This window comes from Ictalurus punctatus, chromosome 24 (assembly GCF_001660625.3).
Source record: "Ictalurus punctatus breed USDA103 chromosome 24, Coco_2.0, whole genome shotgun sequence".
NCBI lineage: Eukaryota > Metazoa > Chordata > Actinopteri > Siluriformes > Ictaluridae > Ictalurus > Ictalurus punctatus.
In genome coordinates this window covers 8027196-8099284 of record NC_030439.2, presented here as the reverse complement: position 1 = coordinate 8099284, position 72089 = coordinate 8027196, and the positions used below count along the sequence as shown (strand labels likewise).

The following is a 72089-nucleotide window of genomic DNA, read 5'->3' as shown; positions in this document are numbered from 1 at the left end:
AATCTGACCTGAGGGTTATTAAACAAATATATCTGTACAAAAACCTCTCTATCTTATCCATCTATTCTAGGCGCACATTATAACATATATATATATATATATATATATATATATATATATATATATATATATATATATATATATATATATATATAATATTATGTTCATTTTGTGTATTTGTTAGTCAAAGCAGACGCTAAAGGCTGTTTTTATTTATTTTTAATTAATTTACTTAGCTCATTGTTGGCATACTTGCAATAGACATTCATTTCAATAATTTGCCCTGTGTAGACACATTTACCATCAGTGAGAGTTTTTAAAAACCGTTCTCGAGTTAACAGTAACACAGTGCTACAGAATCTCAAAGCTTCAGTTTGGACATTTATACAAGATTTAAAGTACTACGAAACGCAAATACAAGGGTGATATACACTCACTCACGTTGAGTAACCACTTTATCCTGTTCAGGGTCATGGAGCCTGACACACGCGGAGGAAACTCACTGGGACGAGGGGAGAACATGCACAGAAACGCCGCACAGATAGCAACCAGATCTCAAGATCGAACCTAGGACCCTTGACATTACAAGCTAATTATAAATTTCACGATTATAATCATGCACATACATTTTTGGATAATGATTATTATGTACAGTACCATTTATACAGGGTCTCCTGTAGAGTCTCTATATACTTAGTTTATATTATATATGTACATTTTTTTCAGATAGCCTTTAAGAACGCATTTGACAAAAGAAGAACGTATTGAAATTATTCTCACGGCTGGATTGGAAGGTTGCGATGGACTTTAACAAGAAACATGGCGAGCACATCACACACAACACTGTCGCCAAATTTATTAACAAATTCAAAAAGACTGGGAGTGTTGAGGACCAACCGAGAAGAGGTGGACGTCTATGAACATCCACTGAGGAAGGCACAACCGATGTGGTGCTGGCATTTTGGGACACCCTGTAAAGTTGTTAATTCATAAAAGTTTTCATTATTTAATTCCAACATTAGTGTTTTGTATTATTTGTAGTTGGAACATTGTAATTTAACAGGAACCTCGAAATAGGTTTTTGATTATGAGTAGCCAGTACATTTTGACAGACCAGCATTGAAGAAAATAATTGGCACTTCCTTTATAAAGCGGTTGATCTATTTCTAAACTTCAGGATTTGGAGAGCCCAGTTCAGATCTCTTACTGGCCTATAATGAAGGTGAACTGGGCCAAAATTTAGGTCATTCTTTGGCCTACTACACATCGTTATTTTCAGTTTTGGGAAGTAACGCATTACTGGATATTGTAATCTCATTACTAAAAACAGGTAATTATAATTAGAATAGGATACACCTGATAGGGTGCAACATACTTATATAGATAAAATTTACATAGATTAATTTATAGACACCATGAACTGATTTGTAATTTATTTAATGTGCCAATAAACTGTATAATATCTGACACTACAGGCAAGTTCTTCAGTCATTAGTTACATGAGGTTTCTTGCAGCAGATCTAGTTAGCGTGTATAATTGTTAATAGTAAATGGCAGTGTGTAATACCTGGATAAGTCTTTGTGTGCACATATCCAGATCTTCCATAAAAGGTAGTAATACAGTAACTACTGTCATCATACAGCAATCATCCCCTAAAAAGTTTTCATTGAGTTGGCACAGATTTCAAATGAACATGATCCTTGGCAGTTATCCAGGGTTCACAGAACCACAGTTACATAAGTAACTAGTGTTGTATTTAACTCCTCCTAATTAGGAGGCTGTAAAACATATACCAACATGCAGAACAGGAGTCACTATAGGACGTCCCCCAACAGATGAGTAAGGACTCGTCCATATTTTCAAATTAAAATTCAAGAAAGTCTTATAATTCAAACAGAAATCACGGCATCAGTATGTGGCTGCTTGCAAGTTGATGTACGGCATCCTCGAGATGCGCTCGTTGCTGATTTGCTGCATGTAAATTCAACGGACAGTTTATATGTCTGGATTCAGCTTTGCAAAAACATATCTCAACCTAAGCCAAAACAACATAGGACCATCATTGTCACTGAATTATGGAGTATCCATTTCATTGCTCACACGTTGTTATGCAGCAACACATCGCTATGTAAGTTCTAGGAGGAGACAGACCTTGTAGAGGGGCATGCCACTGTAAGTTTTGGGCACCCAGCTCATCTATATGCCAGGTTTGATGATGTCTGCCACCCTATGTCTTTAGTGTAGATGGAGACTTGCTGCTGATGGAAAGTAAGGATCCTAGGTCTTGGGCAATGAATCAAGTCTGAACACCATTTGCAGAGCAGCTTCTACTCGACGCATACAATGGAAATTTAGTCCAAGGGGCCAGACATCAGACACAGGTGACCTGTTCGGCATTCATTTGAGAGAGCAGATCTGTTCAGAGAAGTATGCACCAGGTTGTTCTGACAACTAGTGACATGAGCATTGGGAACCATGGCTACACACAGGACTGGGGCCTAGTTGCTGAATCCTGTACAGTTTCGGAGCAATCAGCAGTAAAGTACATAACATGTGGTGAAGCCAGTTGTGGGTCAGGGAATCCTGTCCTAGCAGACTGTGTGCCTCTGCCAGAGCGAACCACAAATGGCATAAATATGTTGATATGGCACTGGTGAAAAGGTCCACTGCACCTCAGCAACCCTCTCCCAGATCTTGGCTACCATCTCGGGTCCACCATACTATTGTGGCACCCAGAGAACAAGTCGCTCTCAGTGAGGCCAGTCTTGATTGTAACGTGCCCCAGTGCCAGCCCCTAACCTTCAGGGGCATACTCCGCAACATTATTTAGTGGTGGGTGAGTATTATCTAGGGCATCCTTCATGGAGTAGACAAGGGAGCGGGCCTCTTGTAGGCATTAGGACATGGAGTCAGGGTGTGGTGTCCTAAAGGTGCCATGTGAACAGTCCATTTGGCTATGTTGGTTTTGTGATTTCGAAACCTCTTTAATGGCAGGTCCAAAGAAGGACACAACGATGGAATGCAGATTCCACAGGGCTGACACTGCTCCTGACCACCAACCCGACATCCCCCCGAGGCCCAGCGCATAAACCATGTTAACAGACAGTTGCCCCATATCCTGGCCCAGGCTAAAGGATGCTATGGAGCCCTGTAGTGTTCCATGAAAAATGCTCATTACATGAAAGAAAGCACTATCATCAAAGTAGAAAGAAATGAGAGGAACCTTTGACAGACACAACACCTGTGGTAACAAGCTGCTAAGCGAATAGCTCCATATTGTGTACAGGTAGTCACAACACGTGCACTGGCGAGAAGGAGTAAAGGAGTGATTGCTGTATAGTTGAGGTATATACTGCATCATATGTCACTATGTGAGACTTTGTTGGAAGATCTTGGCATGTATCGCATACACGCAAGGAAAATAGAGGTGAAATAGAATAAAACATATACAGATGTTGGCCACACATTCAGTGTACATTAGCAAAGATTCTTCAACTCTCTGGAACTGTACGGTACTTACATCTGTAAATTTCAAGCTAAGATTCATCAATTAACTTACAGTGAAACATGCAGTTTGCTATATAATCTTTTATATTTTCTCTCTCTGCTCTTATCTTGAAGGATTATATTAGTTCATAATGCATTATATTAGTAATTGCCAATAAAAGTACTTTTTACTTTTGTTTTTGTATATTTCATTCTCCATTGTTAATGCACAAGGCGTTTTGTTTGTGGTTATTTTTAATAATAGAAGAATAAACCGATATAATGTTAAAAGATCTAAATAATTTCATATTTAGTCATTTAATTTGTACTGGGTCAAATACACTCAGTCAGATAGTTAGAAAACAGAGAAGAAGAAGCCTTTATTTGTCACATTACAGTGAAATTTACAATGAAATATACATTAACGTGAATTTTATTTTTCTATACCCCAGTTTGTTAAGAAGCTGGGGTGAGCCATGACACAGCACCCCTGGAGCAGATAAGGTTAAGAACCTTGATCAAGGGTCCAACACTGGCAGCTCGGCAATGCCCAAACCTTCAGATCAGTAACCGGGACCCTTAACTGTTAAGCCGCCACCACCACCACCTTAAAATGCTCAGACAGGGTTTGAACCCATGAGCTTTGGTTTACAAGACCAACACCTTATCACCTGGCTATTTGATATTTATTAAGCAAAATAATTTCTTAGACTTCCTTAGACCACGACTCCCATACTTACATTATTTACCACATTTTGTATAAAGCTCTCTGAAGAATTATTCAGATCTAAACTGTAAGTAAAAGTAAAACCTCATTTTGTCATAGTAGCAATTTAACGGTGGTTATAACAGTACAAACCATTTAATGTAACTTGCTTTTAGTTAAACTTATTCATTTAAATTTATGCACAGAATTAGAAAACTAACGGTGTATATGTCTGTATATTTAGGGTTAAAATATATTAGAGCCCACGGTTCATACACTTTCCTTTGTACAATGGTCTCCACAGATTACATCAGAATGTTTATTTCTAGCTCAAATAATCCAAATGCTCCTTATTAAATTCCAGATTTTATATCACTTGTCCAAACTAACTTTGGAGATCAGTCAGTATCCTTAATTACCTTCACACAAAAAGATTCAGTTTCAGTAGTTGGATCTAATTTTATAGTTCCACATGTATTTTTCAGCAATAAAGGTTTAAAGAAATGTGCCTGTCTACTTAATAAACACTCAGGACTGTATTTTATCATTGCAACGGGAAATAATGAGGAGACTTTATTTCAAGTTTGTCAGCTGAAAATAGTTGGCGCAGACCCAGTCAGCCAAATGAGTTCCTGGGCTGAGTAGCTGTTATATAATAAATATAACGAATACCAGTCAGCTGAGTCAAAAATATCAGTACTATCATATAAATGTGTGAAAGGTAACTGGAAAATTCTCACAGTGTGGCAAGTTAAAACAAAACTCTCCCATCCAAATGTCAAGTAAGATTCTTGGAATCGCATCATGTTTACAACTAGGACACAACCTCACAAATGTGCCTGAAAGTGGCAGTAAAGTCTATCTGGTGGATCAAACATCACAAGGTTAATAAAAACTTGTTTACTTGATTAGAAGTGGTTTAAAAGCAATGCACCTTGTTAGTTACCTGCTTAAGGTCTGATTTTCCCCCAAAAACTGTTTTTCCCCTAAAAACATTTCCACTGTCATGGTGCTAGTTAATACTACAAGCATTAAAACTCCTGGCAAAACAGGATATTCCCATGTCATGTAATAGCTATCATGTTAGTTTGCTTATTTATTGTAAAAGACTGTAAATTGTCTAATCATACTGTCCTCTTGTCAGTTATAGCTGTGGGCAATAGCACATAATTACGCATGACAAGTGTAAATGACCTGGGCATTCTGTCAAGTCTCTCTCCATTTTGCATGGAGCTGTGAATTTCCTGTGCCTGGAATACCTTAATCTATTCCCTCCATGCACACTGGCCTTAGTTAAAAAGCCATCTGTATATCCTTTGGTGCAAACTGTAGAGACATAAAAGTAAGGATGATGTACTTAGAGATGCGGATAGATGAAAGCATTACAATTTAGCCAACTTAGCAGATGGAGCTCCCAGAAGGCATTACAGTTAAAACCACACAGTGATACACCCAAGCTGTAAGCAACTAACCTGGGGACTCAACCCACCACAACAAAAACAATGTTTGATGAGAAAAAAATAGGGAGGTTTTGTGTGAACACAAAATGCCCTTTCTATCTGTAGCCTTATTAATGTTCGATTAGTAAAGTTAAAAACAATAATAATAAATTAGGCTTGCTCCATATCACATGCTTAATTCCACCTTAAATGTCCTGCATTATTTCTCTTCTGAAAGTCACACAGATAAATCCTTGTTTGAAAATATTTATATAATTTTAGTAACATGGTCTAACAATTGCATGTTAATAATTAATTTCCTCATTTGTAAGTCGCTTTGGATAAAAGCGTCTGCTAAATGAATAAATGTATAATGTACATGTAATAAATATCCAAGGATGTAATGATACACACAATTTAAGTTCGATACAATACTATAGTCATTTTAACAAATGGCCTGAGACTCAGCTACCAACTGACTGACCAATAGTCAGTCCATGTAGGATTTACCTGAGTTTTTGCGATCGCAAAATCCTAGAGGTACTGAATAGTATGACTCTACCTCACTCAACAAGTGCAATATTATTATGTGCAATAACTGCATATAGATTTATTCACGTAATACTTATACAATGTTAATAAATTATACCACTGTCGAATGTAGAATTGCCTTTTTTTAGCTGTACGTATCATCATCTTCCCACTGCTACTACACTTTATATATATTTCCTATTTATCTGACTTGCTTGTTTTATTTACAACCCCAATGAAAAAGTTGGGACAGTATGGAAAATGCTAATAATGTAAAGAGGAATGATTTGTAAATGTACTTTGACTTGCATTTAAATAAAAAAAACGTATTAAGACAAGGTATTTGATATTTTACCTAATCAACTGCATAGTTTTTTTTTAAGGTAAACGTTTATTTTGAAATTATGCATGGAGCACGTTCCAAAACAGTTGGGACAGGGGCAATTTAGGACTAATAGTGATGTGACAGGTTGAAATAAGAAGGTGATGTGAAACAGGTGAGGCAATCATCTAATCATAGTATATAAGGAGCCTCCAGAAAAGGTCTAGTCCTTCAAGAGCAAGAATGGGTCGAGGCTCACCAATCTCCCAACAGATGCATCAGCGAATAATCCAACACTTTGAGAAAAACATTCCCCAAAGACAAATTGGTAGGATTTTGGGCATTTCATCATCTACAGTGCACAATATAATTAAAAGATTCAAGGAACCCGGTCAAATCTCGGTGCATAAAGGGCAAGGCCAAAAACCACTTCTGAATGCGTGTGATCTCCGATCCCTCAGATGTCACTGTCTTAAAAAACTGTCATGAGTCTGTAATGGATATCCTGACATGGGCTCCTGAATAAATTGGTAAACCTTTGTCAATCAACACCATTCGCCGCTGCATCCACAGATGCAAGTTAAGGCTTTACTATCCAAAGCAGAAGCCATACATCAACACTGTCCAGAAGTGCTGCCGACTTCTCTGGGCTCGGTCTCATCTGAGATGGACAGTAGCACAGTGGAAATGTGTTTTGTGGTCCGACGAGTCAACATTTCAAATAGTTTTTGGACAAAACAGCCGTCGTGTCCTCCAGGCCAAAGAGGAAAAGGACCATCCAAGTTGTTAACAGCATCAGGTACAAAAGTCAGTGTCTATTATGGGTAACTTCCACATCTGTGAGGGCAGTATTAATGTAGAAAGATATATACACATTTTGGAGCAACATATGCTGCCATCCAGAGCAGGATAATGCCAAACCACATTCTGCCTGGATTACCAGCACATGGTTGCGTAAGCAGAGAGTGCGGGTGCTAGCATGGCCTGCCTGTAGTCCTGACCTGTCTCTGATTGAAAATGTGTGGCGCATTATGAAGCGCAAAATAAGGCAACGAAGGCCCCTTACAGTTGAGCAGCTGAAGAAATGCAAAATGGATGAATGGGGGAAAATTACGCTTGCTAAACTTAGCCAACTGATGTCTTCACTCAGTGTCCAAACGCTTAATAAGTGTTATTAAAAGAAAAGCTGATGTTACACAGTGGTAAACAATTGACTGTCCCAATTTTTTTGGAGTATGTTGCATTCATCAGATTTGAAATGAGTGTATATTTTCAAAAATAAACTAAATTCACAAATTAAAACATCAAATAATGTGTTAATAATGTATTTTTCAATATAGCACAGGGTTAATTGAATTTTCAAATGACTCTTTTTGTTTGTTTTTTCCCATACCATCCCAACTTTTTCAGAATTGGGGTTGTATAAATATTTATTTATTTTGTTTGATTCTGGGTAATCCTATGGTATTATCGTCTGCGTTAATTGTCCGTATTTACTGTTGTCTTTCAGTCATTGTCACTGTCTATTATAGGTTGCATGGTAGTCTACTGAAAGAACTGTTTCGTTTTTATCCATTGCCATGTGGTATACTAAACATGACAATAAAGCTGACTTTGACATTGATACGGTGGTGTGTCGATATACCTTTTTATTAATAGCACAAATAAGCATTGTCTGAATATGCACCTTAGGTTTACCTTTTCAGTAGGTTAAAACATTTGATATTATAAAAGTATACCAGTTGAAACTTAATAATAATAGTGTTTGTGTGTTCCATTCAGACTCAAAACACCAAAACAGCAACCAAAAGCTGTGCATTAGAATGTAAAGAAATGAAACATGTCTAATTAAACATTAGCTCTCTGATAGGGTCATGATAGGTTATGCACACTTGTGACAAGTCTCAGCGAATTTTTCACTTCAACTACATCTCAAAAACTGCACAAAAAGACCTGAAACTAGCCCAAAAAATCAGGACTAGGAAAAGAGTCACATTTGTTACAACCCTTTTATTTACAAAACCCAACAATGTTACAGTTGGTTGAGGTTATGTTAAAGAGTGATTTTTAACGTTTCTTACTTTCTTTATATGAAATCCAAGGAAATTGTTCTGTCACGATCCCTGCCAATTTCTCTTGGATTTCAGAGGCATTTCAAAACCAATTTTAGGAGATCCAATTACTGGGACAACTACTACATTTCTTTTCTTATCAGCAAGTGAAATTACACTGTTGATAACATTTTCAGGCTAAGCAAAGGACCCTAAACTTAGGTATAGTCTAGATGATAGCTTGAAGGATATTCAATCTGTGCCCTAAGTCATCTCTGAACTATCACCAAGGGGCTCAATCATTGTTGCCTTGAATGCCATACATCATAACCCAAGCATACCAAACATATATAGCCTGTAATGGTTACCAGTGATTCTTCCAGTAAGCCTGAAGCACTATCGTAGCAATAAAGTCATCTCCAGGTCATCTATACTGGATCTGGAGTTTAACAGAATGTGGTCTGCTATAAATTTGACATTTTAATTTAACTTAAAAAAATTACCACAATGCCTCACCTTTTCACTTTAGAGCTAGCTTCAACCAGAAACCAACACATTAAAGTAGGCTGGAGATTAGTGCAAGAGCAATAAGGATTTTTAGGGGCATTATGATGGTGAAACTGAAACACAAGTGCCCCCAAAAGCCCCTCATTCTCCCTGCGGCATTACATTTACACCAATGCTGTTACCAATGTCGTTACAGCTATACTGTATAGTGGCCTTCTATGGCTTATTTGGCTCATGTTTTTATTGTCGTTGCAATCGAGAATGATGATTTCGATGATTTAGGAGCAAGTTCTGAAAAATTTGGCTATATCACAAGAAAAAATGTAATGCTGAAGCTTGTGGCTATATGCTTGGATTGTATTCTGCTTTGTTTGTCAATTAAATGTGACTAAACGTATCTACCTGTGGAGTGATTTCAGGAAAATTGGGATACTTAAATTTAGCAGCATTTATTTTCTTGCCTTAAAAATAAAAGTCAAAACCTATGTTATGAAGCTTTTTCAGTGGAAGTGCCTGATAAAAATAAATAAAACACTTTTTTTTCCTCTTAATTCATGTAACATAATATAAGGGGGTGTGGTCAACATTAAAATGACATACGCTTTGTCTAGTGTACTTAATAAGGTAATAAAATAATCTTGAATAATTTATTCCACATATTTATGATGCATATATACACAAGATCAACTATTGTGTATTACAAAACATACATGATGTCAGTTCAAATCATGTACCGACTTACAAAACTTAAAATTCAATAAGTGGAGAGAGATAAACTGAAAGGATATAATCCTTTGCATGAAGTGACGCATGGCACACCCTACAATTATGTAGACTGATATACTGATAGGTTTCTCATGCATTAAATTGTGTTTTTATGAAGCATATTAAGAATCAGGAGAATAAGATAGACTGGGAAATACAAAATATTACTTAGGCCTTATATTTAGTATGCATATATTTTTACTTACTGAACTGTATTCATATAATTTTAGAGACTGACGCTGATATTTATTTTTTAATCATGGGTTATGCTTCTACTGCAAGAAATTACTTATTAACTGTTGCTTTATAGTGTTTTTTTTTTTTTTTTTTTTTTGTCCTACTGTGATAATAACTTAATTTTTTCACAATCAATTTTAGAAAACATTGGTTATAAATTTGGAAAATATTAATATAAGATTTTACTAAAATCTGTTATTGTTGTTCTTACATTAAGAAATGACATCTTAATACGTACTCAATTGTACTCAGTCTATTATGTTCAAAGAACATGCAAATATGTTGATTATGGATACATTTGTATAAGATAACTTTACAAGTTTTATTAATGAAATGTGATTTAATAATACACTAATAAAAAGCTACAAATAAAGAATGTAATGCAATGAAAAGCCTACACGAATAAAAACGTGTCCCAAATTCCCAAATATGTCATTAAAAATGGTTCAGTCAGCCTTGACAAAACAATAAGCCATGCTTCTTCTGAATATTATATAAACTTTTTCCCCTCCATAGTCAACACTTTGAGAATGTCAGAAATACATCATGTGTTGGCGTATTTGTTTTGCTAAAGGCAAGAAAGCTTTGACAAGTTGGGAAAAAAGTGTCCCAAATTCATATATCTGAATTCATTTTTAATCTAATGACATGCAAGTCAAAAATGGAATATCACAGCAAGTTGATGTAGCTTAACGTCACAACCTTCACTTCAATATCAGCTTGCTGAACAAACGACATATTCGCTATGAAACAAGGCAGAACCATGATTCCATGGTGAAGGTAATTACCAATTATGAACTAGTTGAAGAAGTTCTAAACAGTAAAATTCACTGACTTCTCTTTTAAAGCAATGGCAACACCTTTTCTTCTGCATATTTTATCCCATGCAATTCAATTCAATTCAATTTTATTTGTATAGCGCTTTTAACGATGGTCATTGTCTCAAAGCAGCTTTATAGAAACATATAAACACAGGATACAGATTTTAAGTGTGTGAATTTATCCCTATTGAGCAAGCCACTGGCGACGGTGGGGAGGAAAAACTCCCTAAGATGCACCAGACGGATGGGTGAGCACCAGAAGCGGGACTTTGCGGGCCAGTTGGATTGAAACTGAAACACATCTCGCCCCCAAAACCCCGCCACTGGCATCACATAAAAAATGACTGCAATAAACAACAATCAAAGTAATGTTAAGTACTCGTTACTAATAATCAAGCCTACTTCACTTACAGCCTGAGAGCTTACTCAATTATCTAGCATTAAAGACCTTCAAGACCTATCTTACTGTCAGACAGGACACTTATTTACTATAGGGAAACCTGTAACCAAAGCTGTAACAAGTTAGATATTCAGGTATACACTTATCTAGTCAGTTGAATGTTGTGTATGTACAGAGAAAAGAATGCAATAGAGTTCAGGTGGAGAGTCCCTCAGAGTGTGAGTGTGTGTGTGTGTGTGTGTGTGTATGTGTGTGTGTCTCTCAGACACAATCTGTCTGTCTCTGTCTGGAAAGCGACAGTCCCGAAATGTCACTTTACATGACAATGCATGCACAAACAAAAATTCAAGCAGTACAGTATTACATGCATTCATTCGTTGTTGGTGTTGTTGCTGTATTTTGTGCTATCTTTTTCTTACAGCGACGCGAGTTCTGTTCACATCTGTCTAAATGCGTAACGCCAACACCAACAAGACGCCCTGAGAGCATGCATTTTTGCGTTTTGAACAGCAGTAGATCACCGTTCCCCAGAACTTACCGTATTGATCAGGAGAGAATTGCGCGCGCATGTACAGTATGTGCGTGTGCATGTGCGTATGTGTGCGTGTGTGTGTGTGGACTGGCGATAATCAAGACGTGCTTTTCTTCATCCAGAGAGCTGAACCGTCGCGCGCTCGGAGCAGAGGAGATGAGTCCCTGTGAGTCACTTCTCCCCCCGGCAGCTCCCTTCGTGCTCGCGCCACGAGGTGAAAATTAGGCCGTGCAAAAAAAAAAATAAAAAAGAAAAAAAAAAAATAGGAGGGGGAACACACAAACACACACACATACACACCAATTGTATGCTATTTTTTTGTTCCAGACTCGAATGATTGCTATTAAGGAAGACGCGAGATGAAGAGCAGGACGTGGGCTCGCGCCTCCTCTCTTGCTTTAAAAGGGGAGTCGCAGTTAAAAGAAGTAAACGAGGCCCTGACCATTTATACTTTTTCCTAGAAATCATCTCCAAATATAGAAACTCTCCAGGCATGTAATAGAAGCATTTCATCCTTCGTGAATGCATCAGTGAATATTTGTGCATCACCCCCCCCCCGCCTTTTTAAGTCCACTACTAACCTACCTTTATAGCTATGTTATACTGGGCATATGGGGCTGAGTAAGGCTTGTAATATTGTACATATAGGACCTGCTGCTGCCCCCTGTCGGCATGTCATTGGTATTACATGTCGGTGGGTGTATTTCAAAGAAAATATCAAGAATCATTACTTCATTAATAAGGCTAAATTACTTAATAGTTAAAGCTACATTAATTAATTGATAAAGCTACATTAATTCATTGATAACGCTACATTACTTCATTGATAAAGCTACATTAATTCATTGATAAAGCTACATTACTTAATTAATAAAGCTACAATTAATAAAGCTATTAATAATTAATCAAGCTATATGCTGCTAACTATGTATAAATATGTAATGGTAAAAGAATATTCGCCTTTTGTCATGCAAGCTTGTGCTTTTTTCTTTCTTTTTTCTTCTTCTTCTTTTTTTTTTTTTTTTTTACAAAGAGACAAGCAATCTTTATCATTCAAATAATATCCTATACTTTAGTTAAGAAACTAAACTAGAACAGCCTGTTACCGGCTAAAGTAAATATATGAGATTTATGAGTAACTATGTATTGGAGATAAAATACATGGAATGACACATACAGTCATGGCCAAAAGTATTGGCAGTGACATAAATTTTGTGTTTTGCAAAGTTTGCTGCTTCAGTATTTGTAGATCTTTTTTTTTTTTACATGTTTCTATGGTATACTGTAAAACAATGATCAGCATTTCATAAGTTTCAAAGGCTTTTATTGGCAAAAAAAAACAACCTTCAATATATGCAAAGAGTTAATATTTACAGTATAGACCCTTGTTCTTTGTAATCTCTGCAATCCGCTCTTGCATGCTGGATATCAGCTTCTGGGCCAAATCCTGACTGATGGTGATCCGTTCTTGCCTTATTACTGCTCAGAGTTGATCGCAATTTGTGGGCTACAGCTTGTCCACTCTCCAGTTGAGGACTGACCACAGATTCTCTGTGGGATTAAGATCCAGGGAGTTGACTGGCCACGGATCCAAAATTTCAATGTAATGATCTCCGAGCCACTTCATTATAACTCTTGCCTTGTGACATGATGCTCCATCATGCTGGAAATGCACAGATCGCCACCAAATTGCTCCGGGATAGTTGGGAGAAGTTGTTTTTGCAGGACATTTTGATACCATTCTTTGTTCCTGGCAGTATTTTTGGGCAGAATTGTGAGAGAGCCCACTCCCTTGGATGAAAAGCAACCCCACACATGGATGGTCTCAGGATGCTTCACTGTTGGCACAACACAGGACTCATGGTAGCGTTCACCTTTTCTGAACCGGACAATCAATTTTCCAGATGTCCCAAACACTCGGAAGGGGCTTCATCAGAGAAAATAACTTTGCACCAGTCTTCTGCTGTCCAATCTTTGTACATTCTGCAGAATGTCAGTGTGTCCTTGATGTTTTTCTTGGAGAGAAGAGGCTTCTTTGCTGCTTTTTGACACCAGGTTGTTGACCAAAAGTCTTCACCTCACTGTGCATGCAGATGCACTCACACCCCCTGCTGACAGTATTGAGCAAACTCTGCACTGGTGGTGACACGATTCCGTAGCTGACTCCTCAGGAGGAGATGGTCCTGGCACGTGCTGGACACTTTGGGACGTCCTGAAGTCTTCTTCACTGCAGTTGAACCTCTCTCTTTGAAGTTCTTGATGATCCGGTAAATGGGTCTTTCAGGTGCAATATTCCTTGCAGCAATTTCCTTTCATGTGAGGCTATTTTGATGCAAAGCAATGATGGCTGCATTTCTTTCTTTGACGGTAACCATTGCTAACACAATTTGTTCATTAAGTTAATTATAAATGTTACCTATAACCTGCTAGTGGATTCATTATTGTAGCTAATTATTTATGTGGTTATACACAAGTTTTAACTTAAATGATAATTTAACATAAATATTAATTTACTGTAATTAAATTAGTGTTATATCGGACACACTACTTTCTAGATGTCGGTATCGGTCATAATAAAATACATATCAGTAGGCCTCTATCAACACAGTTCCTTATTTTGTTGTGGTGTCTATAAATATGTTTAGGAGAAGTTTTGGTAGAGAGGAAAAGGCACGGACGGGGTTCGAACCCGCGATCTTCGGTTTACGAGACCGACGCCTTACCACTTGGCCACCGCGCCTGCGCCATCTTGTGGTCTCTGTATAATATGTTTACTAACTTGAACCACAACCATGTAAGTAATTAAGCTAAAGGTAAGGACTTTAGCTTTGTTATTATATAGCCACACACTGGCTTAACAATGTATAGTATTTAAAATGTACTTTCATTACTTTCCTGATTTATGTACTCCCCAGATAACAAATAGCTCTTGTCTTTGGGGGGCAAATCACTTACTGGATCTTTTCTTGACACCCACAAGGGGACGCTGTGTAGTCGTAATATTTCTGAATTATTTTATATAATTCATATAATAGCTCACAGGTTTTTCTGTTTATAATGGGAATTGTATTGGTTTTAATGGAAACTCTAATTGCTAAGTGATTAGTTTACAATTAATACCAGGTCATTTAAATGTGGAAACGCTAGTTTAATATATATTTAAGGTTTCAGCCTATGCTTATTTCAATATTTGGTTACTTGCCATGTTAGTAGTGTTTTAAAATAATGGTATAACCTATGTCTACAGGGTATAAACATGAAAAATCATGCTTTATTTTATTTATTTATTTTTACATGAGGTAGGGTGAGTTCAGATACATTGAGGAAGTTTTTTGACATTAAAAAAAAAAGTTTCTGAATTTTAATTATCTGGTGTTAGAGTCTCACATCGCTAAGGCCACCCCACGCTTGTCCACACCTGCCCAAATCCAATAGGTAACCCCCACTGCCCACCCCATTTAAAATGCCTCTGGCAATCACTGGGAAGATTGCGATACTCTATATTGTCTACTACATAGGATCCCACTACTGGTCCAGGAGTACTCTCTATCACGCACATTTTAGTGTTTTCACTACACTCAGCACTAACAGGCTGACTTCAAGGCCTGTTAATTGGCTGATTATTTGAATCAGTAGTCTTGGATGTATGGAAAACACTACAAAATATAGGACACTGGGTACACTGGGTACTCCAGGACCAGCAATAGGATCCTATGTAGTAGATAATATACAGAGATCTTCCAAGTGATTGCCTGCTGAGAGGCCTTTTGACTGGGGTGGGCAAGGGGCAGGGCATGGAACTAGTGTGGGGTGGCCATAACACAGTGATACATTAAAACTAAATCATTAAATGTTTAAATGCTATAGTTTGATGCATTTCATGTTTCAGCCTGATACAGTTCTGAAATTCTCAAGGTGTTGACTATCTAAACGGGAAGGTAAATGCATAGCCTGTTTGTTCAGGCCCCCTAGTAGTGTAGATGCCTTTGTCCACCCTTTGACAATTGTGTAAAAATAGCTTTCATATAAAGAAAATATCGACAATATCAACAAAAGCTGCATGACATCTTTCAAAGTAATAAATGGTCTATCTGCATGTCAGCTTTTCCCGTCTCTTTGTTGTGGAGCACTCAATAACTGCAGAGATGTGAGGCCTTGGGATTTGTTTACAGCCTGCCAGAACTCTCGACATAATGTGGCCAAGTATTTCAGACATCACAAACCAAATACTTTTACTATCAAAGAATCGTGTTCCAACAAGGCAACAATAAAATACAGCTGACAGGTAAAAACAACAGTTTTATAGTTTATTTAGTTTATTAGGGGAATTGAAATGTTTTAAAACCATGTTCTATTTTGGTACATGTCTGTCCTTTCATTTAAGTGAGCAGTCTTTAGTGTGCATTTTGGGACAGTAAAACTTGCATTAAATTATCTATCTGTCTATCTGTCTGTTTGTCTGTCTGTCTGCCTATCTATCTATCTATCTATCTATCTTTCTATCTATCTATCTGTCTATCTGTCTCTCTGTCAGTATGTCTATCTATCTGTCTCACTGTCTGTCTGTATGTCTATGTATCTGTCTGTCTGTCTGTCTGTCTATTTATCTGTCTGTCTGTCTAATACTTGTCTAATGTAATTATCTTATCTATCTTATATTTCCTAATGTTCCTCCTCACATCTTTAACAAGAGATATGTTTATGTCTTCTTTTCATTCAGATTGATTTTTATGTCATTTTCACTGTTCTATTACAGTTTTTCTCAGTTGCTTTGGTGCATTTCTCAGATCAGAACTGACATTTTCAAAATTATTTGTTCAAACTCCACATAATCCAGACACTTGTGCACATCATAAAAGCGATTTCTCATTCTTTTAAACAAATTGCAAATGCTTTGGTACATTCAATTACAGGGTACATGCAATTGATTATGTACAAGTTTCTGCTCTTTCCTACAATATCAAGTGCTCATGTCATGTTGATCAAAATATATTATACTGGTTCTCTGTTGAATAGTCTTACCCCAAAAACATCTAGGCTTTAGTTCATTGAATAAGTCATAAAATGCAAAACGGTTGAACCAGTTGTCATAATTTGTCAACAAATTAAATAGCTCAGAGGTGCATGTCATGAACCTTCAGTTGGCAAGTGTATATAGACAGAGCACAACACAACACAGTGTTACAATTTTTGACAATCGAAGAACAACAAGGAAAGGAACAGGGTCAATAACCACTAAGAAGCAGAAGGAATAGAAGAAGAAGAAGGGTAAATGGACTGCACTTATATAGCACTTTTATCCAAAGTGCTTTACACTGTGTCTCATTCACCCACACACCAATCGTAACAGAGCTGCCATGCAAGGTGTTAACTTGCCATTGGGAGCAACATGGGGTTCAGTGTCTTGCTCAAAGACACTTTGTCACGTGGAGTCATGTGGACCGGGAACCGAACCGCCAACTCTATGATTAGTTGACAACCCGCGCTACCACCTGAGCCACAGCGAAGAAGGAGGAGGAGGAGGAGGCGGCGGCTGGTGGAAGGGTGGGGAGGCAAAACAGCGGAAGAGGTAGAAGAGGCCAAGGACATAGGCATAACAAAATAAGAGCCACTTTTGTGGACCATGTTCTTACAGGTTATTTTAATTGGTTTAATGCAATTTACACAAGCAAGTGGTCAATTTTCAAAACTCTTAATACTAATCTCATAACAGATTATTAAAAATGCACTTTTTCAAACATTTCAGTATATTTTCAGTTATGTTAGTACAAAACACAAAATCACAAAGTACATTACATTACATTTATTCATTTAGCAGACACTTTTATCCAAAGCGACTTACAGATGAGAAAATACAAGCAAAGCGATATATCAAGCAGAGAACAATACAAGTAGTGCTACCGTACAAGATCCATTAATTTAGTTCCAGAAGAAGCAAAGTGCGCAGAGTAGAGGTGTAAGTGCAATTTTTTATTTTATTTATTTATTTATTTATTTATTATTTTTTTAATGAGTTGGTTAGGTGTTTGTGGAAGAGGTGGGTCTTTAGCTGTTTTTTGAAGATGGTGAGAGATTCTGTGCTCCGGATTGAGGTTGGAAGTTCATTCCACCACTGAGGAACAGTTAGTTTGAAGGTGCTGGAAATGGACCTTGTACCACACTGTGTAGGAACTACTAAGTGTCGGTTGCTAATCGAGCGCAGATTGCGTGAGGTTACGTAAGCCTTCAAGAGAGAGTTGAGGTAGGAGGGTGCTGATCCAGACAAGGTCTTGTAGGTGAGCATCAAGGTCTTGAATTTGATGCGGGCGGCTACAGGAAGCCAGTGGAGGGAGATGAAGAGGAGTGTGACGTGTTCTCTTGGGCTGGTTGAAGACGAGGCATGCTGCAGCATTCTGAATCATCTGAAGGGGTTTGATGGAGCTGGCTGGGAGGCCCGAAAGTAGTGAGTTGCAGTAGTCCAGTTTTGAGATAACAAGAGCCTGGATTAGTATCTGTGTAGCCTGTTCGGTGAGGTAGGGTCTGATTTTCTTGATGTTGTACAGGATGAACCTACAGGACCGTGCAGTTGTTGAAATGTGGTCTGTACTGTTATCAAGAATCACCCCAAGGTTCCTGGCCATCCTGGTTGGCTTGAGTGTGGTTGAGCTGAGCTGTACAATGAAGTTGTGGTTGATTGAGGGACCGGCTGGGATGGTTCAGATTTTTCCAGGTTGAGCTTAAGATGGTGTTCCCTCAACCAGACTGAGATGTCTGACAGGCAAGCGGAGATGCATGCAGAGACGGATGGATCGTCAGGCTGGAAGGGCAAATAGAGCTGGGTGTCATCAGCATAGCAATGATATGAGAAGCCATGCGACTCAATCACCTGCCCTAGAGATGTAGTGTAGATAGAAAAGAGGACTGGACCCAGAACTGACCCCTGTGGAACACCAGTTGTGAGTTGCTGAGTTTCAGAAATACCTCCCCTCCATGATACCTTGAAGGATCTGTCAGAGAGATAGGATTCCACCCAGTGCAGAACTGTTCCAGTGATGCCCAGGCTGGAGAGAGTTGACAGGAGGATCTGATGGTTCACAGTGTCGAAAGCAGCAGAGAGGTAGAAGTATTCTTTTCACTACAAATAATAAGTGTTTCCTCTATACAGGGCTCTACAGTAACAATTTTTTTAGGAACACTTGTGCTCCTAATTACAAAAATTTAGGAACACAGTCAAAAATTTAGGAGCATGGTTGAAATTCAGTTGTTGTTTTTTTTTTTTTTTAGAGATGGTAACGTTAATGTGCTACAATATAACACAAGTAGGCATGAGAAAACTTGAGCTTGTCAATTATGACAGAATTTAGGAACATAGTATGAGCCATGACCAATTAATTTACCTTCTGCTAAACTAAATTTAATATTTTCAGTTAATTTTACAGACTGTATGCAAAACAACAACCGTTAACCTGTTCCAGCTTGTAAACAAATACAATAAACCTCAATGCTCAGTATTTGAAGTCTGCTCTTCTTAAATATATTTAAAGCTACACTATTATCAATTTTATAAGCGATTTGCTCTGCGTACAATGTGTATATATCTGAATAATCTCACATAGGATATGACTGGGTGAGTTCATTTATCCACCAGATGCAACGTGCTTTAGTTTAATGGTGTTCATTACTGATACTCTGCTTTTCACAGCTGATTTTTACAGCTGATACCGATTTCTTGTCATATTGAGCGACCGAAACCGATCCAGATACCAATCATTTTTTGTTTAAGCTTTAATCAGTAGGTCTGTCAGTTAAATTAAGCTCTCTGCTCATGGTCACTGTTAATTGAATTTTTAAAAAAAATAGCAATGAGAAATACTGTTGGTTAATTGATAAATAAACAGCATAAAATATTTATTTTTTTTAAATATCTTAGAGGAATATCTTCTATAAAGAGGCCTAATTAAAAGTAGACTAACACAAACATGATCCATATTAGGAAAAAGGCTAATAGCCTTCTAAGGAAATAGCTTACTAAGCTTAATGTCCAATTGATATTAAATGCAACCCATAGTAATTAAAGCATTATTTCATTTCTCATTTTATTTATATTTTACGAATTTATTATAATATCTTTCTTATATTAAATGATTTATTTATAAATAAGCACATTTTCTCTCTTTACATTTTACTAGTTTTTTTGTTTATCAGTTTTAGATTGGTTCCCCAGTACAGTGTTGCCATGTCTGCTGATAATATTGAGTTATTTGGGGGATTAAATCAAAACATGAAAATTGGAGTTGATTTTTCTAGTGATATCTGGCAACTGTGAGTTTAAACAAAGTGAATGTGCTGTCTATTAGAGTTGGTGAAGGGAGAGAGACAGCATACTGTATGTTTACAGTGTGAGGAATTATTTAATAAAGAAGTCTGAATTACACCCACCTTGTAGCGTTAACATTATTATTAATTTACTGGCACCCAATGCTGCTGTGTCACAGTTGCAGGTTCAGGTCATTTTGCGGGATCAATAAAAGATGGCGATTTGTGATATCGGCAAGTTGAGAGAAGCAAATGATGGACAGTGTTACTCGTCATCATAATGGCTTCTTTGCAGTATTTGCACACTTGTTCGGTTGACTGAGGTGGAGATGCATTTTGGAGTTGTAGTTTTTATTCTGATTGTATTATTCAACTTCGAACAGGTCACTCACACCGGTGCAACTATATATTTTTTCACAGTCAAATGGTCGCACTGTAGAGGCCTGCTATATAAATGTTTCATTCACAGTAACTGTTTTTCATAATACTATTACTATCAAACAGTTAACTTGCATTTCTTCTCATTCAGTTGAATACATTTGTCTATAATTTAATCCAACTGAACTTAATGGTTAATCAGTTAATTATTTGGTATGTCTATAGATTTTCAACTGGTCTGATCATTGTGTGTTGGTGTGTTGGTAAGGTACAAACTACAAACTGCTTTAAGAGCTTTCAATCAGGATAGACCAATCATAAATCCCAATTATTACTAATTTCTTTCACCTGGTGATCACAATTTAATACCATATAAGTAGAACTGTGTGTGAGACATGGGCCTCGACAAAGAAGTAGACACGGGCCCTGACAAAGAGGTGGGCATGGGCCCCGACAAAGAGGTGGGCATGGGCCCCGACAAAGAGGTGGACATGGCCCTAGACAAAGAGGTGGGCATGGGCCTAGACAGAGATGGTCATCAGAGGAATATAAGCTGAAGGCATTGTACTGTCATCTCAAATGAAGTCCGGGCCATGTGAAAATTTATGGCCAAATGTTGAGGACAGGCTTGATGTTAATTAATTTGAGATGATCTCCATTTAGAAAAAATTGTTTACATTTATTTTCTTTCACAATGCAACCACAGTATTGTTGAGAAAATACTGTAAAATTAAATATTTTTCCTGCATAACTGACTTTTGATTTTCTTTTATCAATATGTATTTACTTGTTGTATAAATGTTTTTATTATGGCTTTTGTCAGTTTGGTTGGATAATATAAGTGTAACATCTATCGTGATGACTATGTGCACTGCATTACAGTACAGTAACATTCATTCAGAACCAAGGGTGATTTGAAATGTGTATCTTGCATTGTTTACTGTTGAATTAACTGACTGTTAAAAATATTTAATTTAAAGATCATCCTGTTGTGTTTTGGTGATTACAATAAATGTTCTCAATAATGTTAATGTTACAATAATCTTGTGTTTTGAAACAATGACTTTGAGGGGAAAAATGTGTATAACTGTAATGAAAACATGAGATCAGGTTTTGAAAGAATAACTATCTGTGTTACAAGTGTGATCAATTTGGAGTTTTATACTAAGAGTTTTGAAAAATTACTACTTACGTGTGAAAATAGTACTAAAGCAAAAAAACAACAAAAAAAAAACAACAACTGTAATAATGTCCTTAAAATGGCCAAGGCTGGTCGAAGGGTGTGGCCAAATGTTGGGAAAACATCCGTGTTCTCAAACATTCTAACATTTCGTAGACAGAACAGGTATGTAATCCAACAATGTGCACTGTACTATAACACTGTATACTTACTGTAATGCTTCATATCACAGAAGTCCACTTGCATTTTACAGTATACAGTAAATATACTTTATACAGATACATATTGTAACACAAACACACACACAAATGGAACTATGGAATTATGTTATGATAGAAAAGCCAAAACAATTTAAAAAATTTAATATTTTAGTATGTTCAAAGTAAATCCCTTTTGGCCTACAACTTCCAGAAATGTATTCTTGACATTTTCTCAACCGATTTCTTGAGGAATCCACCTGAGATGTTTTCTAAACTGTATTAAAGGAGTTCCCACCTACGCTGGACACTTATTGGCTGCTTTTCAGAATATTTTGCTCCAAAATTTTTGTAAATAAAATGTTAGTTTTCTAATGAACGAAATGAATACATTGGCTCAATTATATTTTTGTCTATGACGCCGATTTCAAACATTTAATCATACACCTTCAGATCAAAAGCTTTTTAATTTCATGAGAAACTTTTCAGTTGAGCGTCTCCATACTTTTGACCGGTAGTGTGTGTGTGTGTGTGTGTGTGTGTGTGTATATATTATATATATATATATATATATATATATATATATATATATATATATATATATATATATATATATATATATATATATATTTGCACAGTGTCATATTTTTGGAGATCTCTTGAAAATCATTAAATCTTAAAAATCATTATCAAAACCGTAGCCATAGTTTACATCAGGAATCATACTGATAGAGTACACTGTTAAATTGGCTAAGCATTTTGACGATCTTGTTTGTGAACAATGACAGAAGGACTGGTCATTCTGATGGCACTGATATGTTCATTTGCATAAATACTTCTGAGAGATGAACTAAAGATTTTGAGCAAGTTACAGGCTTTTGCAGGTAATGTTGTTGTTACACGTTGTTACACGTTGTGTGGTGCTGTTTGTACGAATTGTTTAGAGAAATGCACATACTGGTTTGCGAATATTAACGATGATCCGAGAAACGCACCGAAGTGACTGAGAAAAACTGTAAAAATAAATAAATAAATAAATAAGGTAGCACAGATGGTATGGTCAGATGCATTGCTTATATCTCTGTGTCCTTTAATCTTCCCTTGTTGTGTGTGCACTCTTTCATGGCAGGCCCAGGCTTCAGTCTTACAGCCTGAAGGGAGGAATAAACAAGCACCTCTGGGAGAGTGGGAGACAGCTCAGAAAGGGAGGGGTGAGCTGCAGAATAACAGAATAAAGATGCGGAGAAGAGTCCGAGAGGAGCTCAGCTTTGGATCGAAACCTGAGCTTGGTGCTAAGGTTTGCTATCTCTGAGTAGAAGAAATGGAGAGTAAGTGAAATATGTTTTGTTTTGTTTTTTTGTTTGGAGAATGTTTTACAGAGTCAGGCATTTTGTATATGCATGACACACTAGCCGTACAAACAGCTCATACTGTATATGCATACACGTACACATTTCCTGAGGGGACAGGGACAAAAAACAACTATTGGGATAAGTTGGTTGGTTTGTTGGAATGTACGTACAAGTTTAGACTAAATATCAGACTCGAACTCCTGAGAGACAGCAGCCAAAGTGACTGTTATACTCACTTTTCTTTTTATATACACCGTCTATTTATAACTTTTCTAATCATAAGTATATACGGTGGCCAGACGTTCTCTAAGAATAAGTATATATGAGTTCAACTCATTGTGTTTCATGTTCTATAGTAAGTAAATCCAGAGGTTGCATCATATGAGAACATTCTGCTGCTGGAAATGCTTTTTGAAGTGCCAAACATTAGTAAATGCATCATTTATCAAAATAAATAAATAAATAAACAAATTAAAATCGCATTTGAAAGAAATATCTTATGAATACATGAATACATTTGTTTTTCTCAGAGTTCTCAGTTGTCAAAGTCAATAGAGAAAATCTTGTTCGCCCACTTTATCCAGCCATCATGGGGGATGGACTAGACGGTAAGTTGATGCATTTGTAATGCTATGCAAGATTGATTTGGAGAACTGAGCATCCTTGTCCTTCCCTTGATTTCAAATCAATGCTGCACCATAACCTTAGAACCATTCCCCAGCCTTGGTATACCTCTTAACAAGTCGGGTTTAATTCACACGATACTCAGCTGTTTTGTTGTTGTCTGCTTTGAGTGAAAATGTAAATTATGTAAAAAAAAGATCCTACACACTTCCTTGTGAACAATGCGTATGTGCAAACAAAGGGAGGCGGGAAACAAACAAGTTATCTTCAATAGCCCAAAGATAAATTTCAAGACAGTGCCTTTTCCAGAACCTGCACAGATTGATTAATTATCTCTTAGATCTTTGAGGTGAAAGGAGCTGATAATGATCAGGAAACAAAAACATTTTTGAGTAATAACATTGCTTGTTGTAGGCTGTGATGTGTCATTGATATTATGTGAGAACTGAATGCTTTCCGTGGAACCCCCATGTTCCCTCAGTATGCGCCAAGCTTTTCCCCCCTTTTTAAAACTCCTCTGGTGTCACGTCACATTACAGCCCTTGAATTTGATAAGTTATCTCCCTAGCTATCACATTTCCTGTAGAATGTTTTATCGTATCAGTTTATTCCAGGTTTAGCATTTTTCTTTGCCAGAATAGGTGAGAAGCGTACACCCATATCAGCGATTTAATCCTCCTGATTTGGTGTCTTTATGAAAATGAACGGAGTATAATTTACTTGACTGTATATTGCCTTGGTTAGGGTTATCAAAGTGATTCATGAAAGAAAAAATTATATCATTTAAGTCGATTTGTATCTTGATTTAGGTTTTAGTGATTTGTACCAGAAGTTAAATGGATAATGAGTCAAACACAAAAACAGAGTCTCGTCTCAGACCATAATTTGTGTTCGATAATAGTGATGCGAAATGGAAAGAAAAGAAAAAAAGCTAGTAAAAGTACTCATGTAATTTTCTTTTTTGCTTGGTTCATTTTTTATGAACTTGCTTGCTTGCAAGACATTGGTGCCTTGTGTTTGCTTTTAATTGCCAAGCGATTAAGAAAACTGAGAGCCACATTGTCCTGGCTTTGCAAACTTGAAACAAATGAAATATAGTTTGTAAATTAGGTTTTAGATTAAGAGTATTATTTCAGATTGGATCTCTGATGATAAATAATATATATCGCATAAGAAATTATATATTTATATGAATAATAAAATAAATATTTATAAAAATATATGTTTCTAATACACATTCCTTAAATATTTTATTGACACGAGCTGTCGTACTTTAATATGTATGTTTTCTCTCTCGGCTAGTACAGAATGTCCCCACCAGCCCCCAAAACCCCAGGATCCTGACAGATGAGCCCTTAACTCCGGTGTGTGTGGTATGGAGCCACTGAGACTAGAGGCCAGCTGCTATTTTATCCAACGATTTTCCTTTTTTCCTTCTTCTTCTTTCCAATAGTCACTGTTTTTGTACACGCAGCGTGCGGGATCCTAACTGCCTCTTTGGTAGCCCTCCATCGCCAGCCAATGCGATCCTAAATGCAGCGGGACGAGTGGTCCAGCGAACAACACAAAGTGTGTAAGGTGAATTTGCTTAAAGTGCGGTAGCGTCTACGCAAATGCAAGTGGCAGGCAACACCAAGGATGTTTTGAATGGAAAATCGGGCATTGTGGTAAGAGTTTGCTGCCTCTGACCCTGGCTGCTAGCAGACAAGCAAGTGTGAAATCTGTATGAAAGGTAAGCAGCTGATAACATTACCCAACAAAGGCAATATCATCTTCCCCCCTCCACATTTTTTCTTTCCACCATTCTCATCTGTCTCCGCCGATCTTTTTTTTTTTTTTACTGCTCTTTTCCTCTGTATTCGCTCTTCAGTTTCGCTTTGCCATTCTTACTTATTTTCCATTTTAATTGAACCGCACTCTAGCAACAAATAACAAATGGAAATTGGCGTTCGGTAAACACTGTCGTAGGAAGGACCGGTGTTTTACTGGCAGCGTGCTTTTCTTTTTTTTTTCTTCTTTTTTTCGTTTTGTTCTCCTGCTCAGGATGGACTGCACTGGCATCGCACAGCTGTCCTTTCATTTTCAAAGCTTGTTTGATTTTTCTAACCGTCGTTCCCCCTCCCGAGTCTCATCTCACACTGTGATCACATCCAGCTCTGCGTCCTAATGTTTACTGAGCAATTAGGAGCAAATTCACTTGTGCCTGTGGGGTCTGTTGCCATAGTTACAATAGGGTTTTCAAGGTCTATCATCTGGTCCTCAGTGTCCACCAATCAGCTGCGAGCGCTGAAGCTCTCAACGTAAAGTAAAGATGCACATCTTTCACCAACACAGTAGTAAGGAATTGAAACAGATCCACGAGTATTACAAAGTACTCTGAAGTGGCAAGTAGGCGACTGCGTCCAGTCATGGCGGATCTTGGAAATCACGGTGGAGGAGACACCCAGCAGGAGAGGCAGGTGAGAGCATCGTCCATTTTGAGACTTAGCTAAGACTACTCCATGAAACAAGACTGAGACTGAGCTAACAAGATTAGCATTAAGCGCCAAACACTATAATTGGGCACGGGATGATGAATTTGGTTATGGACACACGGACGGTGACCGTGCGAAAGAATGGACGCAAAACAAAATGAAGCTTGGCTGTACTTCAAAACAATTTGGGTCAAAGGCTTCTTAGATCGATTCGTTTTTTGGAAACCGCGATCAAAGAGCTCCAGCAGGGCTCCTGTTCAGTTCTGATACATTTTTCCCCCCCTTGTAATTTGTGAAAAATGAGGACCGGTTGAGGAAATTTAATTTGATCAGTCAGAGTACATCTATGTCTTCGTCTTTTGTGTGCAGAGCTCTGTGTGTATATAAAATTGGCCTAGATTAATCATAGCACTCTAAATCTCATTACATGGAACATCTGAGAAAATGGCATCTTCAAACACCTCTTTGGATGGGAAAGGGGGAGGTGGGGCTTTAAATTCAGGCCTTCATCAGATCAAAGGCCTCAGATCGGGGATGAATTTTTGTTTTTCGCCGGATATGTTTGGAATCGAGCATGCTCAGAAAATAAGCGCCATGGTGAGGCGTAAGCAGCCAAAACTCCGCATTCACGCCGCCCTCCTATCGAGCGGCCCAGGAGCCTGTCAATACGGTGATATGATTTCAGTACGAAAAGAGGACCTCCCTTCAATAACAGTCTTAAAAGGGGGCTAGAGTTGAAAGCAGAAGAAAGAAAGGGACGATGGAGGGAAGAGGCGGATCGCCAGCTGAATCCAGCCAATATTAAAGATGGCGGCTGGGCATGCCGCAGACTGCGTAGCACTGGACCCAATCTGTGGAAAGACAATTGGAATAGTCTTGGCTTCAGTGTAGGTACCACACACAGCGCTGACCCCACACGAACATGGTAGGTGCACCATTTGTGTAATATTTCACCACCACGTGTAATACCTGCTGTTACTTCTTCTCGCTCTGAAATATATTTCTTGCTCTCTCTATTTTTTTTTTACCTTTCTTCTCTTTTATTTATGGCTTAAATTTTTGTGTCAACATGTAGCCTCGCGTCTGTTACGACCCTCTTTCTTTCATTTTCTTTCTTTTTTTTTTTTAATGCTAGCACATCAATTGTTTTGACTGCTTTAAGCAGGCTACCATCTCAAACTGGAAATAAGGACAATCTTTTGTGTTTTTTTCCTCTCTGTGCTCTCTGTGCTCTCTGCGTGTTGTTCAATTTAACAATATAAATCTTTCATCTGTTTATCTGTTGCTAGATATATGTCTGTGTCCTCCAAACTAGCAAAATGGGGGAGAAAAATGCTTTTTTTTGTGCTTTTCTTTATGCATATGGTAACATTAATCACTGGTTTCAGTATTAAGTAAACTCCAGGCGGCAAATCATTTAATCCTCTGTGCCTAATCCACTTGGTGGATTGTTAGCCACGATATATTCAGCAATGACAAAAGATATCAGCAGGACTCCAAAATACACTTTGACAGGCTTTCGGTACCTCTTCTCCCAAGACTCTCGAACACTTAAAAGAGCAGCTTATCAATACACCAAAGACACCCTCTCTTTATGATGTCCCAATCACTGAAAATAGCTCCACTATTATTCAACAGACTGGGCTTTTCTCTCAGCTTCAAAGAGCTCTGAAAACTATAAAACTATCATCATATATATTTTTTCTCTTCTTGTTTGTCTTATTCATTTCTGTGTCTCATAAATCTATGTATTTTCTTTAATTATTAAAAGTGTTAGTTGTTTTGTTTCTGATATATATTATACTGTTAATGGGGCATTTAATCGACTTTGACTTGTTTGAGGGTTTGACAATTTTTTCATACGTATCAAAAGAACTGCGCTCAGTTTTAACATCTAAATGGGCTTTTGTCAACTGATCATGCCCCTCGAAAGATAAGCCCGCTTTAAGCACAGACTACAAGGAGGCCTAAATCTGGACTGGCAGCTGTAACAAAAAACCAACATAGAAGGATTCTGAGAGAAGAGAATGTGTTTTCCTGTCAAGGGGAATTTTATCATGACATCAGAATGAATTCCTTAGTAGTTTTTAGTTCAGTGATATTAATTATTTATACTGAAAAGAACAGGAAAACAAAACTAAAAGGCATCATGTCTATATTATATTATATTATATTATATTATATTATATTATATTATATTATATTATAATGCATCCAAACTTGCAATGTGTCGCAAATGAATAAAAGTATAAGAGAAAGAAAGAAAGTAAGAAGGAAACTTGTACCACCTGACCTGTGCAACTAACTAAATGCCTATACAAATAAATATAAAACCAGTAGTGTTTCCCAATAATGTTTTTAGTTGGTCATGTTTACTGTTAATTATTATTATTATTTTTGATGTTATTCTTCTTATTATTGTTGTTGCTATTATTATTATTATTATTATTGTTGTTGTTGTTATTATATTTGTTTTGTTGTTGTAATAGTTATTTATTGTTGTTGTTTTTGTTGTTATTATTATTAATATTGATGTTTTGTTGTTGTAGTAGTTATTATTGTTGTTGTTTTGTTGTTATTGTAGTGTTTCCCAAATGTTTTAGTTGGTCATGTTGATAAACTGTTTTTTTAAAACATTATTATTATTATTATTATTATTATTATTATTATTATTGTGACAGCACTTGTTGCTTTAAAAAGAACTGACTGAATCAACCCAGCAAATGGCAAACTGTCTCTATGATTAGAGACCAAAGGAACACCTGCAGACCCCAGTGCTTTTCTTCAGAGTCTCATTCATCCAACATGGCTGTCATCACCTTTTTATTGAACATGTGAGGCGCATATTAGTCTGTCACAGCTCCTGAAATGGTTTAAGACCTAGTCAACACGCACCAAACTCACTGACATGCTGATGAGAGATGGAAATGTGCTTTGTCTCATGTATTTTTTTTTTTTTTTACAGTTGACATTCTTTTATGCAACTTCATCTAGTCTTACAGTGTCAGTGTGGCAATGACGCTGTCGCAAGTGAATACATTTGCAGTAACTAATTAAGTTAATTAAAGCGGATGGAAAATAGTCATAATTAATGGTCAAAATGCATAATCAGGTAATGTGAAGCTGAAAAACAGGTTTAGACAGGATGTAATGTAGTATATCCTTACTAATATAACATAAAGACAATTAGGGAGATAGCTCTATACAGAATGTATGTTGATCATTCTGACGTGACATCAGAGTGGCATGAAGTAATGCTAAGCAATCTAAAGCTGCATTCGACTAAAGGTTGTAACTCCTAATTTCTGCCCTCCGATTAGGAAAAAACAAAGAAAACGCTCCATTAACTCAGAATTCCTACTCAGGATGGTTTCCTCAACCCTGAGATCAGCAAGTGACCTCAAATCAACATGGCTGGTCACAGCATCACCAGTAAACAAAGTAGCACTTCTTACCTTTAAATGAGTTCTACTGTATATACAAGTAATTTCTGTAGATCAGAGAACATACATATTCGCTATACAGTTCACTGTTCTGAGGAGGAAAATATACATCACTCATAACAGCTAGTTTGTTGGTAACAAAAGACAAACATGAAGGGGTCCATGTTTTTTTTTTTTTTTTTAAATCTGACTTTACAGCTTGTCTTCACTGAGTTTCAAAACAACATAAAACAACGAGTTCCCATTTTCCGATGTAAGCTGAACGCGGCATGCAGTAAGTTCTGTCTTCCAAATAGCTTCTCCTATCCCATTTACATTTTACATTTACAGCATTTACAGAGGTAACATCTCACTACAGTAGTTAAATAAATACAAATAATTAAAAAGATAGTTAAGGAACTAATTGCATGCTTATATAGTATGTGATACATGATATCGCTTACATTACTATTACTATCACTATAACTATTATATGTTGTCACACCCAAACACAGGTGATCTCAGGTGAGGAAATGCTTACCTAAAAACATATTTAGGACATTCCATTGTGGTAATTAGGTTTTATTGAGATTTGGATTCTGGGCATAGCAATGTTAACATTTAATATATAACTGCATGTTAACAAAAATGCTAGAGATTCAGTTGATATCTGAAAATATGACTGGGATTTAAAAGTAATTTCTAATACTGTTTTTTTTTTTTGGAAAAAATTGTTGTGTTGTCTGTGTGTTTTTCTTACTATAATAACCTCCCAACAGAGTTTTAAGACGATGTAAGGTGGTATTGTTAGTCCAGGTCCTTGTATACCAGTACCAGTATTTATTGATAGAGACTTCAAAGCACTTCTGTAAATCGCTCTGGATAAGGATGTCTGCCAAATGCCGTAAATGTAAATGTAAATGTACTGTTATTAACCTTTGGTCTTCATCCCAAAGCTGTAAAAATCTGATAATTTTGGTGAATCAGCAACCCTAACTTTTATCCGAGGATCGTACATATGACAGAACTTTTCAGAATCACGGAAATGAGACACATTCAGTTATGGGAATAATCAACAGTGCTAGTTAATGTGTATCCTTAAAAGTCTAAAGATAAATAAATAATAATTTCACTCTCTTTAAATCACTTGATTTTCTTCATATCCTGAAATGACTTATTTACATTTGTTCTAGTACTGGTACAAAGTCAAGTACAAAGTTAGTTTCTCAGAAACCTTTACCAGAAATGCACTTTTGTTTTTATTTTCAGTTTTGATTCCTACTTGTGCAAGCATAACACATCACAAGTATATATAAATAATGTGATAAAGGTTATTGTAATGTGTTTAATCGCACTGTAATCGAGCAGATGACATCATAGGTAACTGAATTTATTGGCCTGCTGTCATGCCCCGGGTCACGTACCACTGCATTCCTGTTTTATGGAGCAGCCTGTCTTTGGAAAATCGCTCCTGCTGATAAAGACGTACCAAAGTGCTATAGCTGACTCATCGGACAAAACCTTTGGCATTATGTGTAATGAATTACATGTGTGGAGTGTTTATTGTTAACCCCTTACTGTCTCATTACAAACCCTTATACAGGATGTCTGAAAAGTCAGTAACCAATGAGAGTAATGCTACATATACTTTTGTATTCATCCTCTACATGTTCACCCTTACACTTATGCATTTTCTCAGCTGATGTATGTATTTAAGTTTTTGGGGGATTTTGCTCAACATATTCCCATTCCTGACTTTTCAGACACCCTGTAAATTTATGAACAATCTTTGACCTCAGCCAGGTACTATACAAAAGACATGGTTCTTCTTCTTCTCTTCATATTATTATTATCATTATCATTATTATTATTATTATTATTACTAGCTTTTCAGGCAGATTATTGGTTGTATGTGAGAAATTAATGTAGTTAAAAAAATGATAAGAATTACTTTCAATTTGAGTAAATATGCATATAGATTTCTATATTTCTATACATATTTAAGGGCTATTTTAATATTTCAGTTGTTGTCATAGCATTTATATCATTTGTTGTAAAATATGTAATTTAATATTTGAGATATACTGTATTATTTCCTGAGCCGTCAATATGAGTGAACCAGAATGAATGAACAGGTACTTATACTGAAATTGCACCTGCCACATCATTTGTCTAGATGTTGCAAGGCCACTCAACAGGTATCTGATTGGCAACTACAGCTGCCAGTCGTGATCTCTGTCAAATCTGCTGATAAATAGTTTCTGTAGATTGGAAGAACAAAGCAAGAACAGTGTTAAATGCAACCATGTGGCTATCCTTGGGATATTCTTAAGCCAAATGACTTTCAAAGGGCATAATTCTTGCTAAGCTCCTGCCCAAAACAGTGCTTTGTAAGAGCTCCAGTGTTAAAGATTAATTTGGGTTTTGAACAATTACCAAATACTTCTCCAATCTGTGCGATCTTGCCAAACCACCGACTTTGTTCCAAATGCCTCCATTTTCTCTTTTCCCTCTTGATTGTTTCCAAGTGGTTGGTCAGAGTCCTTGCCCTGAGTTAGTATGCACTCGTGGCCATGTGTTGGCTCGCACTGGGGGGCCCAGTGATCAAAGCCAGGCCTCAGGAAGGGCAAGGATAGGGTTGAGTTTGCAGCTGCTGATGCCATCTGATTTGAATGCTGGCCGAGTGGACCTTATGCTATTCAGTGGGCCAAATATGGAAGGCCTGATACTCTGTGGAGGGTTTGCAAACCTGTCACTATCACAAGATGTGTCCTGTGTTTTGTTTTGTACATGTTACATACTAGAATATAGCTTGGCATATATGGTGCTGCTCATGACAGAACAGTATCATTATGGAATACACACATCAGGAAGTAATGCTGCATATAGAAAAACAAAATAAACAAAATTTTGCGCATATGATTTTATGATTTCGCGTATAGGCAAGTACCCTAGAAATGTAGAAATGAGTATTTGGTGAAATATGGTGAGCATAAAGCTAATGTAGACATATGTCAAATGCATGGACATAGTACACACTGACACAATGATAAAATGGGAACGGTAAAAAAGCTATACAAAGTAAAATCAACCGTACTGGAGTGTCTCCAGATACTCCAATTTTCTATGATTTTTGAGAAACCTATGTATAAGGGATGTGCATTCATTTTTTCAGCTGTACTTAAATGCTCTAGATTTATGCCTTCTGTGCTCTCTCTCTCTCTCTCTCTCTCTCTCTCTCTCTCTCTCTCTCTCTATATATATATATATATATATATATATATATATATATATATATATATATATTATATGTGGGTGTGTGTGTGTGAGTGTGTGAAAACTATGGATTATTACTCTTGAGTGTTCGAGCAAATTCACTGGTCCTGGATGTGCCAAACACTTTTGTGAAACTTTACTACAGCATGCAGCAGGATAGTATGTATGACTCACATCTTTAATTCATTTCTCAACACTTCTACCTCCAGCATGAAGTAAAACAAACATGTATTAGCTTTAGAATTTGCTTTTGAAACCACCATATTAACACAAGCTCAAAAATACACTCAAAAAGACAAATATTGTTATTTATTCCACAGCACAGCTAAATTCCTGAATCTGATTGGTCAGAAGGAGTACATTATTTTTGTATAACAGCACGGCTCTAACGTGAACGGTTTCTATTAATGGACTCGTTCTAATATGATACTGTGTCTATAGTAACAGCTCATACACAGGGACGTGTATGGCAGATGCTCCACATTATCTAAAACTAATAATAAATGGATTTTAAAAAGTACTGTTGTTTAAAGTAAAATGTATAATTATTGATGTGGAGATTTAAAAAAAATTTTTTTTATTAGAAGACATTTAATTAACATTTATGGAAGGAGGTTCAGGTGTCAGGGCTTTATAACAATGACAGTGCTTTGTAAAGTTTCCCAGCATGGGAAAGTCTTCAGGTCAGAGAAGTTTACTGGTTTCTGGTTCCTCTGTAAAATGATAAACTGTGTTTTTTTTTTTTTTTTTTAATTTGTTTTTAGAGAGAGAGAGAGAGGCTGGTGAGGGAATGATTGTTTATCAGTTCGTACAGGATTTCGCAGGGTTTTTTGTGATTGTTGCGGCCAAAATTGCTGGATTTTACTGAGACTTTTTTTTTTTTTAATGTGCGATGCAATTTGTGAAGTTTCGTGTGCATTTTTTTTGCTGAAAACTACTTGAGTTGGTGACATTGCAATTGAAATTGGTCTTTCGCAGTGATGTTTGTTGATAATTTAGACCTTTTAGCTGTACTCATGTTTGACGCACATGAATCGAAGACGGCTTCGGCTGAATGCGTGTTGTGATGACGTCACATGATTATTCACGTGATCATTTTGAAAAATTACAAGCTATTCCAAATATTGTGGTGTTTGCTTGATTTTGTGTTCATTTCTGTGTTAATTACGAAATCCTGGAGGGACTGGTTTATCACAACTATAACGTAAGCGAGAGCAAGAACTACCTTGTCTCTCGGACGTTCCAACCTTAACTATAAACTGTTAAAATGCGCAACTTTTCGTTAATGTCATTAATAATTTAAACATTGTAATCATTGGCAAATTGTAGTGGTATGAGTGGAATAACACATTCCAGACCGTACGGTTATACAAAAATAATCCACTTTGGAATTATGTGACGCATTATGATGCAAAACGTTGCATTATAATCACACGTTCTGTTGTGTGATATTCCTTACAAAATAAAATGCTCAGAGTCACTGCATTCCCCTGACCTCCTGACTACAAACTGTACAAACTAAATCATAAACAATGCTTCTACAAACTGACTTCACATAACTGACTTTAAACTAAAACACTCTCATTTTAGTGAGTTATCCTTATTCTCACTGATAAATACCCCCCTTTAGGGGGGCCTTTGCAGTAAAGCAAACCCTCTGTTGCCAGGTTGTATATAGATGCTTTAACCGTTCTCCCATAAGAACAAACTCAGGACCACTTTAAGGGTGCTAGAACCTATTTTCCGAACAATATTTAACAAAATTACAAAAACATGTGCAAACGTGCTATTTAAGTACTGTAAGACTGTAAAATCCCCATGAGTGCACTTTATATCAGAATCCTACAGCTTCCTAGAGCTTGTCGATACACAGTATATTAATATGATAGAAAGTGTTTACCACAAAAATATGTTTGGAATAGAGAATATAACATATATATGTATTTACAATGCGTGTGCGGTTATAATGACTATTCTTAATGTATTTCACATGATCTGTTACTTTCCAGACATCAAAACACTCATTCATATCTCTGTTTCAGGTACGAATGGATACAATAAACTACCAGGAATGGCACAATTCTCTGTGGATAGTAAACTTTCTAACTGGGAGAATGCAGAAGATGCCATCTTTACTGTCACTTGATCTCATTACTGGACTAGAAATGGTTTCTTTTGCCAGTGAATTTACATTCGGGGGAAGCCTGCCAATGCAAGACAGAAGCATCAACTTCCCCCAGGTGAGGTATTTTACATTCAATTTTATAGATGCAAGCTTTTAAATATCACTAGATTGCGTGAATTATGTTGTTTGAACACTACCCCAACCCTCACGTTTAGATACAGCTCTTTCAGTCACTCTTTCTACAGCTACTGTATCTAGTAATAGTTTGTTTCTAGAATTTGTGTCACTTTTATAGTAACAACTCACACATTCTTTAACCAAGACAATTGTTGGTATGGGGAAGCTTTCTGTTTATTTCCAGAAGGAGTTTCAGTGTGCTATTATCAGCGCTTTGTAACAGTCAGTAACTTTTCCGCTATGGTAGAGACTTCAGGACGGAGATTTTTGTGCTTTCCTGTTTCTCTGTAACATAACAAGCTGTTTTTTTTTTTCTTAACTTCAAGAGGGCAAAATAAAGATGTTGGTGAGAGAAGGACTGTTTATAGCTGCTCTAACATAACTGATAACAGGAACTAACTTATCTCACAGACACTTCACAACCTTAAACGTAACTATAAGTGGTTAAAAATTGCATTCATTGTTCGTTAACAAATTAAGAATTGAACTGTTGGTAAATCACGATGGTTTATAATCTCTATATATGTGAAAACTATGGATTATTACTCTTGAAGCTTTGTTGAAAGTAACTGGTCCTGATTGGTCCACTGGACACTTTTGTGAAACAGAATAAGAGGACAGAAAGCCCAACTTGGGCATGACATTATAGGAAAATAATAGGAAAATAATCTACTACAGGGTAGTAACAGTAACTCCACTTTGTGTTAGGCCTCATCACATCACCCCGTAGTGGATTATTTTCCTAAAACAGTATGCCCTGTTGTGGTAAAATCTTTGGAGCTGTCGATATTGTTGTTGTGTCTTTATCTGTAGGCCAGAGAAAGTAAAAGTTTTATGCCACAAGATGCTGCCACTTAGCTAGCTCACCAATGCCACCGCTGTAAATTTTGAATGCATATATATCTTCTAAATGTGAATTTTGGGATTGTTTTGGAGCTCACTATCTTATAGATAACCTTAAGGCTAACGTAATCGTACTAAAAGCCACAAAACTTCTATTTTGATTTCATGGGGACATTAAGGCCAGGTTTCCCAACTTGGGGTTTGTGTTCCCCTAGAGGATTGTGCTGGAATTGCAGGGGGTTCATAAGATCAATAGAAAATTAAGATATTTCACAAACTGAGAAGTACCAAGCTTTAACTGCCAGGTTTCGCCCTTTATTACAAAAAAAAATCTCTTAATTTTAGCCTTGTTAAAGTCTCAAAGGTTACTTAAGGCAAATAATTTAGGCTGAAGGGTTTCTTCTGAAAAAAACATTTGGGAATCTTTGGTTTAACTCTTCTACACATAGTGTTCAAACTTGTCAATTTAAAGTTGTTGTTTTTTTTTTTTTTTTTAGGAAAATAAGAGAATTAAATCACTTCCAAATCACTTGACTGAAATGTTAAATTTAACATTTAAATCTCAGGACTCCACTGAACCTTTTTTAAAAGCTTTTTTTTTTATTATTATTGAAGTTTTTAACATCTTAACTGTATCAATTTTGTGCATGTCTAGAGTATTGCTGTATTTTCTTTACAGATAATATTTTGGCCATAAACTTTAGGATTATAGTTTTGAATTGAACTAAACCAAAGTTTTAAACTAAACTTTAATAGTTTTGACTTAAATGTTCACAATTTCTGTTTATAAATACATTGGATTTTTTTTTTAAAATTTAATTTAATGTGTAATGTTTTAGCATTTCTTTTTTTTTAAACTCATGGTATTTCTACACTTGGACAGTTCTTTCTTTCTTTAGTTATTAAATTTGTGACATTTAAAAAATGTCAAACTTCATATATCATGCAATTTCAAGTAATAATAATAATAATAATAATAATAATAATAATAATAATAATAATAACGAAAGAATCTGGATATATTTTTTCATAAATTTATGTATGAAAGGGTTAAAGTGTTTAGAAATTTCTAAGGTTGTTTGTACCGTGAAAGCTGTTAGCAAGCGTATGGCTTCCTTGTAGTAAATAACTTTCTGATCAATGAGATATGATTTTGAATGTGGCTGTTTCAGCTAAAATGGCTGTAAGGTCGATGTAGTGGACTTGGGTGATATCTAATACCAGGAAAACTGAGACTAACAGTTGAGAAATGCTCCAGTTGCAGACTGCAGTTTTCAGATGAGCTAATCTGTTAAAGTCATAAAGCGAAAGAACGATATTCTGCATTCCCCATGTCTTTGATCTTTTCACTATAAGGGCACGAGATTGCTTGCTTGATTATATCCAGGTGTTGAGTAATACCTTATGCAGGTTCAGAGCACACAGAAGAGAGAAGCCCTCATTCTCAAAGATCACTAAATGTTTCAAAGCACCTGAAATACTTCTAGGCTCATGGTGAACTTTGACATACATCATTGAAGACCTTAAATTACTAACTTGCAAATATGTACAAAATAAGCAAAGACCTGTTTTAGGTGTGAGCTGAAGATAATCTTTTTATTCTCTGCTCACCCATAGCTATCCTTTTTGTATATATGGGAATAACAGATTAACAACAAATCATCTTTTATGGCAAATTACATGTTTGTGCACAGGTATCGTGTTTGTTGTTGTTTTAAGGTCTAAAACCAGGAAAACCCATTAAAAGACATGCAGGCGGCCTAGGCTATGATACATAGTATTAACTAATATAACAGCACTCCTAGTTCTACTTCTTTTTTTTTTTACACTGTAGATATCCAACTGCTGGTATTAAACTTTACACATTACATCTTGAACATTAACCATTTCAATGAGTAAAAGATTAATACAACAGGTGGCACAGTGGGTCATACTGTCACCTCCTCACAGCTCCAGGCTCCCCGGTTTGATCCTGAACTCAGGTTTAATTTTGCACAGAGTTTCTACATGGGTTTTTTATGTGTTCACCGGTTTCCTCCAACCTAAATTGTTTTGCTAAATTGGCCCTACGTGCAAATGAGTTTGCGCGTGGTGCATCCTTTCACGAGTTGGTCCCCATTTCCTGTTATTTATATTCACAGCATTTGGCAGACTTATTTAGACTTATGTTTATCTCATTAAGCAGCTGAGGGTTTGGGGCCTTGCTCAAAAGCCCAGCAGTGGCAGTGCTGCGATTTGATCTCAAAAGCTCCCAATCAGTAGACCAACGTCGAGCTACCAATGACTTACATGACCCTGATGTTGGGTGAGGAGGCCTGAGGTGCAGTCGGTGTTCCAGTTCATCCCAAAGGTGTTCAGTGGAGTTGGGGTCAGGGCTCTCGAGTTCTTCCACTCCAACCTTCTGAAACCAAGTCTTCATGGAGCTCGCTTTGTGTACAGGGGCATCGTCATGCTGGAACAGCTTTGGGCTTCTTAGCATATAAAGACATCCTATATACAATACAATCATATGCAATACAGTTGCCTTACAAAAGGCAAGTCCGGCATACTGTATGGGTGTACAGGGCAGTCAGCCGTCCACAAACCTTTGGTCTTATAGTATATAATATAGGCTACTTACGCTAAAGTCACAGACAGTTCTCACTTCCACTCTCAGATTCTGTCACACTGCTACATAGGTTTCATGTGAAAGGTGCATAGTGTACCTTTAAAGCTTTGTATACAGTTATATACTGTATACCTTAAACCTTTTTTTCCCAGGGTGCACTGTATAAACATTTACATGTGCAAGATACAAATTAAAGGCACAAAAGGTACAGGTTTATGTATGTATGTATGTATGTATTTATTTATTTATTTTAGACTGTATGTGAGCAATGGAACGTTTTTATTAGGATGAGAATACATTTGTGAATATTTAAGTGTGTTTAAAGGATGGGTTTAAACACACTCAAATATCTCTCTCTCTCTCTCACACACACACACACTTTCCTTCTTATTCCTTTTTTTCTCTCTCCAGGCAGCAGTGTGATTTGTGAACGCGCGCGGCGCTACACATCACTCGCTCTTATACACACACGCACACACACACACACACGGATTGAGGCACAGGAGTGAGAGCCTGCTATGGAAAGGTGGAGAACGCACTGTTTCCTTTGTTATTTTTAAAGTCCGACGCTCGCACCTATGACACGTTTCGCATGTAGCCGCACATCGCTGCGCGGTTCCCGATGCGCTCCAACACGCAAAGTGGCTTCGCACAGGTACAGATACAGAGCACTTTTTCTTCTTCTTCTTCTTCTCTTTCCTTCCTTCCTCCCTCCCTCCCTCCCTCCCTGGCTCAGGAGCTCGGGGTTTTGCGCTAGCGAGAGATGAAATGTGCTGTGCTTGAATTGTATTCGAGGTTTTAATCGAGGCGTATCTTTATTTTTTTTATTCTGGTCGACGCGCACAGGGAACGTGAACGCAAACGCGTTCATGCGTTTTTTTAAGACGCGCCGGATTAAATGTTGAAATCAATGTTTTAAAGTTGCACACACTTAGTCGCTCGACTGCGGAAGGGCCTGTGTGTGTGTGTGTGTGTGTGTGTGTGTGTGTGTGGAGTTTGTTTCTCCTCTTCCCCTCCCCCATCAATTACTGTGCTTGTGGAGACTCCGAGGCCAAAGACATGAATGCAGTGAATGTGGGTCTTACTTCAAAGCGCTTGGGAGCTGGGAGGGGAGCGCAGGGAGTGCTGTAATGTCGTCGGGGAACAGAGCAACAAAGTATCGGGAGTCTTTTAAGGAAATAAAATAATTATAGTAATAACCCTCCTACCACCGGACGCACTGTGTCCGTCTGTATCCCACTCGCTCTGGAGCCGTGTTTTCATATTAACGCGTCCGCGTTCACGTCACTTTACACGCGAAACAAGAATCCAAAAGAGAATCATACCAAGTTAACGAGCTAGCTACCTAACCGTGTTAGCCGGTTAGCCACATTAGCAGCCTCGGCTAAGAGCTCGAATGCTTGTAGTAGTTTGAGAGATAGCAAGCTGGACTGCTTTTTCCCTTTCCCCTTTTCTTTCTTTTAAAAAAATTAAAATATATATAAAAAATAATAATAATAATAAACCCGCGTTGCCCAAGCTATAACCAACAGAACCGTTGAAATAACTCCTGAGATGAAGCTAGCTTGTTTTGTTTGTTGCTAATTTAGCTAGCAGTCTGGCTAGTTTCGCACCTGAAATTCAAACACGTATTGTTTGGACAGTTATAATACTATAATCTAACCGTCCACCTTATATTTCTATATGAATACTGTACAACAGATATAAAAATATAATAATAATAACACGCCATTTTTTTGGGATTCTGGTGCTCTGTGTGTAAGGCTAGTTCATTTGAAGCTTTTTTTTTTTTTGGTCCCAGGAAGTTTTATTCACTGCCTTGATATGATCAGATCTTCTCAGTTTGCAGGTAGTGCTGCAGTAGTTTTGAAAAGTGGTAGAGCTTGAAAGGAAAGGAAAGTGTACCTAGTAGTTGCATATCAGATAGAGCTCTTTGAACCCAAGCTTCAGAGATCAGATACGGATCTAACCATCGTGAGGTGTCTGAAGACTGGTTTAAAACTTCAAATAGTTTCTTTTTTTTGTTGTTTTACAAAGCAAGGAGCAACTTCAGGATGATCACAATTGGAGAAGTTTATGACAAGGAACTTAAGGAGTGTCAGTGTGTGTGATTTCTCTGTATCTAATCTTCCCCAAGTGTAACAGTTTTGATATAAGAACACCACTTCTTTGAGGTGTGAACCTACATAACTTCATCTGTAATCTAGACTATCGCTCACACATTGTTGTGTTCTGATCGGTCTGGATGTTGCCACGTTGCACAAAAAAGGTAATCCCTGTTTACAGGCTGCTGGAGACAAGAAACCGGGTTCAAGGTGAATATATCCAGATGATAAACGATTAATCTTGCACGCAATTGTTCGAAAGGCTTGTGTGTTTCAGTATGGCTCCCGACGTCTGTTGGTTTTGTTTAAATGGTTTTGTTATATGTTTCCTGATAACCGTCTCCGTCTTATCTCTTAACGTTTATTACACATGGCACATTGAATGCTTGATTTAAGATACCACGTTGCACACGTTATAAATAATGTCATACCATGGCTTGTCATTTTTCAAGACAATTTTAACAGCTTTCTGTAAGTGGTTCAGGGGTTATTTTTACTACTGATTTTTAAAAAAAAAAAAATCTTTCTTCTGTTTTCACTTGTTTTTTTTGTTTTAGGAGGAATTATTTCACAGTGGCATTAGAGGAAGTCTGGATCTGATCGTTCCGGAGCGTGGGCTGAGCTGGGAACGGGTGGTGCGTGGACGTAGTAAGGATGAGTGTGAAAGAGAAGGCTTACCTGGCGGACATTGGGGGCAGCTTCACTGAGGATGCGCCCCGTCCCCCGGTCCCGGGTGAGGAGGGTGAGCTGGTGTCTGGTGATGTGCGCCCGTACAGCTTGGGCTTCTACTCCATCAAGAGCGAGAGCCTCAGGTGTGAGGCCTCCATAGCCACGCCGAGACGACCCGACCTGGACCTGGGCTATGAGCCCGAGGGCAGCGCATCACCCACACCACCCTATCTGAAATGGGCAGAGTCGCTGCATTCACTGCTGGACGACCAGGATGGAATCCACTTGTTTCGCACCTTCCTCAAGCAGGAGGACTGCGCCGACGTGCTGGATTTCTGGTTCGCCTGCAGCGGCTTCCGTAAGCAGGACAACGGTGAGGGGAGCGAGGAGAAGAAGCTGAAGCTGGCCAAGGCCATCTACAAGAAGTACATCCTGGACAGCAACGGGATTGTGTCGCGCCAGATCAAGCCGGCCACCAAGAGCTTCATCAAGGACTGTGTAATGAAGCTGCACATCGATCCCGCCATGTTCGACCAGGCCCAGACGGAGATTCAGGCCGTGATGGAAGAGAACACGTACCCTTTGTTCCTCAAATCTGACATTTATTTGGAATACACCAGGACAGGTGGTGAGAGCCCCAAGCTGTACAGCGATCAGAGCTCGGTATCGGGGAACGGCAAGGTGCTACCCGGATACTTACCGACGCTGAACGAGGATGAAGAGTGGAGGTGCGAGCAAGAGACAGAGGAAAACAGCGAGAGTGACCCGACTCCCAGCAAGCGGCTCACCCAGAAGCTTCTCTTGGAGACAGCGCCTCAACGGGCAACTAACGGCAAGAGATACCAGGACAGCCGTGAGTACAGGTAAGCACAGAAGGCTTTCAGTCCTCCAGATCGTTTTCAAGTTGTGTCCATTTAAAAAATTTATTATTATTTTTTTTTTAAATACTGGCTTCTCATTTATCTGCATATCTTGCCTCCGCAATCACAGCACGTTTAGTACACAGATGATAGTCGTGATCGTAGATTCAAGGGCGCACCGGTTTTGTGTAAGCTTTAAAGGCCTACCAATTAGTAGCTTTATCAGTTATTTGATATAACGCTGGAACCAGCGGTGAGAGTTTTTATGCAGTTCCTCAGTTGAGTGGCGAAGCGTCTGAAGAAATGATACTGCCTCGACTTAATACAACCAGACACAGGTAAGCACTGCTTTGAGACCCTTCTTTCTCTTTCTCCCCTTCTGCCTTATCCCCAGTGAAAACACTGCCTGAGGAAGCACATGAAACGAGAGGTGGAGTTTAGCACAGCCCTCCTGAGGAGATGTGAGGAATGCGCGTTCGCATGGGTAGAAAACTAAAGCCTTCTTTTTTTTTTTTTTTTTTTTTTTAATCCACTGTAACGGCAAGTGGATATCACTTGGGGCCGAATGGCTTGGTTCTGTGCTGACGTGGAATTGGTGTGTTTTTCAGGATAAGGGAAAAAGTAGCGATGAATTACGCGGATCAGTGAAAGCGTCTGTTGTGTGTAGTGTTTGTGCGGTCACGCTACATTTCGATCGGAATATTGTGTTTATACATGCTAATATAAGCAGTAAAAGACGATGGATTAAGCATGGCAGAAATGTACAAGTAAAACCGATCTCCTCCAGAACCCGAATGGTTCTGCTGCGTTGAGCAGTTGTCTGAGGAACGCATGCTCAGCGGTTTCCAAGTGTTCCGTGTCAACCTGTCAGAACTGAAGATGGCGCCAGGATCGTTTCTCTTCATGCTCCGAGCTGTTGGCCGTCCAGTGGGCTACCTGTGAGCCAGGGCATCCATGCAGTGACTGGGTTGCATTGATTGCGCTGCTGCCTGCTGTGAGCGGATGCAGATGCAGATGGGCGCTCTTTGTGTTCTCTCTGCCCAGGTGTCTTATGAATGGCAGCCTGTTATTCCAGAATAAAGGTTTCCTGTAGAATAGCTTGACGTGTATTCCCTTTTGGCAGTGCAAGCCAGGTTTAACGCTGGAGGAGAAAAGGAAAATGTGTCAAGGAGTGAAGTTAAAGCATGTTAAGCTTTTCCAATGCTTGTGTGTGTGTATCTCCTTCCCAACATTCTTCAACAGACTTACCATATATATAGCGCCATATATATATATATATATATATATATATATATATATATATATATATATATATATATATATATATATATATATATATATATATATATATATATATATATACACACACACTACATATGCGTGTAGAAAAAAAAAAAATCTGCGTATAACAGAGTACGTCCATTTCTCTTTGTGTTTACTTTTCCCATATTTTATATCCGTTCTGAAAACAGCCCAGTTGGTCTCGTAACGATTAAGAGTCTGAACAATTAGTTTTTAGCGTGATGTGATGCATAGCTACAGAGACTGCCAGTTTAAGCTAGCATGCAGAATTTGCATCAAATCGTCTGGCGCATCACTATGGAATTAAATTTTGCGTCAAAAGTATTATAACTCTTCAAGAAACGAAGAGAAATATACAATGAGAGAATAAAAACACTCTGAAACTGAACACTGGACTCGCTGTAAAAAAAAAAATTGAACATGGTCTTCAAATAATCAGCAGTCTTTAACAGTGTTTTGTCAGCCTTCCAGGATTTTGCAATCGCAGAAATTAACACAAAATCGAACAAACTCTGCAATATTCGCTTGCAAGTTTTCAAAATTACCGCAGATTCTGGCGAAGATGCATCATGTGATGCATCGCTACGTGCGTTCAGCCAAAGCCCGCTTCGATTCACGTGCGTCGAACATGAGTGCAGCTAAAAGGTTTCATTTACCAACAAACATCACCGCGAAAGACCGTGCAATTGCAATTTCGGCAATTCAAGTAGTTTTCCAGGCAAAAGCAATATTTTTTTTTAAGAAATCCGCCACAATATCTAGCATTTCTGGCTGTAATGATCACAAAAACAATTCCGTGAAATCCTGTACAGACTGATTTCTAAGCTTCATTTGATGGAATCAGGGTTAATGAACGCACTGCCAGACTTTTCGTTTATGTTCGCCATTCTGGCACAAACCTCTCGTGTGGGCGGAGCTTAACAGCGATTTACTCTCATTGGCTAGTGAGCTACCTCACAGACTTGTCTGTCCATGTGAGCGACATGAGATCTGCAGCAGAAAGTTGTGCGAGAGCTGTGCAGAGGAGTACAAAGCCTTTTCTACTCATGATTAAAAAAGGAGCAGGAGTTGAACTTATTTAGAGCATAACGTGGGAGGCAGGCTTGAGGCGTAAAAAAAAATTAATAATTCAAACACCAAACCCACCTACATAACTGTAGGACTAATCTTTCACTAATGCACTCAATCACTATAAAAAGTTTTCAGAAAAAGGGTTAATTTGTGTAGATATATGGATAGTTGTATACTAGTTTACCATGTTGTTTGGTTTTTTAATTAATTAATTATTATTTTAAATATGAGTTTTCTCATCGTGCTGCATGTATAAGAAATGTGTAAGATTATGTAAGAAATCTTAGCAATAGTTTCCTGAATTCTAGCCCCAGAGGGATTAACACCCTCACAGTGTGGTAATTTTGCTGCTCCAGGACACTTGCTGGTCAAGTCCCAGTCTCTGTGTTTTTGAGCAAGAAAAGTCTGCCGGAGTTCAGCTCCTCGGCACTGCCAGTGCACCCAGCGTCCGTGAAAACGACACACAGACAAACCCGAGCACGCATGTGATGGAGAGCTTTTTTATGATAGTTTTCTCAACACATCAGGACATTTGTTGCTGTTCTGTGTGAGGTAGCTTTAAGAGGGTTTAAAAGCTTTGTACTTCTGGACCGTATTACTGATGTTTTGTACGACGCCACGGTTTAAAAAAAAAAAAAAAAAAACCCAAACAAACCAACAATAATGTAATTTCAGGAAGATAGTAGCAATGTTTTGAGAATAGTCTTAATTAAATAATTTTTTTTAAAATTTGTAACGTATTTCTTTACTTTCATTGCTCTGATATGCATCAGTTTGTCATATTGTTGTATTATGACTATTCTTGAAATATTGCAGCTTTTTTTTCTTGTAACTTTTATCACAAAAAATTCTCATATTTATTCTCATATTATGACTTTTTTTTTTCCCCCCCTTTATTTTTCTTAAAGTATTACCACTTTATTCTTGAAGTCCTGTATTTTTATTTTTAAATGGTGGCCCTCAAATTCACTTGTAGTTTGAAACGCCTCTGACTGTATAAGTTTATCTTGAATGGCCCAACCCCAACAGCAACAAAAAACGCTTTTTTTTTTTTGGTTCAAACTATTGATCTTGGTTGTTGACAAAAGTAGTTGAATATGAATTTTGTATCTTTTGAATTACTGTATATAAATGTCTAACTAATTTATTTAATAAATATACATTTGCCAATTTGTTTTTCATTTGAACTTGCTAGATTAGGGTTAGTATACTAATCCTTTTGAATGTAAGATTCATGACAAGAATCATGACAGTAGAAAGTTTTAAAGCAAAACTGTATACTTGTCAGTAGGGATGGGCGATATGGACTTAAAACTATATTGTGATATTTTCTGGTGTTTATTGTGATAACGATATCAGTGATTATATAAATATAGTACCGTGCACCACTGCTTCTAGCTACAAGTGATGGCTGTGATCTTGAGAGCCTCAGAAACCCAAACATTGCTCTAAAAGTAAAACTGATTTCCTGTAACAGAACCAGATCCAGATTGTAGAGGTACAGTAGCTCCTCGTTTAGTGATAAACTCCTCCTCGGCTTCACGTCCATCTTCCGCTGAACTTGTTTTCACTCTGCATGTGAGCTGAGAACGGGTCGCAGACCGTCGCACACAGAAATACGTCTTCAACTAGACTTTATTGTTATCACAGGAATACTAATCCTTATCGTGGGGAGATTTTCTACCGTGATGTCGCCCATCTCTACTTGTCAGTATGTTTAAATATACATTTTTGTCAATTTGTTTTTTCGTTCGAACTTGCTAGGGGTAAAATTAGAAAATTTGAGTTACGGCTTTAATAATAAAAAATCAGAACCTTAAGAAGTACAAATTCAAATCACAGATATGCAGATTTTATGCAAATCAGGTGAAAAGTGACATATCCAGCTTTCAGAGCAGATCAGCAAATGAATCAGTTTTTTGTTCTCTAATTAAAATGCTTTGTTCTTTTCATATAGCTAGTTTTCTACAGTGATGTTGAACACTCGATGCCCAGCGTAAGTTGTAATGTGTCAACATAAGGGACTCTGATATTCTTAAACCACAGTAACATGCTTCGTCTACAATGGCCTCTAGACATCATGTGTTTTTAATCGGCGCGTAACGTGTGTTTGAGGTTGTTTTTCAGATGATTATTTCATTTTGCCAACGTGTTTGGCTTGAAATACAAAAAGACACCGCATTCATTTTTAAACAGCCTTTTAGGGTCACCCATCAGGTTTTCTTATACATCTGAGCGTTTATGTGCTTGACAAGAAGCTACATGCAGCCACTGAATAAATGAATAAACAAGCCTAATGAAACTGTGGTAACGATGCACTAGTGCAGGAGTTCCCAACCGTGGGCTCGCTTGGTTTTACAAACCGGGGTCGCGAGAGAAACTCCTGCCCAATCTCCTCTTCTGTTTCATTCATTTATTTTACAAGTTAATATTAAAATATCTAAGACGGATTTTGTGCGCTAATCTTTTGAAATTCAGAGAAGCCATATTTATTCCAAGAGTTTTAGTCTTGGCCAAATCCATCTTCCATCTTCCTCTTCCATCTTCCTCCTCTATACAAACTAGTATGTCTCAAATCACTTACTTGTGTACTGTTCTAGGCTGTTGTTGAGTACTAAATACTAACAACTATTTTGAACACCTCTCATGTTGCCTTCCAATATACCGGCCTGGTCTATGTACCTGCGGTTTGGATTTTCTAGATACTTCTGAATGTAAGGTTCATGACGACAGCAGAAAGTTTTAAAGGGAAACAGAGCTTGTCGGTATGTTTAATGTCGCTGCGCAATCGCTGAACGTTTTACAGTTTTGACTGAAACATAACAGACAGGGATGTTTTGGCTCTGATGTGAAATCACGTGAATTTCCTTTTTTAAATCTTGTACCGGATGTACCTAACGCATGCCGTAAACATGTGAATAATGCCGCTTGCATCATCACTGGTTGTGCGTCAAATATAAAGGGACTCCGCTGTGTCGCGCCAGATCGTATCACACCACCTCCTTGTGGATTATCTTCTAGTAACACCACAACACTCTCTGGCTCTGGTACGTCAGTTCAGGGAATGTTCCTTTTGCTTTTTCATCATTTTCTTTACAAATATATACATTACTGACATAATGAAGTGTTCTCATGCAGTTCTAAATGATAAATCTGAAATAAAATAAAAGTAGCTTGATCAAGGCAGAAAATTCATCCTGTCCACTTGGGGTCATTAAACCCCCCAAATTTTTGGAACCCCTGCTCTTGAGTGGGTTTTTACATGCTATAGTTTAGAGCTGCAACAACTAATTGCTAATAATCGATGATGAAAATCGTTGTCAACAAATCTCATTATCGACTGGTTGGTGTACACCCGGCACAGGATGCGTTTACTCACGTTACTTCTCTTCCGAAAGCACACTTAGGAGAGTAAATACTAAAGTTATGCCCCAAATGAAGTACTATACACTTACACTATGCACTGTGTACACTACCGTCTAGTGTAAGGATTTTAGAAAGGTAATATAGTCTCAAAAGGAACACTAGCGTTTTTTTTTTTTACTAACCGGAAGTATAAACCACTTCCTTGTCGATGACGCCATACGCACGTAATGCGATGCCGAATAATCGGCCAACTAATCAATTATGAAAATAATCGTTAGTTGCAGCCCTAGTATAGTTACAAAACAAGTGAATGTGCACATAGCATCATTCATGCGGTCAGATTCTGCAAACCTGACGTACTTGAAGGTTCATTACAGTTTAAAGGGGTTGTGCTGAACATTACTGCTTACTGATCTCTGCATCAGAATATTGCCAGACCTGGCTTTTATTTTCAACATTTTTAGCTGAAAAGCAATTTCAGTATTCAAACACTGGCACCTCAGATGGTTGAGTAATGACTTTTATGTATGAACAGCAAAAAAAACAACAACCCAACAATGACTGATAAATGTCATCCACAGCCCAGAATACACAGCATGTTTTGGTTCACTTCTCGTCTTCAGGATCGAGTCTCTTTCTCACTGCTGTTGAACCATGGTGGAGCTCAATTGCAACCGTATCGAGACAAGCTCACGATGATGGTCTCGGACTGGATGTTTTAATCTGCACCGAGTTACATTGCTGTGTTCTCACCTACACATATGAACCGCAGCGAAGAGGAAAACGCACCATGGTTCGATTCAAACGGGACTTAATGTGTCTAAACTTGCTAAAATCTGGATTTGTATATTTGAAAGCCTGTTTAAAATCTCTTAACTGAAGCTGCAGTATATCTGTGCCACATAAAATGAAGACAGCGTTGTTGTCATGGCGCGCACGTTTGAGGTGCTGGAAAAGTCTTTGCGAGTGGGTGGATTTTACTTTAATGCTGCATTGGGAAGCGGTCAGATATGCAGCTTTTTTGGACGAGAGAGGGAGGGAGAGAGAGAGAGCAAGAATACTTTTACAATAACATTGAGTGTAACTATGTTAGTCTCCATCAGGAGTTTTTAAACTACATTAGATATCAGGTACTTTTTAGGCTTGTGAGATCGTGTGTAATATGCCATCGTCGTATCATGCGTCAGTTAACTGTAGTGTCGTGTATGATTTTGAAGGGGGCGTGGCCAGACATGCGTAATGCTTGTCATGTACACGTAATGTCATTACAGTGGGGGAAAGAAAAAACAGGAAGATGGATACAAGTCAGCTGTAGTTTTTGGTAGCGTTTAAATTATTTTTTTTATTGATGAATTGTCTGACAACAAGGTCTTGCAAGTCTGAAGTAAATAAACCCAAGTTATTTAGCTGTATCTAAACTGCATCAGAGACAGATTGCTTGGTGCTCTGCTCAGACAGCAGGCCAGAAAAGAGGAGAAAAGGAAGCATTATGAAATGCAACACAATTTATTTTTGTTGCTATTAAAACTGAAGGCACGGAATTTTTCCCTATTTAAATTGACTTGATGGCAATCGCAGTAGTTAGAATTTATCAGCGATTCATGATACTACTCGTCCCAAGCCTAGTACTTTAAGTTTGCAGAACGAGCCTATGCCTATATTGCACCATGAACGATGTGGCATGCAAGATTTTTTTTTTTTTTTTTTTTTTTTACCCTAGGCACAGCTTGATTTAGTAAATATAATGTACGGAATCTGTACGTACCATACCAAAAAAGTTTTTTTTAATCAAATGAGATTTGAGCTCATATGCTCTGCACTTTCTACAAACTTAGAATTACGACCTGATGTCAGCGCGCGCACACTGCTTCAGCCTGAAACATTTAGTAAAAGCTTCAGTATTTCTGCTCATTATTTGTGTGGAAAACACAAACACGTGTGCCACAGACAAGAGGAAAGTTGATCATTCTACACTACAGACATTTCCTCTCTTTCTCTTCGAGGTTAACAGAATAAACGTTCGCTAATCCTCAGGATTAAAGTGCACCTATTATGGTTTTTCAATTATTACCTTTCATATTGTTTGTTTTATAGAGCTGTTTGTGAATGTAAGAACATCTGCAAAGTTTCAAAAATCAAAGCACACGACAAACGGAGTTATTGACCCCCAAAAGAAGGAACTGATTCTGAACACCTGAAACGAGTCGTTAGTGATTCCAGACTTTACTTCATGTATTAACCTATGTAGGTTTGTAACAAAAAGCCCCGCCTCTGATCTTCATCGGCTGCTCGCTGACAGCGGTGGACCAGTCAGAACAGACTGGGACATCTGACCAATCAGAGCAGAGTATGTTCTCTGAAAGGAGGAGTTTAGAATGAATCCTTTAGAACGAATCATTTAACGAGTCGTTTGCGACACTGGGGTTAAAAAATGTAACGCTACAGTTTAAATGAACAAATTAAAGTGTTTTTGACCTTGGATTCATGTAAATCTATTGTATGAAATCTTTAAAACAAAATTAGGCACGTTTCAAAACCATAATAGGTGCTCTTTAATAATAGTCGGAAGGTGCATCCCTGGTTCGTACCTACTCATCGAAATTCCATCCGAGTGTCTGATCAGAGATTCGTTGGAATGTGTTCGCATATTTGACGTTTATTTGCTTTGTGCATGTGAAGAAATGGTAAATCCCCCACTGTTTAAACTTCCTGTGTTTATTTATTATTTACAGCATTAGTTGCATTTTGGGAGGGATGGGCGGAATAGTTTGTACTGCTGCAAGCCTATTTGCTGAATGTTCCACAGCTCAAGAAGGTGGTGCTCAGGTGTTCTCCAGCAGGACTCGAACTACCTTCTGAAATTTGCTCAAACGTTCAGTAATCGCGAAATTGTAATTTGAGATGATGTAATTAGTATGAACGTTTGTCTCGTTCCCCCACCTTTTACTTTACTGTTACGCCTTCTGATAAATCGATCATCGGGAGCTTCAGAGTTGCTCGCAAATCAAGACAACGAGAGTATAATTAATCTCGTATTATAAGGAGATGCAAAAAAAAAAATGTATAATTGTTTGGAAGATGAAGTTTGGGAAATGGATGTCTCAAATGCACGTCGAATGTCTGTCTGGTGATGCTTTGAGGTTTTTTTTTATAAATTTTTTTTTTTATTAAAGCGCTGTCAAGGGAGCCTCCCTTAAATAATTGCAAAAAGAGAACCTAATTGATTTTTATGTGGAGACTGAGGGATGATACTGATGCTCTTGTCTATGGGTTTTATGAGCTGCCGTTTGGTGAGGAATCGAACACAGTGGCAAGCAGCTCGATGTTGCTTAAGGCAGGGGTGCATCTCTCGACAGACTCTGTGAATATTGACATGCCTGCTGCTCAAATCATTAGAAGGCTGAGAGCTGGGAATAATCACTGGAGGCCACAGTAAACTCGACTCTGCTCTGCTCCCCTCCCCATCGCCGCCTCTCACAAGTCCTCGCGCAAGGCTCATAACAAATTCCTTCAATATAACGTCTACAGTTCACATGGCATGCGGCTATTCCCCTTGTTCCGTGCTGGAATGGAGACAAGGTTTCATATCGTCGATCAATAAAATACAAGGAGCCGAAAAACACGGGACATTCCACAGCGGCTCCCGTGATAAGATGCTTTATTAGCTATCGCGTTACAGTAATATTGATAGTAGTATTTGGTTATGAATTAGGCTTGGACAATAATGCACTGTTCTGTTATCAAGAGTTAAATTGTTGTTATAAATCCACTGACAGTCTGTCTTGGCTGAGCATCATGGCTAACCTACTATTAGTTAATTATTTATAAGAATAATTTTTATTATTTGATTCCTGTTAAGCCGTAATCAGCGACTACTTCAATTATATAGTAACTAGGGCAACATCTAACAATTTATAGCCCTATCATAGGGTTAAAAAAGCCCACTGATAACCGATTTACTTCACCCCCCCAGGTCAGACCCCTTGCTCCACCCACAGTGATTATCTATTGATATCAGGGTTGTCATGGAAACCTGTTTTCTCAATGATCACACCCGGTTCCTGCCCTGTTCTCGTCTTCGCCTTGACCACGTTTCGAAAGTGTGTATGTCTATATCTCTATGTATATAGATGTGCGTATTATGGGGGGGAATAACCTCACAAATAACCTCAGATGACGAAAAACAACACATTTCATTACTTAGTCATTTAATGTTTTCAAGTAAACCACCATACACCAACAGGGTGAGGGGAAAAATATAAGTACATCCTATAATTCATTAACATTAGAACCACCTGTAGCGACAACAACTCGAAGTGAACATTTTCTGTAGGAGTTTCAGTATCTTGCATTGTTTTGGAGAAATTTTGGCCCACTCTTTACAACGTTGCTTCAGTTCATTGATGTTTGAGGGCATTTGTTTGTGCAAAGCTCTCTTAAGATCCAACCACAGCATCTCAGTGGGGTTGAGGTCTGGATTTTGACTTGGCCATTCCATCACCTTGATTTTTTTCTTCTTTAGCCATTCAGATGTCGATTTGTTGCTGTGCTTGGGATTATTGCCCTGTTCTATAACCCAGTTTCATCCCAGTGTAAATTGCTGGGTTTCTGGACAGATTTGTCTCAAAAATATTGTGGTATAGAGTGGAGTTAATTAACTAAGTTTCCCAGGTCCTTTGACTGCAAAACAAGCTCAGATCACAGTTGGTATGGGGTATTTGTGGTGATACCTTTTGCGTTTGGTTTATTACACTGTACATGATGACCAGACATCTCTGCCTTGGTTTCATCAGTCCAAAGGATTTTGTTCCAGAACTTTTGTGGTTGGCTCAGATGCAATTTTACAAACCTAAGCCATGCTGCCATGTTCTTTGTCCAAACCACACTTCCATGGAAGCCATACTTCAGTTCAGTCTTTTTCTGATTGTGCTGTCATGAACATAAACATTTAATATGCTTAAAGAGGCTTGTAGGTCACATGATATAGGTCTTGTGGTTTTCTTTATATCTCCGAGTTGGGATGTGACTGAGGGTGTGTGGGGGGTGTTTTCTCCACTCGCTTATGAATAGCCATGCACTTTTCACTTTCGAGTTAGCAGCAATTGCTTGCTTGATTGGTGGGTTCGTTATTATTGTTAATGAAAAACACAACAACTACAAAATCGTACAATGCCAAACTCGCTTATATTAAACGTAGAACTTTTGAAACCAAATTTCCCACCATCGTCTTGTCAGTCAGCTCACCTCACTCCCGTCACGTGATAAATGAAATGTGACTCCTGCTGATCTGTGCTGCAACTCTGAATCATTCGGCTCATACTTAATCGAGTAGATGTGTTCAGTTTTTAATTGTAGCTTCTGTTCTCTAACTGAAGTAAATGATTTTTATTACTATAAAAAGATCAAACGACTTGGGGTGGTGCCGTGGTGGGCAAGTGAGGTAATCGGTGTGTGGCCCAAACAACATTTATCACAGCAAGCCTAATCTCTGAGCATTAAACAGTCTGATTTCTGACTGAATTTGCTGGGATGTCCACTCCAGTCCGTACAGGACTGTGTGGCCAAAAATGCTTGATTTAGCTGCAGCTTTTTTTTTTTTTTCCTTCCCCCCCGTCAAAGTTTGTAATGCAATTTGTGGAGGTTTTTTTTTGTGGGTTTGTTTACTTACTTATTTATTTTCAGAAAGCTACTAGAATCGCGACAGTGCAATCGCGCAAAAGTCTTTCACAGTGATGTTTGTTGGTAAACTTTAACTGTACTCATGTTCACCACACATGAATCGATGAGTGCTTTGATTGAACATGCGTTGTGATGACGTCGTGTGACGCTTCTTGGTCCAGATCTGCAGTAATTATGAAAAATCGCAAGAGTTTACTCGATTTCGCGTTCATTTCTGCGATTGCAAGATCTTGGAGGGACTTCCATTCCTGGGATGATTGGCAACTGTATCAAAGGCTCTCCATTTGTAATCCTTGTGAGTCGTTCTCACTGTAGAATGGTGCCAAACGCCAAAGTGACAAAAGTTCGTTTTTTATAGAGATAGGCACATGATTAACTAACCTTGTGCATTTCATTAGTAACACCTGGCTACTAATTACAGTCTTAATGATTGTGGAAGTAGGAATGGTGTACTTATTGGTTTACAAACGACTGAACACGGTCTCAAATTAGTGTGTAGTTTACATAACCAGCAAATATTTTCTCGGTCACGAAGCCATGCGGATTTATTCTCTTCCTTTTATTTGGCTATTTGGTCATTTTAATCATAATTAGTGTCCGGTGTCAGTGTTCTGTAGTGTTGTACAGTAGAATAGCTATTTGAATCTGTTAGCCAGTAAACTATTTTCAACCCAGCAGCGTTGAGGAGAATAGCTACATCGTTAAATGTTTGTATATATGCATGCTGGGCTATGTGAAGAAAAGAATTTCACTGTGCTATAATATATTTGTGACCAATAAAGTCTCAATCATAATAATAATAATTTATTATTATTATTATTATTATTATTATTATTTTAAGGTATGCTGTGTGTAAGTCGCCATTCTGCTTTCTGTTTTCAGCAAAGGCGATGGGAGTTGATTCCGCACGTCGATAATGATTCATCATGTGCAAAAATAGCAAGCACAATGTATTCAGCATCTAATTAGTTCAGTTAGCGAGACAGCCAGTGGATATTGACGTTTATTTTGAATTACGTCGAGTGGTCGGAATTGAATAAATGTCAATGAATGGATTCCATTTGGTCAAACAAACATGTAGTGTGTGCATTTGCATTAAAGGAATGCGTTTTTAACAGACACGGGAGGAGAATAATAAGTACAGCAATACAGCATCTTCATACAGTATGTGTGTTTAATTTAAATAGAGATACCTGAACGTTACCAAAAACGTTGCAGGTCAACCTTTACGTTCTTCTACTCGGACGTTGAAGTTGTTCAGTTAAATGTAAATGCAGCTCCTCGCTTAATTACTAATCAGTGTGCACAGTAAATGTAAAAATCACTAAACATCGTGCTGAAGGGTTTCTGTTGCAGTGTTGAGAGATCGATCTGCTCAGTGCAGTGGTTTATTAGTCCTTACAAAGCCAGAAAAATCTAATCAAAACACGCTGTCCAGCTCTGAAATTGCACATATACCTGACCAACTAAACCACAGATGACAACTCTGCAATGCTTATTGCGATGGGAAATCCATGCAGGGTTAAAATAAAGATTCCTGGTGCTGTAAATGATCCCAGAAATTCCTCTTGTGGTTGTTGTGAGCATCCGAGCCTACTCTGTATGATTTTATTTTGTCTTCGCAGAGTTTTCAAATGTGAAATTTGAATTAAGGACTTGTTATGAACTATTACACACCCACGCTTGCATAATAAATACACATAATTGACAACCATGACACGTAACAGTGATTGTTGTTAGTATGGCACAGTATACACGTTTGGTACCTGCTTTAATTATTGGTCTGGCTTACTGTCGAGTGTAGACATCGGTGTATTTGTGTAGTAAATAAAGTAGTAAGCCCTAGTGTCAGTAATTATTTACACGTTGTGTAAATTTGCCTTAGTGCTTTATTTAATATTGGGATATTCTGCATATATAAAACCCCTGAGAGTCAATTAGTACTTAGGGTTGGGCAATATACCGATTATAATATTGATCTCGTGATAAATGATGACTGATGTACTTTTCTGAGATATTTTTAGTATGGTGATGTATTTAAAAAAAATTATTACAAATTAAATGGTACTAAATGGATGCCGTTAGATTGGAATCTTTTTGTAGACATTAAAGAAAAGTATCATCAAACTCGGTTTAACTTTTTTAAAAAAATGAGTACTGTTTTACAGACAGTTTGTTAGCTAAATCATATATCATGATAGTCATCATGTATCGCAAAAATGTCTTCACGTATCATGGTGATATTTGTGTCGACCTAGGTTAAAGGTGAAGTGTAAGGGGTTTCAAACCTTTTAAAAAAAAAAATAAATAAATAAAAATAAGTTAGTTGCAAATTCAAAATCCTGAATAATTTCCACTAGAGTACACGCTAAATTCAGGAGTATCTTCTGGATGTCTTAATTCCAGGTTAAAGCTGAAGCTGACCTTCATTTGAGACATCGCTTGTACATGTTGTCAGACATGAATTCCATGCATTTGCATAGTGCAGTACCAACATAACGTGGCTCACGGAGGCAGTATAGCACTATGTGGCACTGTGTCTCTAACTAAATAAACAAACTAACGTTGTGTCTCAAATCGCACACTTGCATTCAATTCTGGATCGTTATTAAGTACTAGCACTACAGTACTAGTAGGGCTGCAACTAATGATTATGTTCATAATCGATTAGTTGAATGATATAAAACTTTAACTGTTTGTCGAATTTATATATATATATATATATATATATATATATATATATATATATATATATATATATATATATATATAAAAACAAATATAAATAACGGCCTCGTTAGTAATATAGATGCATCTCAAAAAAAAATTTTATATTGTGGAAAACTTGATTTTTTTTTTCCACCCTAATTTAATTCAGAAAGTGGAACTTTCATATTTTATGGATTCATTACACATATTTCAAGCCTTTTTTGTTTTAATCTTGGTGATTACAGCTCATGGAAATCAAAAATCCACTATCTCAGAATATTAGAATAAAGAATTTATAATACAGAAATGTCAACCTTCTGAAAAGCATGTTCATTTATGCACTCAATACTTGGTTAGTAAATAAAGCTAGTGTTCCATTTGAGATGATATTAGCTTTCTTAAATTCATACACTAGACAGTAGAGTATATAATGCATAGTATAAGTGTGTAGTACTTAATTTGGGACACAGCTTTAGTATTTCCTCTCCGATGTGTGTGGAAAATTAATTGGTTTTTGCTGCTCATTGCATCTTGGGAGCCCTGGTTAATCTGTGCAACTTTAAAATAGATGAACACATGGTGTTAATATTCTCAGCAAATAATGTAGACTTTTATGAACTAATCATTATGTGTGTTTATAGCCGTAGTGTTTTCAGGTTGAACGTTTGTGGGATTTATATGGAATTATCATTGTAACCGGCAGATGAACTGGTTTAGCTTTTGGAATGAATCCAAACAGGAGCAAGGTCACAGCAAGGTCAAGTGTCCTGAAGTAGTTTTTCTTCAATGACTTCTTTCCTGTTTTGAATAAATTTTCAGGGTATTTCAGGTTTACAAATGACTAACTACAAGGACTAGGCTTTGACACTGTTGCCATGAAGTTCTACACATTTTTATAGTTTTTATTGAATTCCTTCCCAGTATTTCATTGGAAGTGGAAATCTTTTTCGAACTGAGGATTTAATCCTAACAAACATTCCAGACATATTCTACCTTGACCTGAAATTGCTTTGTGTGCATGGCTGTAAAGCTGTAGGTTTTTCCGAAAACTCATCACTTCTCTCTGTTCCGTCTTGTAGACACGGGCCGTGGAGGGAGCCGTTCAACCCTTACTACGTCAACACCGGCTACGCGATGGCACCCGCCACCAGTGCCAATGACAGCGAGCAGCAGAGCATGTCCAGTGATGCAGACACCCTCTCCCTAACAGACAGCAGTGTGTATGTAAACACACACACATACACGCAGAGTCATCCTCACAAGTACACGAGCATAGAGCTGTAAGTTAGTCAGATCGTCTGGGTTTCCCTTCCTCTCGGAGCGGTATTGCTTGGAGTGCCACAAGAATCGCAAAACCCCTTCATCAACCGTAGCGAATTTCCCACGAGGGTCATTTGAAGCTGCGGCCGATCTCGAAGCAGCATCTCCGGCACTTCTGTGGGACCAGGAATAAAGCAGGCTTCCTCTGAGGTGGCCCCAGTCTGCTCATTACCCACCCTAGAGAAAGCCTCAAAATGTTATTACTTATGCTAATTATAGAGCATACAGTTGAGTTGCAACTCAGCTTCTGTAGTCTATAATTTGAAGGCATTCCTTTAAATGATCTTTCCTGAACTTAAAAGGTTGGTCGGTCCCCTACATTGTATGGAACATGTGGAGATTTGTGAAAGGACTGAAAATGAAATCCTGACATCAGATCAGTCTTTAAAGGGATCCTGACCACATGCAAATAATGTAGGTTGATTATATTTGCCTCGGCAGTATGATGGTGAATTTGGGGGGGCAATTAAATGCAACACAGCAATTTTTATTTTCCATTATCAATCTGTACTGTAACTTTAAAAAAAAATAATAAAAAACTTTCCCCTTTGGACCTATAACCAATCGGCTAGTTTTTTGTAACCACGGGCCTTAATTGCAGAACATATGCTATCGTTTAGTGCTCCTGATTTCCTCCATCTAGGCAGGAAGTATGTTTCCATTTAGGGAGGTGAACGAGGACATGGAAATGCAGCCGGAGAAATGGATAGACACTGGGAATGCGATAAGTTCAGAGATAGCACCGGGAAACCGTGTTAAAAGAAACATGAAAGGCAGGGAAGGAGGGAAGAAACGTGTGTCTGAAGTGGGTTAGATTAGAGGCTGTAGAGGTGCGGAGACACAGCAGGACACAGTGTACCCAGTGGGATTAAAGCTTCCCCACAGCCATGGCACAGAGGGTCCCATATCCACTCAGCTAAAGGAATGGCAGGGTGCTGCTTTCACGATTCAGACAGGCGCGCTCTCGTCACAGGGGGGAAAAAATCATTCTGACTCTGCTTTGTGCACGCCTGTCGAATTTGAATGTATTCTTAGTATTAAAATGTGTGCAAGACTTGCTTTGCTATCACAGTTTGTATTCGAATGTGTGAAGCGTGATTGAGGTGTACTACTTGGTCAACTGATTTCCGTTTACTGTGTTTTTTGTTGTCAGTTGCTTTAAATTGTTTGTTTGTTTATGTATTTATTTATTTATTTATTTATTTATGAGGAAGCAGTTCCAGCTGTAGTGGTGATGTAGTAGTAGTAGTAATAATTTTAGTGGTGATAGTAGTAGTGGTGATAGTAGTGGTGGTGGTAGTAGTAATACTGGTGATAGTAGTAGTAGTAGTAGTAGCACTAGTTATAGTAGTGGTGGTGGTAGTAGTAGTAATACTGGTGGTAGTAGTAGTAGTAATATTGGTGATAGTAGTAGTAATATTGGTGATAGTAGTAATAGTGGTGATTGTGGTAATAGTAGTAGTAGTAGTAATAATAGTGGTGGTAGTAGTAGTGGCGATAGTAGTGGTAATAGTAGTAGTAATATTGATGATAGTAGTAATAGTGGTGATTGTGGTAATAGTGGTAGTAGTAGTAGTAATATTGGTGATAGTAGTAGTAATAATAGTGGTGGTGGTGGTAGTAGTAGTAGTAGTTATAGTGGTGGTAGTAGTAATATTGGTGATAGTGGTGATAGTGGTAATAGTGGTAGTAGTAATAATGCTGATAGTAGTAGTAATAGTGGTGGTAGTAGTATTAGTTGTAGTGGTGGTAGTAGTAGTAGTAATATTGGTGATGCTGGTGATAGTGGTAATATTGGTGATAGTAGTAGTAGTAGTAATAATAGTAGTAGTAGTATATTAATCCTACTGTATTGCTGTGTCAGGGTTTAGTGCAATATTAATAGTGCTTATTAATATTTTATAGAATAACTCAAAACTCCTTGTTTGTCCCTCATTAGAGATGGAGTCCCTCCCTATAGATACCGTAAACAGTCTCGACGTGAGATGCACGAAAGTGCCAAAGCTAACGGGCGAGTGCCACTACCTCATATTCCTGTAAGTACCCTTTAAACATGACTCTCCATACACTGCAGCCATTTTACCTTTTGCTCTCCCTCCACCTGTCTGTCTCTCCCATGCACAAACACCTCTTTTCTTTCTTACTTTCTTTTTTTTTTTTTTAAACTGTGCCTCTGCCTATCATTTTGTGGTGCCCTGCTTCCCCCCCCCCATTTTTCTTGACATTCTCCTTTCTGTCTTCTCCCTGCCTCTCCTGAAATGAATGTGCATTCTTAAGATGCACAGTGGTGTCTAGTGGGTGCCTTTGATCATGTGCTGGCGAATAGCTGATGGAGCGAGAGAGAGAATGTGTGTATGTGAGCGTGAGCGCTGTCTGATGCGCTCTTCAGCTTATTCCTTCCTATGAAGCCTGTGCTGTGAAGCCTGGGCTTCCTCATTGCACTGACTTCACCCTAATTGGAGCCTCTGAGATGGAGCTCACCTGCTTTTCCTCCCGTCAGGAGCTTTCACCCAAATTATAAAGAGCAAGGGGACATTTGCAGTACATCTCAAGTTTTAACCAAACATTGTAAATATGTTGTGAGGATGTACTCGATGAAGAACGAGCTCCAGTATTGCATGTTGCCTTATGTTAAGTTGAAACACCTGTCAGTAACTGCTAGATAACTAGGACTATAGTGTAAATGTTCATACTGTACATCGGAATAGGATTTTTTAATTCTTTTTTTGCGCGTGTGCATATTTTTGTTTCAGTTTAGTGGAGGTGGACTGATTTTTATTCATCGCAAAACCTATGCTAAAAACCAACCACTCTTAATTTTCCTCCACCATAAATGCACATTTTATGGCCAAATGCTTCTAGACACCTGCCCATTACATCCATGTGAGCTTGTTGAACATCCCATTCCAGATGAATCTTCTCTTTTCCATTATAATAAGCTCCAATCTTCTGGGAAGGCTTTCCACTAGATTTTGGGTCATGGCTGTGGGGATCTGTGTTCAGTCTGCTACAAGCAACCTTAGTAGGGTTGAGGTCAGGCACTACTGGGTGAGGAGGCTCCAATTCCAGTTCACCCCAAAGGTGTTCGGTTGGGTTGAGGTGCAGGACTCAGGACTATTCCACTCCAACCTTCTCGACCCATGTCTTCATGGAGCTCACTTTGTGCACAGGGGCATCCTCGTGCTGGAACAGGTCTTCGCCTCTTCCAGTTGAAGGGGAAAGTGTATTGTAATGCTACAGCTTTCAAAGACATTCTAGATGATTCTGTGCTTCTAACTTTGTGGCAATAGTTTAGGTAAGGTGTACATATGGCTGTGATGGTCATTCATCTCCAGTAATCACTGTGTTTAGATTTTGAGAAATAGAGCCATCTAGGTTTGTTGGAGTATATAGCGTGGGCAGATACAATCAAAAGTAGGAACTGTTGGAGTGGGTGGGATTGGTCAAACTCTCTGGTGGGAGCGGGCTTGTGTGGGTTTTTTTTTATTTAATTTTTTTCCTTCTCCTCCAAAAGATGGTGTCAGCGTTGCTAGTCCATGTGATGCATCACAGCCAACAAAATATAAGTAATTGAAATTGTCTTCTTTATAACCGCTAAGCTAATCATTAATGGTTTAACAATAACTGTTTTCACTGTTCAGTCTGGTGAGTTGCTTATCCAGACCTTTTGTAAGCAAGGAATTTTATGTACTGGACCAAATTTACTTGAATCCCCTTAATACAGAGAGATGCTAATCAAATAAAGTTGCTCTCCAGACTCAAATAATATCTTTTACACGCGGTGTGACGAGAGCAGCTGAAACATTGTTGGAAGAGGATAAGGATTATGGGTACACTGTTGACCTCTACAAGGGACATTTACACATTTTGTTTCTCTGTCTGTATAAATACACTTAACTAGCTAGCTAACCTGGCACTTAATGACTTTACATTAAATCCTCCTGTTAGGGCGAACAAAACAAGGACTGAGCAGCACACCAGAGCTTTCAGTTGCCTGGTAGGCTAGCAAAGGAAAATATGATTTGTTCACCCTGGAGTTCTGTGATGAAAAAGCCTCAGTGGTGCTGCATGTGGAACATTTACGCAAGATAAAGAGTCATATCTTGAAGTTTCTTTGGCAGTGAACAAGCAGACACAGATGCAAAAACAGCCCTCATGGAAACAATCCGAGAATGCAAAAGCCCATCCTTGATCAACCAGTGTATATACTGAACAAATGGCAAGTGGAATGGAAAAAATGTGGAAATAATAAATTATTCGAAATAAACCCCGTTGTAGGAAAAATATGTACTTACCATTTTCAAACTAGACATGATCAAGTGGTGTACACAAGGTGCCGTATAGGTCACACCACACTTACACATGGATATTTATTGAAGGATGAATAATTACTAGAGATGCAACGATGTATCAGCCGATAAAGGCAATTTTTCACGCTATAGGCGATCGGCCGATAATATAAAAACATTCGATGATCAGGGCCGATTATGTCCCTCAATCAAAAGAGTGTGGGAAAACACATTGAATTCGTGCTGTGTGTAAAGATGTCTCTTGTGTGGAATGATGACAAAACTGCAGTTTGTAATCTCTGTAAGCTCTGCACTGCTAAAATTTTACACTGGAAGTGAGCAGCAGTGAAGCGGGAGTTTCGGCGTCGAGTCTAATATTTTTTTCATGCACTGCTCACGCTGAATTAAAGCGCCAGTACACTGTTGAAAAATTTAAATGAAGATGGGGTGACAAAGTATATATTGCACAGAAAAATATATTTGTGGAGTAGTATATTTCATATCCAGTTAATGTTAATATCATAAAAAAAAAAAGTTTAGATTATATATTACCAGTTTGATGTTCAATGATAAATTAGAAATGCTTTTGTTTGTGGTGAGTGTGAATCCTAACAGGAGGTTATGAATTAATATGAATAAATGACATTCAGTAAGTTAAGAAATCTTAGTTTAATCTTCAGAATTTAATTAATGTGTTAATATTAAAGTTTTTATTTGCATTTCCTTCAGAATTGTGGAATATTAATTATTATTAATTTAAAAGAAGGCATAAAAGGCAGAACTATCGATATCGGCCGATATGACCGAATAATCGGTTATCAGTATCGGCCGATATGACTCTGAATTATCGGTATCGGCTGATATAACTGAATAATCGGTTATCGGTATCGGCCGATGTGACTCTGAATAATCGGGTATCGGCTGAGAAATTTAGTATCGTTGCATCTCTAATAATTATCAACGTCCTAAAATTACCTCGCTCCCTTGACCTTTTTTTTTTTTTCTCTTTCTTTTTTTTTTTCTTCCCCCCCCCCCGCCCTATTTATATCATGAGACAAACAGCTTTTATCAGGTCAAACGTTGAACGACGTGTTTTGTAAGACGGCTCAGGTAAACTTTTACAATTTTTATCACAAGTAAATGTTAAGAATCTTTTATAGAGTCATATTGTACAGAAACATCTGACTTTTTAAAGCTGAATTATATTGTGATTTTTTTTTTTTTGTTTTATTTTATTTGCTTATTTAAAAAAAAAATACTTTTATTATTACTGAATTTTTATTTTATTTATGTCTGATAAATAACTGAGGCTGGTACGACAATAAACCCAAATACAAAAACAAAACAGAAGGTGTAGCCTGTGGAAGCTCATGGAATTTGCAATAGTAAATGCCTCATGTCTAATGTGTTTGTTTTAGTTGACATTAACAGTTTCTTATACATTTCTTTGTCGATTACCTTGCTTTTGGAGATCGTGGCCTGATTGCAGCTGTAATGTTGCATTAAATGTTTTATTCTTGAGCAGTGTAAATGTACTTATTGTATATATTTTGTTTTGATTTGGTTTTCTTTTTCAAGACTTTGTTTGCAGTACTTAAACGATTTGTGACCATTTCTAATCAAGAATGCCATAATGCCTGCCGCTTTGAGGCGAGCAAATTCTGTTCTTCACGAGATTTATCATGCTTTGTCTCTCAGAAGAGGGAGATAATAAATAAATAAAATAAATAAATAAATATATAATCTTTTATGGTGGTCTGCAGAGGGAAGCTCAGTCAGTAGCTACATCTTGTCAAGACTTGACAGATTCTGCTGCTTCACTGGGCATGTAGCCATGTGAGCCGGGAATGAGACTGACACATCTGAAGTGAGTCAAGACTCGGAACAAAGAGAGCCAAAATGCAGAGTCCAAAACAAATTTGACCCTGTAATAAAAAATTTAAGTGCTCCTATAAGGTTTTGCTGGATGCCGGCCAGCACCTACCTGAGTCTTGTTGATTCGTTCATCCCTCGTTTATGGATTAATGCACATTCTGGACATATATGGCTTAGAGTTAGACAAAAAGAAAATGAAAACCAGAAAAGAAAACGTTAATCTGTTTACTAGTGCTTGTTTAGTGTACCAGGATAGAGTTGTTTTTGGTAAGTGCACACTCCCATGCTGACTGGAAAGGGTAGACTTATGATGACTCGTATTTCCACTTGAGGCTCAGAGCTGTTCCAGCATGACAACGCGGCCGTGCACAAACCGAGCTCCATGAAGACGTGGCGTGTTAAGGTTGGTGTAGAAGAACTCAAGTGACCTGCTCAGAGCCCTGACCTCAACACCTTTGGGATGGACTGGAGACTCCTTGCCTAATATCAGTGCCTGACCTCATAAATGTGCTAAAATCTAGTGGAAAGCCTTCCCAGAAGAGTGGAGCTGCTTATAACCTCAAAGTGGGGATTAAATATGGAACGGAATGTACGAGATGGTCGGATGCCCACAAACTTTTAGCCGTATTGGTCATTGAGCATTTCCTTAAGTACATAACTAATCACTCTTTTGTGTTGACCTTGCACTCATCCTCTAACCAAGATTATGTAAGTAGGGCACTGTAATTTCCTGCACATGCCCTGGGCTGCCCTGTTCTAACATTTCTCTGACTTTTTTTTTTCTTCCTTTCTTTTTTCTAATCATGATGTTTTGGTTCTGTTCATCACTCTGTTCATCTGCCAGCAGTGGGTTTCTTTTCCCTTAAAAAAAAAAAAAAAAAAAAAAAAAATTGTTTATTGTATGTGCACTATTTGTGTACTGCCGTTCAACTCTGATTGGTCATGTTTCTGTGCAGCGCACAAACCGGATGCCAAAGGATATCCACGTGGAACCAGAGAAGTTTGCGGCAGAACTAATTAGCCGGCTAGAGGCGGTCCTGAGAGAGCGCGAGGCCCAGGAGAAACTAGAAGAACGCCTGAAGAGGGTGCGGCTGGTGAGTCTGCTTCCAAAATGAAGGGGGTGAAGGGGGGGAATCTCAATTTCCCTGCTGTGTGGCTAATATTTGATGTGCAATTCCATTTTCTTTATCTGAAAACTATGCTCAAGGAACTAAGCATGCGGCAGAATGCATCGTGCGTAGGCTTATCAGACATTCCTATTCATTTCTGTTCTCTCTTTGTCTTCAGTGTCAGGTGAAACACCTGTGCTGGCTGAGACGCTTGCTAGTCTGGCTCTGAGTAATGACTTTGTTTGAAGTGAACTGAGGCGTGAAAAATTTTAACGCTCTCCACAAATCGGTATATCCCCCCCCTTCATCTAACACACACGCACAAAGCCAGGTGTTAAGTCTCAAGACAGATAATTTGCGTAGTTTGGCCGCCCGTAAGATGCATTGCCGTCATGTCCCAGTAACTCTGTTATTAAGAGCTTGAAGTAGGAATTTCGTTGTCTTTTAATTGATATTCTTCCCACTTGCCACCCTTCTACTGAGATTAGCACGGTTCTGCACTTTGAGGCAAGAAGAGTTGAGCTCATTTCAAGGTTTTTCCCCTGTCTGAGGAATGCAACAAGTGTAAATTTGGTTTTACCAGAGTTTTAAGGATTTCTTAAGATGCTGCACAGACTTTCCACATTAATTGTAAAAATCTGAGTTCAGTTTCTGCAGGTGCAGCCAAATGACTAACTTGTTGGTTTTTGCGTTGCACTTGTGACCAGTCATTCATTTGGTTAAAATCAAGTTGCTATGAATATCCTCGCTCGTAAGCCTTCCCTGTACGAGGTCTTTTTGAGGGTGAATGAGGCTGAGTCTGACCTAATGACTTAAGGACAAACGGGTTTCGTATTGGAGGTCAGGTTGGGCCTCTTATTTTAAACTATTTGACATGTTCTTGGGCTACTGTGCAGCATGACTATGTAAGTCAAGGTCAATGAAGATCATTAATCTAATCATAAATTTCCTTAAAACCAGACTAAAAGGTCTGGAAGTCATCAGCAAAGTTTGTTCACTGTCCCTGCAGGAGGAAGAAGGAGATGATGCGGATGTGTCCACAGCGCCTTCTTTGGCTAGCCACAGGCTGCCCCCTGCTGTGCATGTGCAGCACTACACGGCACGCTACTCAGACACGGCCTACAGTGGGTTGGGGCTGCGCGATGCGCATGAGGAGAACCCCGAGAGCATCCTGGACGAGCACGTACAGCGAGTCATGAAGACGCCTGGCTGCCAGTCACCCAAGTCTCGGTCACCTGATGGCCTTCCTGCCACCAAGATTCCTGGGCATATTGCCCCGCTGCCCAGTGGCCAAGGAAAACACCAAGCAAGGCTGGGACCCAAGGGTGAGCTGGGACATGTTTACCACCACAAACATACACATCACACACACCACGCTGAAGGAGAAGGAATGAGGCAGTGGAATGTGGAGCAGCACCATTATGGCTCCAAGACGAGGAATTACTCCGATGGCACCAGCTCAGTGGAACCCATTGGATATAGGTAAGCTCCCACCACTCATATAAAACTGATCAAAGCTGATGTTGGTCAGCATAGTAGCAATGAAACGTATGGTTAACTTTTATTTTAGCAGTAAAGGCGCCACACTGTCAAAACGGCCGTATAAGAAAGGCGAGGACATGCGGAACTTTGAGATGCGAGAAACTGCTCCAGAAGAGCTGGACCGAAACCAGAAGATCCTGCAGTGGATGATGGAGGGAGAGAAGGAGGCAGGGCGCTACAAGAAGAGCCCCTATGGGTGAGTAGGTCACACTGGTCGTGCACGATGCTAAGGCTAAGCTAATGATTGTAGATAACGTAAACTTTTACGCACTGTTTTGGTTTTCATAATATGAGACTTGAACAGTCTTTACATTCCACCAGTCAGTGCAGTGACCTTGATGGCAATGGTCCAGAGTGTTTTAAAAAAATTTGAACCTTTTACCTGAAGATAATTCTTTGTTTAAAGACAAACACTGATTTATTCCGCAAGTAGACCTTGGGGTGTTCCTGCTTATTTGGAAACCGAAACCACCCTGGCTGTTTGCGGATAAAATTTCCTAATCCTGAATACATGTGAGGTGGTCAGTATGTGAACGTGTTTGGCATCAGTAGAGAATGAAGGGGTGGTTGTTTATGATGGTATGTACTTTTGTAATCACTTCAGACTGCCGGACAATATGCTTTTCTGCAGTAAAACCAAAGATTGAAGTACCTTCAAAGCTTTCTGGCTCTGGCATTAAGAAGCTTTTCTGATTCTCTGATCTGTTCCTTAGGAGCCTCTCGGGCTCTAAGAAGGCGCAAGGTCACGACTCGGGCAGGCCGAGCTCAGTAGAGCGGCCGGGGGCCGTGCACCCATGGGTGAGTGCGCAGCTCCGCAACAATGTGCTGCCCTCACACCCCTTCATCCAGGATCCCACCATGCCCCCGAACCCAGCACCTAACCCCCTTACACAGCTGGAAGAGGCCCGCAGACGACTTGAAGAGGAAAAGAAAAAGTCCGGAACCCTGCAGACCAAACAGAGGTGAGCTACTCTTCTGTCTCTCTCAGAAGACAATACCAGCTTTTCCTCCTTCAAGCATATTTGTTGTTTTATCTTTTTCTTCCTTCGGGTGTGTACCTTCCTTCGGGTGTTGCGAATTGTATTGCAAGTAAAGTGAGGTGGCAAAGCACCACGACTTATTGTGGAGTGCCATGTGCACAGTGGTCAGGTCCGCTTTAATCATTCCCTTGCATCCCTGCATGCATGTAGTTGAGGCTGGATGTGGGTGGTGTTTTCTAATGTAGGAGTTGTTTCTCAGGTATGTGATGGAGGTGATCCAGAGAGGACGCACCGTGGTCCGGCCCGCCATTTTCCCTACCCTCAACGTGGTGCCTGCCGTGTCTGACACGGAGCTCTCCGAGGCCCAGTATGTCACACTGGCCCAGTTTCCCATCATGCCTTTCTTAGTGTGTCATCAGTCCTGTGGTTGACTCTGTGAGAGTGTACACCATCCTGCATCTACCACTGCAAGCATATTCCCTGCCTGGGCTGCACATGTCCTATTAACACATTCCAGCTTGTCCAAGCTCATTACCCCCATCCACCCCAGCCTTTCCCTTCTCATGTAGTTTTGTAGCCATGTGGTGTAGTTAGCAAGTAGCAACCGTTATCGTATTAGTGTGTTCTAACCTGTTGTTGGAAACGTCAAGCGCGTCATAGTTACGATTAGTCATGATTATTTATTTATTTATTTTTGTTTTTAAGAAACAAGGGATGTCTGGGAAGCTGGGAATGGGATTGAGGTCACGCTGAATGCGAACGTGTTAACACCATGTTCATGTCATCAGAGCCTGACTGCTGCAAGTAGCAGATCTTTTAGATGGCTGTTTTTCCACTCAAAAGGATCTGCTATGCAGTCTATGCAGATTTGAATCCTTTTATGATCCTTTAAATGCTTTAATCAGACTTTTTTTTTTTTTTTTTTTTATACTCGCCACTGATTTTATTATTTTTTTTCTCCCTTCCCTTTCTTCTACAGACACAAAGCCATGAAAAAGCAACAGTGTGAGAACATTATTGTGGCGTATTACTTCTGTGGCGAGCCCATCCCATACAGAACCTCGGTCAAAGGAAGGATCGTCACGTTGGGACAGTTCAAGGAGCTGCTTACCAAGAAAGGGAGTTATAGGTAAAGTTACACAAGTGTTTTTTGGCTTTAAAAGCAATGATCTGCAAAATGTAATTGTCAGGCAGGGCCCCCCCCTCAAATATTTTAAGAAAAAAAAAAAGCATGCTCCCTGTCACAGAGAAACAGAACAATTCACATTCTGTGTGTATGTGTGTGTGTGTATATAATAAATATATATGTATGTATGTATGTATGTATGTGTGTGTGTGTGTGTGTGTGTGTGTGCGTGTGTGTGCGCACACGCACTCACACACACACACACACACACACACACACACACACGTATGACACGACCAGTCCAGATAAACGTACTTCTGTTCACTTCCCCTTCACAGGTATTATTTCAAGAAAGTGAGCGATGAGTTTGACTGTGGTGTGGTGTTTGAGGAGATACGTGAGGACGACGCTATTCTTCCCATCTTCGAGGAGAAGATCATCGGCAAAGTGGAGAAGATCGACTGAAGGAGGAGGAGGAGGCAGCGCAGAGAGATAGCATGGCCTTTTAGGAGGATCTACTTAGCAGCCAGTAAGGGAAGGGAGCTTGGAGGAGGTGCTGATAGATGGTACTGAGTATGTGGGAGAGGGTTGAGGGGTGAGTGAATGGGAGAGAGAGAGTAGGGGAGAGTGGAAGCACTGTGGGATGTATGCTATTGACTCAAAGGCTTCTACCTCTGCATTAGAGCCTTCTCTGGTTCCCCACAAGGGCCCTGTGCTACTGGTCACCGTGGTATGCAGCCTTTGGACTTCAGGACAAGGCAGCACACACTCACCATTTTGGTGTATTTCTAACTTTGAAATGTAATGTAGCAGTGTAAAGTTTGGCTAGAAAAAAAAAAGACTTGCTAAGAAATATGTTTACTAAAGCTGCATATTTTTGATACAACATATCAGAAGGAAGGTATCCTTTCTAATGTAACATCCTCTTGTAATTTTATATGTACCGGTACCACGTGTACAGTCTGTTTAAAACAACGGAGGAAAAAAAAAGGAAAAAAAAGGTTTTATAACTATTTAAATATTTAAAAGGAATAAACCTATTAGTATGATTTTAACGTTTTGGCAGATCCAGTTCGAGATGATCGTAGCTCACGAGGCCCTTTTCGCGCAGGTGGCTGGATGAAAACCAGGAACTGTACTCCACGCTCTGTTAAATGCTTTTTTTTTTTTGTCTCTTTCTTTCTTTTTTTTAAAAAACAAAAACTTTTCAACCCGATCTTAAGCGTTCTCCACTCAGAGTGACACCAGGTCGTGCTGCACTTTCTCTGAGGGGAGTGGATGGTAGCTTACTTAAAAGACGTCGTTGAACGATCATGCCTTTTCGTTGAGGGGTCAGGAGGCGGTGTCAGACCCATTTGTATGCGAGTAATTCATTGGTCTATTTCTCTACAGCTGCTTCCCATATGGAAAATAAATAAATTTATATATATATGCGCACCAATACTCTCATCATCTATCTGGTCCCAAGAAAACATCTGTCAGCATTAGATGTATTCACAGTGTATAATTAACCATATGGAAAATAGCACATCTGCAATTTGTAAAAGAGCTATTTTTATACATACTATATATCCATAATCAGAACAGGAGGATTTACTCAGCTGTCCAAGTGCTTGCATATTTTCATATTTAGAGTGCTTTGGATCACCGGGGGCATCAGTAAGTGAATGTGTGTGGCTGTGTGGAGCGCTGCTGTGTACCACATACCACCAGCCTATATAATGATCATGTTTACACTTACCTTTAATGTATTACAAAAGGATCACTGAGTAACGAATTGTAGCCTTTTAGTTTCACATGGCTGAATTTGGTGCCTGTCAGGAATTATTATTATTATTATTATTATTATTATTATTATTATTATAAAATTCTATTCTTGGTCACATTACACCAAAGAACAGTATACTGTAGGAATTACAAATGCTTTGTCCATTTCCATCCATGTTTTTTCTTTCTTCTTTTTTTGTAATTTCCATCCACTTGACCCTGTTTTCACTGATTTACCCAAAAGCTTTTAGAGAGAGCGAGAGAGAGAGAGAGAGAGAGAGAGAGAGAGAGAGAGAGAGAGAGAGAGAGAGACTGACTCTTGCACAGTCTGCGTACTATTCGGGAATTCTTCTTGTCGGGATGACGCACGGGATGACTCTTGTTTTAGCGTTTGCTGCTTGGAAGAGGCAAGCGCTGAATGGTGCTGCAAGTCTATGAGTAATGTCCTGGTCTCCCTTAAGAGGATCCCATCTTCCTGTGTTAAACGTTTTAGGATCCCTGTCTGTGTCACTTTGTCCTTTCTCCCTCCCATCAAAACTCTTATTATTCCTTAATTAGCTTGAACTAAATGGGTACTTTGCTACTATGGAAACTTTTTTCCTTTCAAGTTTTTTTTTTATTATTTTTTTTTTTATATATAAATCTGACTCATTGTAATTACAGTGTAATTGTCATCATGCTTGGGCTTTTTCAGTGGGCATGTTAAAAGGTTCATAATTACTGTGAAAAGCCTGAAAGTGAGCACTTCTCACTTAAGATGGATTAACTGTATATAGTACATTAGAGTGCCTTGATGAGCATGCTCACGCTCTGCAGTCTCATCCCTTCTGCTCTTTTCTGACGGCATACCAGCGACTAGAATCATTGCTTTTTATTTCTAGCATTACGTTTTTATTTTTGCTTCTGTACATGAACCTGTTTTTTGTTTCGTTTTTTTCATGTGGTGTTGTCACACATTTGAATAAGCCTTTTCTATGTAAATATGTACATTTTTCTGTGTTTTCAGCCAGCAAACTGGTTTGGATATTTAGTGCCCTGGTTCTGCTTAAGTGTGCTGAGTTGTACAGTTATCATTTTATGGTACTTTGGACAATAAAGACATGTAATAAAACATCCTATTCATTTCTTTATGTCTTGTACTCCTCAAATGTCTGTCTGGTTAAAGCTGCTGGACATAAGATGTATTGAAAGTTACTTAAGGTGGGTTGTAATGTCATTTTTCATCATGCAGATTAATCTCATACATTCAGGCAGAATTTAGTTCAGTGTCTGAAAGTGGAAATAGTAATGACACCAATGGTGTTCTCAAACTATTCAGTGCAGTAGTTAGTTAGTTACATTTATATAGCTGTTTTCTAGACACTCCAAGTGCTTTACACAGTATGGGGTTGGGTGGTGGGGATATCCTCAAAAACCCCCAGTGTGTAGGATCCACCTGGATGATGCAATAGTGAAGCCAGAGTCTGCGGATAGGAGAGAGTGATGTAGCCAATTCAGGGAGGGAGACTATTAGTTGGCCATGATAGATAAGGGCCAGTGGGGGAGGGTCACCTGGGTTATATCCCTACTCT

At 38.4% G+C, this 72089-nt stretch overlaps 1 protein-coding gene, 1 non-coding gene and 1 pseudogene across 5 annotated transcripts; 1 reads left to right on the top strand and 2 right to left on the bottom strand.

Annotated features, from left to right (window-relative positions):
- Window positions 1-14466: 14466 nt before the first annotated feature.
- On the bottom strand, window positions 14467-14538 carry trnat-cgu (transfer RNA threonine (anticodon CGU)). The gene has a single exon. It is a non-coding gene; the product is annotated as a tRNA-Thr (tRNA).
- A 3209-nt stretch (window positions 14539-17747) lies between these two features.
- Window positions 17748-20369, bottom strand: LOC128629100 (uncharacterized; annotated as a pseudogene).
- An 18829-nt stretch (window positions 20370-39198) lies between these two features.
- axin1 (axin 1) lies at window positions 39199-71636 on the top strand. 4 transcript variants are annotated; one of them, XM_017454843.3, is made up of 10 exons: window positions 39199-39404; window positions 41412-42386; window positions 57590-57730; window positions 59770-59866; window positions 64951-65088; window positions 66113-66585; window positions 66677-66841; window positions 67359-67607; window positions 68605-68754; window positions 69090-71636. In XM_017454843.3, exons 2-10 carry the CDS (start codon window positions 41509-41511, stop codon window positions 69214-69216), a joined length of 2418 nt encoding a protein of 805 aa, XP_017310332.2. In that variant the 5' UTR covers window positions 39199-39404; window positions 41412-41508; the 3' UTR covers window positions 69217-71636. The 4 variants fall into 4 exon arrangements, with proteins under 4 accessions (XP_017310332.2, XP_017310330.2, XP_017310331.2 ...); XM_017454841.3 differs by having other exon boundaries at window positions 39200-39404; window positions 66674-66841; XM_017454842.3 differs by lacking the exon at window positions 39199-39404 and adding an exon at window positions 39712-41064 and having other exon boundaries at window positions 66674-66841.
- Window positions 71637-72089: the final 453 nt, after the last annotated feature.

What these genes read in the sequence shown, in the direction of transcription:
- axin1 (XM_053675324.1), top strand. Translation starts at nt 41,509, where the DNA reads ATGAGTGTGAAAGAGAAGGCTTACCTGGCGGACATTGGGGGCAGCTTC. An exon ending in TGCCACTACCTCATATTCCT is followed by an intron (nt 59,867 to 64,950) that starts GTAAGTACCCTT and finishes GTTTCTGTGCAG; the next exon opens with CGCACAAACCGGATGCCAAA. An exon ending in ACCCTGCAGACCAAACAGAG is followed by an intron (nt 67,608 to 67,884) that starts GTGAGCTACTCT and finishes GTTGTTTCTCAG; the next exon opens with GTATGTGATGGAGGTGATCC.